Genomic DNA, 53,359 nt, shown 5'->3' on the forward strand with positions numbered 1-53,359 from the left:
TCCATTAGAATTATAACCGTTTTTGGAAGTTAGGGGCTATGTTCACAGACACAACAATTTCTGAAGTCTGATGTCTTACGAGGCTCCTTTGCTGGGATTTGCTTTTGCAAGGATGGGTTTTTTTGGTTTTGATTTTGATTTTTTTTTCCTTCTCCATGTTGCAAACTACTATCTACTCAACAGGCATCTAAGGGGGAAAGGGAGCTCTCCTCCTCCTCATCCTGCTGAGATTCCTTTCAGTGGCGGAAGAGCCTTTGTTGTGCAGGGTATAACCTGGGATTAACCTTGGTTAGAATTGATAAGGAGAAAAAGGAGAAACCTCCAGTGTGGAAGTGAAGGGGGCACAATGGGTTAAAGTGCCAGGGCAGGACGGGCACATGTTTGGCTTTGCACACAGATGGCCCTGACAGAGTGGACATCACCAGCGGGTTGGAGTCCGAGGTGGTCAGCACAGTAGAGGCAGAGCTCAACTCCAGCCTGACCCTGCAGTGTCAGGCTGAGTCCCAGCCAGGCGCCGAGTATCGCTGGACCCTTGAACACTCCACCACTGTGTCTATGGGGGAGAAGCTGATCATCGGGGCCCTGACCCGGGAACACCAGGGGACCTACAACTGCTTGGCCCTCAACCCTCTGACCCGTCAGGCCCGCTCCGCCTCGGTCCTGGTCAGAGTGATAGGTGAGTCCTTCAGGTGCACTACCTTCCCCTGGGTACAAGTGGCTTTTCCCGGGCTCGAGGTGTAGACATGAGTATACTGCATAGGCAGGCTGCCAATCCAGAGCTGTTTAATCCCAAGCCCTAACGCTCAGGCCCGAGAACCTCTACTTCCTAGCTGTGTGCCCTGGAAAAGTCTCTCTGAGCCTCAGTGTTCCTACCTGTAAATGGGGATGTGGTGCCTGCCTTTCCGAGCTGTTTAGAAGTAGCATGAGTCAGGGGGACAGCCACCGAGAGGAGTGAGATGGGAGGGGAGCCAGATATTCTATTAATAGCAACTGGGTATGACTGGCAATGAGGCCTTGCATGTCTGTCTTGAATTCTTTTTTAAAAATATGCTTATTTTATTAATTTTCTTAGAGAGAGAGGAAGGGAGAGGGAGATAGCTGGGAATTGAACTGGTGACCTTGTGGTGCATGGGACGATGCTCAATCCACTGAGCCACACCAGCCATGCCCTTTCTTGAGTTCTTGAGCAGGCAGCATAGTGTCACTATTAGCCAGAGCTCCAAAGCTTATGAGCTGTGTGACCTTGGGCATGCTACTTAACCTCTCTGGGCCTCTGACTGCTTACCTGTAAAACAAACATAATAATTATGCGTGTATATATCAGAGGTCTGTTGAAGATTATGAACATTTGTAAAGCTCTATGGCAGTGCCTGGCACACTGCGGTTGTTAAATAAAATAATTCTTTACTGAGCCTGTACCACTTGGTCACAGGGCCTCAGAGAGGGAAAGATTTCTCAGGGGAAAGCCAGCTTCTGGTTGTCCAAGCCTTTCCTATGAAAGCCATATTTGATCCATCCTCCTGAGCAGTATCATCATGACACCAACACAACCACGTGGAGTAGGCCCTGTTATCCCCGTTTTACAGAAGGGCATGGTCAGGATCACCCAGCTGATATGTGAACCGAGGCTGTTTGACTCCAGAAGTGATGCTGTTAATACCCCAAATCCTTGCCTCTCAGCGATTGGAAAACCAGTGCTCATCCATTGATGTGGAGATAAAGCCACAAGCTTGGGAATAGGGCTGGGAACAGGGATGAGAGTGTGTCAGGCCCGAGTCCTGATTCTCCCTCCAGGCCCAGGTCCCCAGTCGTCGCTGTCTGCAGGGTCCATTGCTGGCATTGCCATTGGCATCCTGGCAGTCATTGCCCTGTCGGTAGGGCTGGGCTATTTTCTCTACATCAGATATGCCAGAAGGTAAAGCTGGAAATGGGGTGGGGGTGTGGTCTTCAGGGGGCTTGCCGGGCAGGAGAGTTGCTGACCATGGTGCTGAACTGTATCCATGGCACCTGGGCAATTCAGAGGGTTTGGGGCATTGCCTGAAAATGGACGTGGGATATGGGCAGAGCCTATGGAGATGGGAAGGACTAGATGCACAGAGTATGAGTGCTTTGGGGTTTCTGGTCCTCCAGGAAAATAGCAGAGGACCCCACCCGTGAGGTTACCCCAGCCACCTCTGAGGAGGCGCACTCTGCCCAGCCCAGTTCTGGTAAGTGCCTTGCTAGCTAAATCCCAGGGCAGAGTGAGGGCTGGGAAGAGGCTGGTGCTGGGAGCCCCTCTGCTCCCAGCTTTGCCACCAGGTCACCATGTGAAGCATAAGCAAGCCCTGCTCTCTCCGAGCCTCAGTGTCCCCATCTGGAAAATGGGTGAGATTGGAATTGAGAACTCTGAGGAGTTCTGCCTTTTCTGACAGCCATAACAAAAACAAGGCATTGTGCGGCCGCTTTCTCCTCCCGCCCTCTCAGAAAACGTTGTTAACTGATTGCTGTAGACAGAAGCAATCACAACACGGCTCCCTGCTGGATCCAAAACCAGCCTCATAATCCATCTCAACACAGTGCCCCAACCCACCTCTGCTGATGGGTGGGAATTGCCCAAAAGCAAAGTCAAACATCTTTGCCCTCTCTGGCCTAGGGTTCTGGAAGGATGGAAGTCTTCCAGAGACTGTCCAATCCATTCAATTTTATAGAGCAGAAACCGAAGGCCAGCAAGGGTGATAGCGCTGTGTGCGCTCCTTCGCGCCCTCTGATGGACGGCAGAGCCCTCTGCCCCCACGCAGACCCCAGCGTCCTCTGTGGTGGTAGGTTACATCTTGGTCCTTCTTCTTTTCAGAATGGAACAAGGAGAAGAGAAAGCTTGGGTGTTAGAAAGGCTTTGGTTCCATTCTCAGTTTGTCCATGTACACCCTGACTCGGTTTCCTCATCTGTAAAATGGCGATAATAGAGTTCTTCCTTCACAAAGCTGTTGCAAGGATACAAGTAAATAAATGTACAGCACCTAGCACAGTGCATGGTGTATACAGCACAGGCTCAATAAATATTTATTATTAGTTATTATTACATGGGTCCCAGGTGGCCTGCCCCACTAGACTGCAAGTTTCCTGGGTGCAGGAGCTGGTCTGGTTTCTTCTCATGTCTCTGGTGCCCCATTGAGTTCAATCAGCAAAGCTTGGTGTACAGGCTTTCTCACTGGAGCTACTGTTATTATTATTATTATATTAATTTTTTTATCCTCACCCAAGGACATTTTTTCCATTCTTTTTTGTTCAGATAGAGTGGGAGGTAGAGAAAGAGAGAGAGAGAGAGAGAGAGAGAGAGAGAGAAGCATTGATGTGAAAGGGACACATCGAGTGGCTGCCACCCGCACGACCCAACCAGGGCCGGGGACAAACTGCAACTGAGGTACGTGCCCTTAGAGGGAACCAAACCCGGGTCTCTCAGGACCGCAGGCTGATGCTCTAACCGCTGAGCCAAACTGGCCAGGGCTATTATTATTATATTTAATTCTGGTTTTATAGAAAAAAACCCCTTTGGTCACCCCGTTTCCTGGGGCTGTGGTAGGAGGAGCCTGCGTTGGTCAGCCAGGGCTGCCATAGCAAGGGACCACAGGCTTGGTGTTTAAACCACAGGTATTTCTCTTCTCACAGTTCTGGAGGCTGGAAATGCTCCACCATGGGGTTGGCAGGGCTGGTTTCTCCTGAGGCGCTCCCCTGGGCTGGCAGACAGCGCCTCCTAGCTGAGCGAAACCAGTCTTACTGCATTAGGACCTCCTGTAACTTTTTTTTCACACTTGATATATATTTAAATTTTTTTTTTTTTTAGACAGAGTGGGAGCGCGCGCGAGAGAGAAATATCCATCTGAGAAAGACCTCCTGGTGCATGGGTCGATGCTCAACCACTGAGCCACACCGCCGGGCTCACCTCTGAATCGTGCTCTTTCTGTGTCTCTCTTATAAAGAGACTTGTGACCACATTCAGGACCCCCCTGGATGGCCCAGGATAATCTGCCCATCCCAGGATCCTCCCAGGAGCAAAATCCCATTTGCCATGTAAGGTAACATCCACAGGGATTTAGGACATAGACATTTTGAGGGGCCATTATTCAGCCTACCACTGTCTTTTTGTTCTTTTTTTCCCCAACCTCCAGAGCAAAAGCCACAGTCTTTGCAGCACCCTTCATGGCCCTGCTCGCTCTGCTGCTCCCCCCACCCCGGACTTCACCTCTTACCCTTTACCCGCCCCCTGTCTTCTGCTCCCACCACCCTGGCCTCCTTGCTGCTCCTGAACACACTGGCACACTCCTACCTCAGGGCCTTTGCACTTGCCATTTTCACTGCCTGAAACGCTCTCCCTCCAGATCCCCACCTGGCTCTCTCCTTCTCTTCCTTCAGGTTTTTGCTCATTGTCACCTTCTCAGGGAACCTCTCCTAACCCCCCTTCTTTGTTTCCCCCGGGGCACTTATCACCATCCAACACCCCACACCCTATGTTACTTAGTTTCCGTCTCCCCCCTGTCAGAGTGTCCGTCTGGGAGAGCAAGTGTTTTCCTCTGCCTTGTTCCCTGCCAAAGCTGCAGGATCTAGACTCTTCATGGCACAGCCTGTTTATTGCTGAATGAAAGAGTGAATTAAAGGCCACACACTGGGCTCGAATTTGGGAGTGGGGTTGGGGTGGGGTAGAGAAAGGAGTCCTGCCCTGAGGGATTTGGTGAGATTCAGGCTGGGGGGCAACAGGCAGAAGGTGGCCGCAGGTTCTGAGAGACTGGGTTTTGAGAGGGGTCAGCTCTGCCTGAGCAGGGAAGGGGTGTGGCAGCCGTAGTAACTGACCAGGGCTGTCCTCTGGGCCACAGACCTGGGAGGCCAGTGCTCCCTGCCCTGTGCCTTGTCCTCTGGGGCAGGTATGGTGGGGCTGTCCTGTCCCCAGGGAGCGGGGCTGGGGCTTTGTGGGCTGACAGCCAGTCCAGAGCCCAGCCAAGTGGGCACCTCCTCACCCCCAAACATCCCAGTGGAGGAGGAGGGGGAGGCACATGGCTTCGGTCAGGTTGCTGGAAGGAGCAGATTAGGGCGGGTGGTACACCCAGAGGGGGAGTGAGAAGCTGGGTCTGGCTGGTCTCCTGTCCCCAGCCTGGGACACCTGTCCGATGCCTTGCTCGATGTGTTCAGCAAGTCCCCCGATCAGCCCCACAGCCCTAATGGCCTGGTCCTGCTGGGTCTCGGGTGTGGCTGTGCAGCAGGTGTGAGGCTCCCAGGGGAGGTCTGAGGCTTTTCCTCTCTCCACTGGCCTGGCCAGGCCGGGGACCCCTTCAGGGGGTTGGCACCAGCTGGCAGTAAGGGGCAGGGTCGGGGTTCAGCAGGTCCTGGGGGAGGGGAAGGAGAGAGATTATTGTTGGGGAGTGAGAGTTGGGGGAGACAGAAGAGCCAGCTAGAGGCTGGGAGAGAAAACGCAGCCATACAGAGGATGAAAGGCCGAGGTGGGACGGTCTCTGTGTCCGCATCGGAAGAGCCAGAAAAGGGGCAGATGAAGAGACGGGAGACAGACACAGAGGAGGAGAAGAGACAGAGAAACAAAGATGTGAGGAGATACAGAAAGAGTGAGGGGAAGACAGATAAAAGGGGGGGGGGGGAGAGAGGAGGGGGAGAGAGACATACACAGAGATTTGTAGACAGACTGCCAGGGACATTGAGGGGCAGACGGAGACCCTGGGACAGACAGGAGGGGCTGGGCCTTGTCCCGCTGTGTGACCCTGGGCAAGGCCCTTCCCCTCTCTGGGCTTCATTTCCTCCAGTGCAAACTCACAGCCTCCATCCCTTTGAAGGAGGAGGAAACTGCAACCCAGGGGAAGGACTTGCCTCGGGGCTCTCAGCAGGCTGGAAGGCTTCCCGGGGGCTGCAGACCCTGAGTGGGGGCGGGGTGAGGAAAGGCCCCTCCCAGCGTCTTCCTGCCCCTTCCCACCCTGGCTCCATGGGGTCCCGCCCCACACCTGGTAGTGGTGGTTCTCTGGCACTGGCTCCAGGGGTGGGGGCAGGGGCAGGGGCTGCAAGGGAAGAAAAAGTGAGCCAGGCTGGCACCTCGCACCTTCCACCCTTTGCCCTTTGGTTAGTTCAGACCTGGTTCCCAGTCCCCACAGCCCCTCCCTGACTCCGAGGCCCTGGGGGAAGGGTACCACCTCCCTGCACCTCAGTGTTCTCCTCTGGGAAATGGGTGTGAGAGCCGCTGGCCTGACAGTCACCCCGCTAATGCTCAGCCTCCCCATCAACACCTGTGGTGCTAGGTTTTTAGTCGTAGCTTCTGAAGTTTCCCTTCTTATTTAATTTACTTCTTATTTTTATCAACCCTTCTCACCGGGGTATAAAGGGACTATAAGCTCAGTGTAGAAAATACAAAGAGAGAAACCAGAGCCCACCCCCAGCCTCCAGGCCCCGAGACAAATGCTCTTGACCCTGTGTCCTTCCAGTCTCTTCCTCTGGCTTTTAGTGAGGAAGGATCCTGGAGACCGTCACAGTCCCCAGACTGCAAGACACCCGGCCAACCCGAGGGGAGGCACCCGGTCAGGGCCGCTTTAGGGGAGGCGGTGGGGGCTTACCATGGCGTTCACGGACACCGTGCCTCCAAGGGGGGACACCAGCACCGGAGACGGCATCACCTCATAGATGTTGTCGTCGTCTGAAACAGGGGACAAGGGGAGGAACCAGCTGACAGATGGCCCACAGGCCCACTCTGGCTGCTGTTGACATTTTTTTCATTAACTAACATTTGTCAAACCCCTCTTCTTACCCAGCCCTCCGCTGGGGACACAGCAGTGACTGAGACAGGCTGGGCCCTGCCCTCAGGGGGCTCACAGTCCAGAGGGGGACAAACCTGTCCCCAGACAGGGACGATCCAGAGAGGGCAAAGCTGGAGTTGGGGAACCCGGATGGCTCCTGGAGTGGGGTTGGGAGGACTTCCTGGAGGAGGGGACATCTGAGACTGTAGGGAGAAGTGAGAGCTATGCAAAGACCAGAGAAAGTTTAGGCCTGGCAGTGAAGAGCCTGCCAGGTTATTTTTAAAAATCCTCCCCCAAGGACATGTTACACTGATTTTAAAGAGAGGAAGGGAGAAAGAGAGAAAGAGAAACATCAGTTGGTTGACTCCAGATCAGGGATTGAATCCGCAACCTTTTGGTAGACAGGCCGGGGCAAGCCTGCCATGTTTGAGGTATATATAAATCTATATATATTTTGTTGTTGTTGTTTGTTTTGTTTTGTTTGTTTGAGGATGGGAATGTTACATGTGCGAGATGAAGCCAGGAGAGACAGTGGAAGCAGGTTCATGGGAGTCCTTGAGAGACATATTAGGGAGCCTAAACTTGATCCTAAAGGCACTGGGGAGCCATGGAAGGTCTCTGAGTAGTGACATGGTCAGAGTTTTAGAAGGACCCTGCCAGGAATGAGATGAAGGCTCCCAGAGGCTGGAAGACCAGCGAGGAGCTGGGTGTGGGGCTCTGAGAGATGGCGCCTGAAGTGGGCTGTGGCCTGCTGGTGGCTGGGTGAGTGTGGGATGACTGGGACAGGGAGTGCCAGGCACCGAGGGGAGGAGAAAAACAGGTTTTGGGCGAGCCCTGCTGCCCTCAGAATCTGCGGGCTGAGTTTGGGGACCCCAGAGAGGTCTGGGTGGGGCAAATGTTTGGGAGGCCCCAAGTAGGGGAGGCAAGAGGGTTTGTTGCTGGGGGAGAAGAGGAAGGAGCCGTGAGGACGCCTGGGTAGCAAGACAGGGCCCCTGGCTTACCAGTGTTATGACTGGGGCCCAGCTCCGGTTTCCCTGTGGTCGCCATCCTGGGGGCACGTGGAGGGAACCAACGTTAGTACAAGCAAATGTTCAGGTAGGTGGAGAGACACCCAGAGGAGCCACAAAGCCCACCAGGCCCCAGAGGGGGGTGTGTGTGTGTGTGTCCCTGCTTCCGAGTGGGCCAGGATGAGACCTGTTGCTATCCATGACTCTTCTCCCATAACCCCCAGCTACGCAGTCCTTCCTCAGTTTCCCCAGCCTCCACCTTATGCCAGCGAGCAATGTTTCTCCAAAGTCACCATTTATACAAACAATCTAAGCAATTCTGCTCCATCCAGCTGCTCATGATTTTCTTAATATTTCTTTTGGCATTCTCTCTCTCTCTCTCTCTCTTCCTCTTTTCCTCCCTCTCTTACACCCATGCCTTTTCTCCTCTTCTTCCCTCAAGGTGAGTACCTTTGCTCCCACTCTCTCTCTCCTAAGCTCCAAGGGCCCTTCTCTTGCCTCTGTAATTTGTTTCCTGAGCCCATGCAGCCCAGTTGGCTCACTTTTTCTACCTCTGTGACTTTCTAAACAAACTTTCCCTTGTATTTGAAAAAAAAAATGTTTTCTCTTTAAATTTTCTCATTTGCATACTCTTATTTGAAAAGTACGCTTGGCATCACTACCAATTCATATATTCACTGAATAAATATTTATGGAACACTAACCATGAGCTGGGTACCGTTGAAGTTACTTGGGACACAGCTGGGAACAAGGCCGACAAAGACCCCTGGCCTCCTGGAGCAGACGCTCTAGTGGAGAGAGAGATAGAGATGGCTATAGATTAGATGACAGATAGATGATAGAGAATGCGAATGAACAATCAACAGTGGAGTGAAAAGTATTATGAAGGAAAACAATGATGGAAAGAACAGAGGGTGGAAGGGGCATGTGTGTAGTTTCAAGTAGGATGCCTGGGGAGCCTCACTGAGAAGATCACATTTGAGCAAAGGCCTGAAACAACCACGGGGACCAGCTGTGCAGAAATCATGGGCGGAGAGTTCCAGGCAGAGGGAACAGTCTGTGCAAAGGCTCTGAGGCAGGAGCAGGAACAGCAAAGGAATAGCAAGGAGCAGAGTGTGGCTGGGAAGAGAGACTGTGAGAGGGGAAAGAGGTGAGGTCAGGGAGGTGAGGTGGGGGCAGGAGATTGAGCTGGGTCTTATGACTGTGGTGAGGATTATGGCCTTGACTCTGAGGAACCTGAGCTCACTGATTTTAACAGGACCTCTCTGGCTGCTGAATGGGGAACAGACTGTGGGATGGGGAGTGGAAGGAAGCAGGGAGACACATTAGAAGCTGTTATATTATAAATAAAAACTCTTTCCAATTAGACACAAGCAGAAAATGACCACAAAAGTAAAGAAAAACCCGCCCTGGCCGGTTTTGCTCAGCGCTTAGAGCGTCAGCCTGCGGTCCGGAGAGGCCCGGGTTCAGTTCCCGCTAGGGACATGTGCCTCGGTTGTGGTTTGTCCCCTGTGCTGGTTGGGTCGTGTGGGTGGCAGCCACTCGATGTGTTCCTTTCACGTCGATGTTTCTCTCTCTCTCTTCCTCTCTCCCCCTCCCACTCTATCTGAACAAAAAATAAAAAAATGTCCTTGGGTGAGGATAAAAAAAGAAAAAGAAAAACCCAACAATGATTTAAACTTGTAGCTCGATATAGTCACCGATTTTCTCTTGGTCAAGCCAGCAGGTATTAGAAAGGCAGTAAAGGGTGGCTAGAACCCCAGTGACATGTTCATTGGCCACAGTCTGAACAATGCAAAGAGAAGAGAAAAAAGATTTTTTACCACATGTTTCAAAGCCTTTAAAAACACCAAACCGCCCTGGCCAGTTTTGCTCAGTGGTTAGAGTGTCAACCTGCGGTCCAGAGAGACCTGGGTTCGGTTCCCGCTAAGGGCACGTACCTCGGTTGCAGTTTGTCCCCGGCCCTGGTTGGGTCGTGCGGGTGGCAACCACTCGATGTATCCCTTTCACCTTGATGTTTCTCTCTCTTTCTCTTCCTCTCTCTCCTTCCCTCTCTATCTGAACAAAAAATGGAAAAATGTCCTCAGGTGAGGATAAAAAAATAAAAATAATAAAATAAATAAATAAATAAAAACACCACACCATTAAAAAAATTTTTTTACAGGGAAATATTTCAAACTTAGAGAAAAGTTGCAAAAATGGTACAAAGAACATCCGCATAATTTTAACTCAGATTGACCTGTTATTTTTACTCCATTTGCTTTAGCATCTAGCTTCTCTCTCTCCCTCTCTCTGAGGGTAAGTTGCCCGTATCATGGTCCTTTATCCCTAACTACTTTCATGTATTTAAATATTTCCATGATTTTGTGTTTTTCAGTGCTATGGCCCAGAGTGCCCTGTGAGGTTGCCCACAGTTTAGCCAGTGCTTTGAGAATCTTTGAGACTCTTTGAGAATCCCTGGATGTGGTGGGAAAAAGCTTCTGAGGGTCTGGAGCTTACCAGTCACCCAGACCTGGGTTCCAGTCCTAGTTCTGTGCCAGTTGGCGAATGACTTCATATCTCTAAGCCTGAGTTTTCTCTAGAGACTATGGCAAACTATGGCCTGAGGGACAAATCCTCCCCATCACCGCTTTTGGTTTCTCCTGTGAGCTAGGAAGGAGTCCGGCAGGAATGGCTTTGTGCCTCCACGGCCTCTGATAGGATGGCGGCAGACGTTACTAACCAATCACAGCATCCTCTCCCACTGGACTTGGATGCGACCTCCAACCCCCTTTCCGCCAAGCTCTCTAGTGCCTAGAACAGTGCCTGGCGCATACTAGGCCCTCAGCAAATACGTGTTGACTGATTTACTGATCAGAATTGGGCTGGGAGGTGAAAGTGAGACAGGCTGGTGAGCCAGGACAAGCAGGTTAAGGAAACTGAGACAGATAGTCAAACGGCAGTTTGTGCCTGGCTGGTGTGGCTCAGTGGTTGAGCATCAACCCATGCACCAAGAGGTCACCGGTTCGATTCCTGGTCAGGGCAAATGCTCAGGTTGTGGGCCTGATCCCCAATGCAATTAGGAGGTGGCCAATTGATGTTCTCTCTCATCGATGTTTCTATCTCTCTCCCTCTCCCTTCCTCTCAAAAATCAATAAAAAACAAAACAAAAACCCAAAAATGGCAGTTTGCAGCCACGTGGTAAACCTCACCTTCCCTAAAGCAGTGACACTAAGAGGACTCAATGGCTTGTACTTCTCCCCAACCAGAGGGTGAATACAAAGCTTAAAGCACCTACTCAGGGAGACACACAGCGGAACAAACTGACAGCCATTTACAGCAGATACAGAAGTCACCTCCCTAGAGGGGACATCTAGGCCTCAGTTGTATTTCAGCTCCAGACCCAGAAAAGCAGTAAAACCAGGTGGGCGACACCAGGACCAGCTGCAGTGACGGAGGAGCCCCTGCCCTGGTGCCGACCAATCAGTGAAGACCACGCCCCTAAAGAGCACACCTGGGAAACAGCTGAATACTCTCTTGAGAGCCTTCCCTGGGACCTCTCCTAAGATTCCCTCCTGCTAGAGAGAAATAAAAGCCTCAGACAAAGGACCCAACTCAAGCTCTCCTTCCCAGGAGCACCCCCCGGCGCCCCCACCCCTACTTTCCCCACAGGCGAGCATCTCCTAAACCCTAAGGGACCCCTGAGGCTTGCAACCGGGGCAGCAATGGGCGGCGGGAGTTCATCCCAGACAACCCCCCGAACCTACCCCCAAGGCCCCTTTCCTCTGACCTCTGAGTGAGCCAGCAGCCCAGCCTGGGCTCATTTCCCAGCCCTGTCTGGTTTCCTGTCCCCAGCTTTAATAACCGTCCTCCAAAATCCACCTGGACTCGTGACCCTTTTCCTGCACCAAGTCAGAAACCCGCACACTGTCCGCTGGCCCCAGGCAGCCCCGCTCAGGGCCGGGTCCCCTTCCCGGTTCTAAAAGCTGTGTTAACCTAAAAATAAAAGGCCAGATGGAGAGGCCACAAGGTGTTATCCGAGGTAAAAAGGAATAGCTATTCAGGAACAACTGGTTCGGGCAGAAATCCAAGCCGTGTTGGGATCCGGAGGCGAAGCAGGAGAAAGGGATCTGTCTGCAGCGAACACGGTGATGTGGATTCCAGACTGTTTCACGGGGTCAGTCTAGGCCGCCAGGGTCATGAGACTGCTCTCTTGTTCTCGTTGCAGACAGGGCTTTGGACATAATGCTGCTTTAATCCCAGACATCACTTCCTCCGGGATGGCAGCTCTGGCCCCATTTGATTAATTAATTAATTTAAATGGAATTGATTGGGATGACATGGGTTGATAAGATTATACAGGTTTCAGGGGTACAATTCTATAATAACATCATCTGCATGTTGTATCGTGTGTTCACCACCCAAGTCAAGTCTCCTTCCATCACCTTTTCTCCCCCTTTTACCTTCTTCCCCCTTCCTCACCCCCTCGTTTCGCTCTGGTGATCACCATACTGTTGTCTGTGTCCATGAGGTTTTATTCTTTTTTTTTTTTGCTTAATCCCTTCACTTTTTTTCCACCCTGTCCCCCTCCCCTCTGACAGCTGTCACTCTGTCCTCTATATCTGTGAATCTGTTTCTATTTTGTCTGTGGCTCTGGTTACGTTTTAAAGTGACGCTGTGTCTATTATTTTTTTACAGCCCTTTGCCACCCCTAAATTAGAACGTATCAGGAGAAAGACAGGTAAGATGATAAAGGTCAAGAAACCACCACACATAAGAAAGGATCGAGGGAAGAGAGAAAACTGCAGCCTTCATTTTCTGGGGATCACGGAGTGGCAGAAAGACTAGACGTCTCTTCTGCAACCAGCTCAGAGCCAGGCCCTGAAGAGGCTGACCTCACGAGGGAGGGAATTTCCATGAACAGACTCTCCTGGGGAAACAGGCCCCGACCTCTCCCTCTTCCCCCATGTGAGGTAGGTACCATCTGATGGTTTTGTCTGCCCACCATCCATTCCACTTCTCTGGCATCTGGTTTTCCTTTGGGGAACCCCTCCCCACTCTCGACCCATTTGATCATGTGAAGCCGGGTCTATTTCTAGCTCCGGGGCTGCACAAATAGCCCATGTTCTGCCAGTTAGAGCGTTCCAGCACCGAGCCTGGTGACAGGGCCTGTAAGGACTGACTGGAGGCAGCCCTCGGGCTTTTGTTGGAACTACCAGGGACAGTCTTTCCTCTGCAGTGGCTGAGCTGGTGGGGTACAAGCCTCAAGCCACTAGGAGCTTTCTTGTCACACTGTAAGGTGAGGACCTGCCTGAGAATAAAGCCACCACAGAGAAAAGCAGAGTTGAGAGATGCATGGAGAAGTTTCTTGACAAAATTGAGTACCTGGATCCAGCCATACCTGAAGCTCATGGAGGACCAAAACACTTTCTAATTCTTTGTAAGCCAGTTCAAGTGTTGGGTTTTTGTCCCTTGCAATGCAGAATTCTGTCTAATACAGGACAGAAAGATTCTTTCACCTCAGGAGTTCCAAGATTTTTTTTTTTTTATCCTCACCTGAGGACATTCTTGATATTTTGTTCAGATAGAGTGGGAAGGAGAGAGAGAGAGAAACATTGACGCGAAAGGGACACATCGAGTGGTCGCCACCCACATGACCCAACCAGGACCGGGGACAAACTGCAACTGAGGCACATGCCCCCAGCGGGAACCAAACCCGGGTCTCTCCAGACCACAGGCTGACGCTCCAACCGCTGAGCCAAACCGGCCAGGGCAGCCAAGATTTTTTTTTTCTTTATTGATTTTAGAGAGAGAGGAAGGGAGAGGGAGAGATAGAAACATCGATGAGAGAGAACATCAACTGGCTGTCTCCTGCATGCCCCCCACTAGGGATCGGGCCCACAACCTGAGCATGTGTCCTGACCAGGAATCGAACCGGCGACCTCTTGGTGCATGGACTGACGCTCAACCACTGAGCCACATCGGCCAGATAGGAGTTCCAAGATTTGATGAAATTGTGTATGAGTCAGATGATGTGATCAGTGAAAGAATCAATTCATGGGACTGATTGAGAGGGGAGAGGGAGGAGACAGAAAGGAAGCAGAGAGTGGCCTGGGGCCCCTGTACCTGTGGCTCTGGTTCCGCCAGCCTCTTGTCACCAGGAGATAGGCAATGCTGCCGATGAGGAGGGACCCGGCAGCAAGAGATCCGATGAGGATGGCAGCCACGATCGCAGTGCTCATGGGCAGGTGTGTGACGGGCAGCTCCGTAAGCTTTCCTGAGGGGTCTGGGAGAGGTTGTAGAGTGCTGATATGTGACTGCAACTTCCCACCCGAGCTCTCTCCTGCTTTTCAGGCCTGAGTGCCCAACCAGCAGGCTGATTCCCCTGCAAATAAAACCCAACAGCCGACGCTGGCTGGCTTGGCTCAGCGGTTAGAGTGTCGGTCCGCAGACCAGAGAGACCCAGGTTCGATTCCCGCTAAGGGCACGTACCTCGGTTGCTGTTTGTCCCCAGCCCCGGTTCGGGTCATGTGGGTGGCAACTAGTTGATGTGTCTCTCACATCATTGTCTCTCTCTCTCCTCTCTTCCTCCCTCTCTCCCTCCTGCTCTATCTGAAGATAAATGCAAAAATGTCCCCAGAGAGAGGATAAAAAAAGAAAACACAAAAAACAAAAACCCAATAGCTGGAGTGGCTCAACTGGTTGAGCATCGTCCTGTGCACCAGAAGGTTGCTGCTTCAATCCCTGGTCAGGTCACCTACCCAGGTTGTGGGTTTGATCTGCAGTCAGGGGCATGTATAGAAGGCAACTGAACAATGTTTCTCTCTCACATCAATGTTTCTCTCTCTCTCTCCCTTCTTCTTTCTAAGCATGTTTTTGGGGGAGGATAAAGAAGCCCCACAAATCCCAATGTGTCTCAGATGGAACTTCTCAGCTCTCTCAACTCAAAATCCCTCTTCTCTAAGATTCCCTACCTAGACCTACCAAAACCTACCTCCTGACACGATCACCACCTCCCACCTACCTACTTTTTGGAATGTCAGTTGATGACACCGCCATCCTTTTGGTGAAAGGATGATGTTCTGGGCTGTGTTTCTTGGGGGAACGAGGGGACTCGACTCACAGGGTTCTCAAACTCGGCAAGCCAGATTTGGGACGAAGCCTACCCGACTTCTGGCCCCCACCATGAGGACCTTCAGCCTTTAATCTCAAATTGGACACTTACGTCCCAGCCCTTCTTGGCAGCAAAGTTCATAGACTTTCAGGTCAGAATACTGGGGTTCTAGTCCCTGCTCTCTACTTGCTATGTTGACCTTGGGCAGATTACGCAACTTTTCTGTGCCTGTTTTCCCATCTGTGAAATGGGGATAATAATACCTACCTTGACTTCCGGTCAAGATGGCGGCCAGGTAAACGCGGTATCGTCCTCCCACAACCACATCAAAGTTACAACTAAACTACAGAACAACTGTCATTCAAACCCGCCTGAAATCGCGCTGGATGGAAGTCCCACAACTACGGAATTAAAGCAGCAGCCACATCCAGGCTGGTAGGAGGGCCGGGGGCGGACGGGCTGGTCCCACACCCACATGTGGCGGATAAAAATCAGGGGGACACCTCAGCTGGGAAGGTCCTTCCTGAGGACTGAGGGGTCCCCGTCCCACACCAGGCGCCCTGCTCAGGGATCCAGGGCCAGGAAGAGAATCCCCATAACTTCTGACTGGAAAAACCAGCGGGAACTGAGGCTCAGGGAGGCTGAGGCGGCTGGAGCCCCAGGCAGCTCCTTAAAGGGCCCGCGCACGGACTTATCGGACTCTCTCCCTCTAAGCTTGGAGGGGAGGCAGCTCGAGGGGCACCAGAGACATACAGGGAAGAACTGAACTGTTTGGCACTGGAGCGAGGACTGGAGAGGGGGCTTTCTCCAGGACAAACGTGCTGTCAGAGGCCTTTGTTCCTTTGGTGAGCTCTTCCCGGGGGCGGCAGACAGAAGCCATATCTGGGACTCCAGCAACCTGGCTCACACTGGTAGCCCCGCCCTGCTGACTCCCTGAGGCCCCGCCCCACCCCGCCCCACCCAACTTTCAGGCCCACCCAAGCTGTTGCCAGTTGCTTTACCATAGGATTGGCCTGTCTTGGATCCTGCTTCAGGTTTTCCTAAATTCTTTCAAACAAGCAGCATCTGGTCTCAGCTAGCTTGATATTTCTCGTTAAGTAATACACAGAAACAAACACAGGGAGGCAGCCGTAATGAGGAGACAAACAGGTCCCAAATGAAAGAACAGAACAAATCTCCAGGAAAAGAACTAAGCGAAATGGAGATAAGCAACCTAACAGATGCTGAGTTCTAAATACTGCTTATAAGGATGCTCAGTGCCCTGGCCAGTTTGGCTCAGCGGTTAGAGCGTCGGCCTGCGGTCTGGAGAGACCCGGGTTCGGTTCCCGCTAAGGGCACGTACTTTGGTTGCAGTTTGTCCCCGGCCCTGGTTGGTCGTGCGGGTGGCAGCCACTCGATGTGTCCCTTCACGTAGATGTTTCTCTCTCTCTCTCCCTTCCTTTCTCTCCCTCCCACTCTATCTGTACAAAAAATGGAAAAAATATCCTCGAGTGAGGATAAAAAAAAATAAATAAATAAGGATGCTCAGTGAACTTAGTGAGGGCCTCAAGAGCATGAAAAAAGACCAGTCAGAAAAGAAGGAAGCACAGTCAGAAATGAAGGAGGCACTAGCTGAAATAAAGAATAATTTACACAGATTCAATAGTAGAGAAGGTAAAACCAAGAAGCAAACCATCGATTTGGAATATAAGGAAGCAAAAAACACCCAATCAGAACAGCAAAAAGAGAAAAGAATCCAAAAAAATGAGGATAGTGTAAGGAGCCCCTGGTACAACTTCAAGCGTGCCAACATTCACATCTGGGGTGTCAGAAGGAGAAGAGAGAGAACAAGAAATCGAAAACCTCTTTGAAACAATAATGACAGAAAACTTCCCTAACTTGGTGAAGGAAACAGACATACAAGTCCAGGAAGCACAGAAAGTCCCAAACAAGATGAACCCCAAGAGGCCCACACCAAGACACATCATCATCAAAATGCAAAAGGTTCAAGACAAAGAGAGAATCTTAAAAACAGCAAGAGAAAAGCAGATAATTATCTACAAGGGAGTTCCCATAAGACTGTCAGCTGATTTCTCAAAAGAAACTTTGCAGGCCAGAAGGGAGTGGCAAGAAATATTCAGAATGATGAAAAGCAAGAACCTACAACCAAAATTACTCTATCCTGCAAAGTTGTCATTTAGAATCGATGGCCATATAAAGACTTTCCCAGACAAGAAAAAGCTAAAGGAGTTCATCACCACCAAACCGTTATTATATGAAATATTGAAGGGTCTTTTTGAAGAAAAAATAAAATATATGAACAAACAAAATGGCAATGAATACATATCTATTGACAATGGAATCTACAAACAAAATGAACATGCAGAACAGAAACATTCTCATAGATACAGAGAACATTTTGTTGGTTGCCAGATGGGAGAGGGTTGGGGCAATGGGTGAAAAATGTGAAGGGATTAAGAACAAATTGGTTACTAGACTGACAAACCTCAAAGAGAAGGGGGTTGGGGGGTGGGAAGAAATAAACCAAAGAACTTATATGCATAACCAATGGACACAGTGGGAAAAGGCAGGGGGGTGGGGGGAGTAGGGAGGAGGAGGTCAATGGAGGGAAAATGAGGAACATCTGTAATACATTCAACAATAAAGATAAAAAATAAAAAATAAAAATAAAAATGCATTTCAAAATAGTAGGCATCAATGCCCTAAAAACTTGGTATGCATTTCATTAGCTAGAGTTCAATAATTGTTTATGGTATTTAACATTTTAAATGTAAATTTTAAAATTTACTTAAAATGAAATGCACAAATCTTACGTGTACCATTTAATTAATTTTGACAAATGTGTTTAATCCAAACCCCTACGAAGATACAGAATATTATCATCACCCCAGAAAATTCTCTCATGTCCCTTCCCAGGCAACTCCCACATCCATCCCTACTGGAGAGGCAACCACCAGTCTGACTTTTTTTCACCAGAGAATAAATAGGTTTGTCTATTCTAGACTTTCTTATAAATGGAATCATTTGGTACGTACTATTTTGTGTCTGGCTTCTTTCATTCAATGTAACGTTTTTGAGATTCATCCATTTTATTACATGAATTCCTTTTTATAGGTGGCCAGTCTCCTATTGATGGACACCTGGACTATTTCCAGTATTTTGCTACCTTGAATAAAGCTGCTACAAATTTTCTTGTACGCAACTTTTTATGCACAAATACCACATGATCTCACTTATTTGTGGAATATAATGAACAAGGTGGGCTGATGAACGAAATAGATCCAGAGACATAGAAAGGAATATGGCTCAGACTGACAAAACTCAGAGAAGGGGGGTGGGGGAATGGATGAGATGAACCAAAGAACTTAGATGCATGTATGCATAACCAACGGACATAGACCACAATGCTGAGGGGGTGAGGGGCGGGATGGGGAGGAGGGTGTCTAGGGGAAAAAAAGGAGAAACATCTGTAACAAAAACAAATTAATAAAAATAGGAAAAAAAAAAAAAAGAATACCTACCTTGTAGGATTGTTGTGAAGACTGAATGAATTTACACACACACACTTCTCTCAATTTTCCAACAAAGTAGATTCTGTGTCATTGTACAGATGAGGAAACTGAGACACAGAGAGGTGAATTGACATTCCTGGGGGCTCACGGTAAGAGCAGTGCTGGGATCACACCTGGGCCACCTGAACTCCTAATGACCACTCTGTGTGACTTCCGAAAGAGGTGCCTGGGTCCTGAGAGCTCTTGAATGGTGGGAATGAGCTACTTCAGGCTCTGAGCAAGTAAGACTGCTATTCCAAACGGACTAGTCTCTCTCTCTCTCTCTCTCTCTCTCTCTCTCTCTCTCTCTCTCGCTCGCGTGCGCGCACAAATCAAATTAGTAAATGTTTGCCTATTTTATCCATCTCCCTAAAAGTTTATCTGTTCAAAGTGTCCAAAACCCATTTAAAATTAATCTTGTCACTGGGGGGAAGGCGATAGTCTGTGTCCAGCCTTGTCTGGTATTGGGCATATTCAGTAGTTGTCTCCATCCCCAGGGAGCTGGCTAAGTTAGACCCATTTTGCAGATGTACAAACTAAGGCCCAGGGGGTCACTTTGGGCAGAGGATAGAAAGCTGTCCCATTTCCAGCAACTTTTGCACCTTCTCTCTTATCAAGTCCCCACAACAGCAGGTGGAAATCCAGTGGCTCCCTGGGTGACTCAGGAGGTGAGGCAAGGCTGAGGCTGTGTTGGCTGGCTCAGGGAACCTCCCAGTTCCCACCCTTTCTCCTTCCTCTCACTAATTGCCCAATCTTCTTACAACACCCTCTGCCAGGACCTGCTTGCTTTGACACCTGCTGCCCAGTCTCATCACCCACGACTTCCTTACTCTCTTGGCTGTCCAGCCTTTGCCCATGCTGTTCCCTCTGCCTGCCATGCTCTTCCCCACATGCTATAACTTCTGCTCATATTTCCATTCCCAGCTCCCAGGTCCAAGGATTGGACTCCTGATACACTTTTTCATCGTAGCTTACTTAATTATGCAATTACTTGATTAACGTTGGTAGAGTGGTCACATGGGTGTCTGCCTTCCCAGCACCTTCGACCATACCACCGTCATGAAGCCTCCTTTCTGGAGCAATAGATACTGCCCCCATTTCTGGGTGGGGCTCTCATTAGCATATTTCATTCAGTAGAGTCCCACCCCTTGTCACAGTGATTGGATCAGGATGGGCAGCAATCCAGATATAAGCCAATCAGAACTCTTCATTCACTTGACCTTAGTGATTGGTTCAGGTTGGTCCAATCAGAATAAAGGGAAGGTTGTAAGAGTCTGGGAAAATGACATCCCTTGTTCTGGAAGTCTGGAGTTGTGAGGCTTGTGAACACTGGAGTCGTTTTGCTACCAGAAGGCATTATCTTTGCCTCTTTTCTTCCTGAGTTTTAACTGGGCAGAAGCCTACTCCAAATAAAGACATTTTCCAGCCTCATGCCTGAACAGCTCATTGAAACATGCCTTAAAGCACCGTGTTGACCAAACAAACGCAGCATTGCTTCTGACTTTGAAAACCTGGGTAGTTTCACATACAAATTTCTGTGTCCACATTTCCCCATTTTATAAGGACACCAGTCATATTGGATCAGAGGACCACCATAGGGACCTGATTATAACTTGATCACCTCTGTAAAGACTCGATTTCCAAATAAGGTCCCATTCTGAGGGACTGCGGGTAAGGACTCAATGTATCTTTTCGAGGGGACCTCATTCAACATACAACACCTGCCTGGCCTGGTTCCCTGTCACCCCGGAGAGTCTTTCAGCTGCTCAGGATTCTGTAATTGGTTCCTTTTCTGCTTAAATCAGCCAGAAGCAGTTTCCTCTGCCACAGCAAGAACCCTGCCTGGTTCACGTGATCAAGTGTCTTCTTTTTATAACTTGTTATATTTTCTGCCTTTTATTGTAGACAGTGAGCATGTAAATAGGAAGCCTGTGAACCACTGTGCTTTCTGAAGCTGACTGCAACAGTGTGCTCTTCTGGGACATGACCTTGCTATTCTCCATCCAGCAGCAGGTCTAGCACCTCTCCCTTGAATCTGGGCCAACCTTAGTGACCCTTGTAGTCAAAAGAATGTAGTGCAGCCCTGGCCAGGTGGCTCGGATGGCTGGAGCATCGTCCTGAGTGCCAAAAAGGGTTGCGGGTTTGATCACCGGTTGGGGTATATATGGGAGGCAACTGATTGATGTATCTCTGTTGTTGATGTTTCTCTCTCTCTCTCTCTCTCTCTCTCTCTCTCTCTCTCTCTCTCCCTCTCCCTCCCTATCCCTTCCTTTCTTTCTAAAAAAAAAAAATCAATATAAACATTTTATTTATTTTATTAAAATATGTTTCTATTGATTTTTTAGAGAGAGAGGAAGGGAGAGAGAGATAGAAACATTGATGTGAGAGAGAAACATTGACCGGCTGCCTCCTATATGCCCCACACTGGGACTCGAGCTCATAACCCAGGCATGTGCCCCAACTGGGAATCGAACCAGGACCTCTCAGTCCATGGGCCAACACTCAATCCACTGAGCCACACCAACACCAACTGGGCAATAAAAACATTTAAAAAATGAGTTAATATATAGGGGCAGTGGTTTTCAACTGGGGTGATTTTGTCTCTGGGGGACATTTGGCAATGTCTGGGGACAGTTTTGGTTGTCACAACTGGAAGGGTGCTACTGGCATCTAGTGGGGAGAGGCCAGGGATGCTGTTCAATGCCCCACAGTGCACAGGACAGACTCCTGCTATAAAGAATTAACCCATTCAGAATGTCAATAGTGCCCTGGTTGAGAAGCTAATCTCTAGTACCTAGCCATAAGAAGTGTCCAAGAAATGTTAGCCACTGCTGTTGTCCACTACCCTGTCTCTACTGCTTTGTCCAGAGTGGTTTCATCAAAAACACTTGACATGAACATGAGGATTGAGTGATATAGTGTAGCCCTCCGGACCCGGCATACACTAAGTGCTCAATACGTATTTCATTGATGAATGCATGTGAGGAGTCAGTGGGATAGTTCATTCTCCAGGTCTGGCTCTGTGTCTGTCACCCAATAGATGTTTTATTAGCTAATGCGTGTGAGGAGTGAATATCTTCAGGGACTGGCACACAGCAGGCGCTGAATTGATGTGCGCTGAACAGAGGAAGTGTTTGCACAGGGCCGAGCACATGGTAGCTGCTCAGGGTGCATTAACCTCCCCACTTCCTCCCCCAGCTCCCAACACTCACCGGCCACCTGGACCTCAGTCTTGGCCCGCATGGTCCAGGAAGGGTTGATGGTGACCTCCACGTGGTAGGTGCCGCTGTCGTCGGGCTGGGCGTGATGCAGCAGCATGGAGCCGTTGGGGAAGCCAACGATGTCACGTTGCTGCATGGCGTTGCCGTCTCTCTGGGGCCGCTGTATATCAGGAATGTAGGTGAACAGCCTTGTGCCACCGTCTGTCTCCTTCCCCAGGTACCAGATGAAGTCTTGGAAGGTGTCTGGGATGCCCTGGACAGAGAGGAGGAGATCCTGGTTCTTTTGAGGCTTCTCTGGAATCTTCTGGATGTGGAGGGCTGCCCAGGAGCCTTGGGGGATCCAGAGGGCCAGGACTGAGGCTGTGGAGAGTTACCGGGGAGACCTGAGATCAGAGGCAGGGACCATGGCATTCTCTGCCCTGCAAGTCCTCATCTGGGGGTAAGAGTTCTCTCTGGGTGCTGTTCATTGGAAACAGTGCTGGGGTTGATTAGTGATGTCTGCCCTGGGTTCAGGAGTGGAAACACAGGTATGGATGACACAGATTTGCCATTTCATTGGTCCAGGAGGTTTTTCTGCCCCGAGATGCTGTGTGGCCTGCTTCTAAGCATCCAGAGTCTCTGAATTCATTCATTCATTCATTCATTCATTCATTCATTCTAACCAATACTTATAGGCAGATATATATTACTTATACTATAATACCTATTATATATGATATGTTTAAAATTCCCTAGATTTCTAGGCACTGGGGATAGCAGGGAACAGAATACACAGATAAATGTCTGCTCTCATGGTCCTAACATTCTAGAAAATTCCATAGATAAAATGATGATGGCGTTGTGACTCTGCTGCTTCCCCTAATAATCATCATACCCTAATAATTTCATCTTCCCTGACAATTTTTCCTTCTTCCAAGGGGAAGCTCAACCCCTGGGCCGAGTCCCACCTTGTCGCCGGGGCCCTGGGGCACATTTCCTCCTTACCTGAGAGCAGGAGGCCCTTTGAGAAGTGGCCCTGGGTCCCCGTGGGACTGTCCATCTTGGCGTCCTGTGGAGATGCCAAGGGTCCACCCGCTGGACACCGAGGGGGTCAGTGGCCAGGCCCGCTGACAGCAGTGGGCCAGCTCAGCAAGGATCCCGGGGCTGCCGCCGCTGCCGAGACATGGCCGAGCCGGCCGAGCCGCAGCGCCCTCCCCACGGGCTCTGGGCGCCTCGCCTGGGCTCTGGGTGAATGTACAGACACTGGCGGAACCGGTCCTCCAGGTGACGGAGGAACAGCCTGGAGTTTCCCACTCCTCCCTTGACCCCCTTCATCTTCCTTTCCCACTCCGTGTGACTGTCAGCAGCAACGGCAGTGATTGTAACAACAGTTGCAGGGGCCTCCGGTGGAGCAATGCCCCCCCACCTCCCCAGGACCACTCCTCATTCAACATCCACCGTGAGAACTGCTCCCATTTTAGAAAGAGAAACATCGCTGTGAGAGAGAAACATGGATGGTTGCCTCCCACACGCCCCCCAGCGGGGGGCTGACCACAACCTGGGCTTGTGCCCCGACCAGTATTGGGACATTTCCGTGTACAGGATGACGCTCAGCCAATGTAGCCACACCAGCCAGGGTGGTCCTACATTAGATTTGAAATAATGAAAAAGGCTCAATAACACCCTGGCCGGTTTGGCTCAGCGGTTAGAGCATCGGCCCGTGGTCCAGAGAGACCTGGGTTCGGTTCCCACTAAGGGCACGTACCTCGGTTGCAGTTTGTCCCCGGCCCTGGTTGGTCGTGCAGGTGGCAGCCACTCGATGTGTCCCTTTCACATCGATGTTTCTCTCTTTCTGTTCCTCTCTCTCCCTCCCACTCTACCTGAACAGGAAATGGAAAAATGTCCTCAGGTGAGAATAAAAAAAAAAAAAAAAAGGCTCAATAACAATTCTGTAACACAATTTACCCCTTTGCCTTTTTCTTCCCCACTCTTTTTTTTTTTTTTTTTTTAATCCTCACCCGAGGATGTTTTTCCACTTTTTGTACAGATAGAGTGGGAGGGAGAGAGAGGAAGAGAGAGAGAGAGGGAAACATCGATGTGAAAGGGACACATCGAGTGGTTGCTACCCGCATGACCAACCAGGGCCGGGGACAAACTGCAACCGAGGTACGTGCCCTTAGCGGGAACCGAACCCGGGTCTCTCCGGACCGCAGGCCAACGCTCTAACCGCTGAGCCAAACCGGCCAGGGCTCTTCCCCCACTCTTAACCCTTGTGTCGGTATGCATCTGAGGACATTTTCTGATTTCCCTGCACCTCAAATTGCTCATCTAGAGAATGGAGACAGTATTGACTCCGTCAGAGATGACTGAGCAGGCTGATGCGGTGACTGGGGGGGTGGCAAAGCCCGGGGTAAGAGGACTGGGTTTGGAGTCAGGTGCCAACTGAAGGGCCAGCTCTGTGCCCTTGAGGCTGTGTGTGTGACCTGGGAAAATGATGGTTCCTGTTGGGGTGCAGCTGATCCGTTTTTGTTTGTTTTTTGATTTTATTTATTTATTTATTTTTGGTACGTGCCCCTAGCAGGAACCGAACCCGGGACTCTCTGGCCCGCAGGCCAACGCTACAACTGCTGAGCCAAACTGGCCAGGGCCTGTTTTTTGATTGATTTTAGAGAGAGAGAAAGGGAGAGGGAGAGAGAGAGAGAAACATTGATCAGCTGCCTCCTGCACACCCCCTACTGGGGATCGGGCCCACAACCTGGGCATGTGCCCTGACTGGGAATCGAACGGGTGACCTCCTGGTGCACGGGATGACGTTCAACTAACTGAGCCACACCGGCCAGGCCCCAGCTGATCTTTAACCCAGGCATGGGGATAGGGTTGACTGTACCTAGAGTTTGGGGATCACACGGGATGAGTTAAGTACTGGACACACAGCAGACATGCCATAAAGAGCAGGTATACGGGTGAACTTGGACTAACCCCCTACAAACTGTGTATGCAATACAGAAATATTCCTGGGGCCCCAAGTTGACTTCTTTCTCTTTTTATGTTCCTGTATCCTCTCCTCCCTCAGACCCAGGAGTCCAGGCCCCCAGCCCCTCCTCCCTCAGACCCAGGAGTCCAGGTGCCCAGCCCCTCCTCTCTCAGACCCAGTGACAACATCAAGGGGGTCCAGTGTAGATAGCACCTGAGGGAATCAGTGTAAAACTGCCCACCAGTGTAGACGACGCTGGGAGGACATGGTCCCTAGATGAGCCAGGGCAGACAATATTTGGGGTGTGTGTGAGGGAGTGCCCTGAGAACCAGTGGAGAAAATGTAGGGTGTCAATGTAGACAGCAGTCACGGGGGCAGTCTAGATGACATGGAGAACACAACTCCCCAGAGCTGGTGGCCTAAATGACTGGCATAGACAGCAAGGGCAGAGCTACTGTGGCCCAGAGGAGCCAGTGCAGACGATGGGGAGGCACATACCTTGGTTGCAGTTTATCCCTGGCCCCAGCTGGGGCTGGGGTCGTGTGTGTGTGGCAGCCAGTTGATGTGTCTCTCTCACACTGAAGTTTCTCTCTCTCTTCCTCCCTCCCTCCCTCCTGCTCCATCTGAAGATAAATGCAAAAATGTCCTCGGGTGAGGATAAAAATTTTAAAAAGGTAGTGTGGGTGTCAGTGTAGACAGTGGCCAGGGAATCCAGGGCAGACAACCTGGAGAGCAGCGTTGACTGTGGCCTAAGAAGCTGGTACAGTTAATGAAGAACTGTGGTGTTGTGGGCAGTCCGGCAGTGTGTCCACACTCGCTCACACTTGGGCACACTCACGGGCAGTTGGATGGACTTCTCAGGTCTGGAGCTCCACCGTGCAGGACAGTCTTGCGTCCAGCTGGCTCGAGGTATTAAGGTTAAGAGGCTGATAACGGTGAATGTGCCAGGTGGGGCTCCTGGCACCTGGGTCTTAGTGTCCTTCCCATCCAGGCACCAGGAGATGCAGGTGGGTGGGCGGCCTCCTGTGGAGATGCAGCTGGCCGCAATCTGGCTCCTGGCCTAGCGGGTCAGGACCTCCTGGGCCTCTGCCTTGTTCCGGGGCTTGGCTGGGGAGAGGAGTAAAAGCGACAGGTCACTCCTCACCAGCAGTCATTTAGCAAACATCTTGGCAGCAGAGAAAGGTGGCTAACTGAGGGTACAGGACAGCCATGTTAAATCTAAGCTCTGGCCCTGATGACCAGTGGGGTGGTCTTGGGCAAGTTTGTGCCTCAGTTTCCTTGTCTGTCAACTGAGGATAACAGGACCATAGGCAATGAGACTATGCAGGTAAACCTCTTCAAAGGATACTTAGCACATAATAAGTGCTCAATAAATGTTATTTTATTATTTTTTTTATCCTCACCTGAGGACATTTTTTTTTAATCCTCACCCGAGGACATCCTTCCATTTTTGTTGTTGTAGTTCAGATAAGAGTGGGAAGGAGAGAGAGGAAGACAGAGAGAGAGAGAGAGAGAGAAATATCGATGTGAAAGGAACACATCGAGTGGCTGCCACCTGCACAACCAACCAGGGCCGGGGACAAACTGCAACCGAGGTACACGCCCTTAGCAGGAACCGAACCTGGGTCTCTTTGGACCGCAGGCCGATGCTCTAACCGCTGAGCCAAACCAGCCAGGGCAATAATAAATGTTATTATTATTGGTGACTGAACACATTGTCTGGCTCTGTGATGGGCAATGCTGGGGACCCAGCAAGGACCCAGACAGCCCCGCCCTGCCTTCAAGGACTGTACAGTGCAGCGAAAAGACAGACTCTTCCCCAGACAGTGACAGCCCACAGTGGGCACGGCTGAGATGGGGGAGCCCCAGGGGGCCTGAGTGTGTGGGGCGGCTGGTTACAGGGGGGCTTAGCGGAGGAAAGGAGGGCTGAGCTGTGCCCTGGAGGTTAAGAGGAGAAGTGACTGGCTCAAAGTTGTGACAGAACTGGGTTGTCACTCAAGGTATGTGTCTTAACTACCATCCTGGTCATTCACTCCGTCCCTTCCCCATCATTACCTGGTTGTTATTTACTGAAGGTTTCTCTTTCATTCGGCTCGCTGTTTGGTTTTACCTCATCCTAAACCATAAGCCCGGAGGCCCCAGGTCTGCTGAAATGACCAGAGTGGCCCTTGCTTGGTACTGAGTGCCAGGCCCGCTCCAAGCATTTGACCTTTCCTGAGTCACTCTGGCGGAGCCTGGCACAGTTCCCGGCACAGAAATGAAGAATAAACATCAGCGTTTGTTCATCCTCATAGCCATATCCACTTCGCAGGTGAGGAAACTGAGGCGCAGAGGCTTCTCACCCCATTTCCAAGCAGAGGGCGCGTCCTGTTCTCCCTGGGCGCAAAGAAATGAACCCGACGCTAGGGGGCGCCGGCCGCTGGGGGAGCGCTCCGCTGGGCAGGAGGCCCCCTCCTTGCAGCGGCGGGTCCTTTCCACTCGCCCTTCTTCCACCAGGCAGTGACAGCAGCTGACAGCTCCCAGGAGCTCACGCCAACCGCTGTTCTAAGCGGGTCACCTGGATAACTCCGCCGGACCCTCAAGACAGCTTGCTGGGGGCAGCACGCGGGTCACCCGCCCTGCTTTACAGGCGACGAGGGGACGAGCTGAGATGAAACCACTTGCCCAAGCCAGCAGGGGCCAACGGGGATGCAAGCCAGGCCCGGCTCCTAGGCTGCACGTCCCTCGGTCCCCGGGATCTCTGCTCCGGAGGGCCTGCTCCTCCCCGGCCCTGCGCACTCTGCTTACCTCCCCGGCCTGGCAGCTCGGGCTCCAGAAGCCAGGGTTTGAGGGGTAGCTTGCGCCGAGGGCCGAGGGCCGAGGGTCGGGGGGAAGACAGCCCCGTAGCTGGAGTTCCCTGCGGGGTCCTGCCTGATCCACATCACTAGAACCTCCTGTCACGCTGTCGCCCAGGAGCCTCGCACCTGGCACCGTGGTCTCTTCGGGGAAACGGGATGGGGGTTCAGGTCAGACTTGGACATCGGGGTCTGGATGCGGAGGGGCGCCAAGAAGGTCCTTCCCGGGGCCTGGAGTTCCTTGGGGGCGGGGGTTAAAGTTCCCATCCGGGCGCGCGGGTGGGAGCGAGCGGCGGAGAGCGGCTGGATTGGGTCTGCAACGGGGTCGGTGCGCTTCATTAGGCTCTTACCCCCACATTTTTGCTTTTACTGTTGTTTCTCAGAATCATTGATTTTTAAAATTGTGGTTAAAACATTAAATTTGCAGTTTAAACCATCTTAAAGTGTACAATTTGGTGGCATTAGTTGCATTCACGATGTTGTGCAACCATCACCACGCCCTAGTTCTGTGGTAGGCGTGACACAGTGAGCAGAGCCAGGACCATGGGCCAGAGGTCACCAGGCGGGAAGCCCTGGGTGCCTAGCAAAGGACAGTTGTAGGGTGGGACCTCTCTCCCGGGGTGACCTTTCCTCCCCCAGCATATCGCTGGTCATGCGGTTTGGACCCCCTGACCTTGCCTCCCTAGAGATGACATTCAGGTCTCAGCTGTATTTCAGCTCCAGGCCCAGAGAAGCAGCGATATCAGGCAAGGGATCCCACAGCTGACCTCAGGACCAGCTGCATTGACTAATGACCCCTTCCCTGGCACCAGCCAATCAATCAATGGAGACCCGACCCTGAGAGGACACACCTGGAAAGCTGAAGATTCTATTGAGATCTTATCTTTGGGCCTCCCCTAAAAGAGCCACCTTTAAAACCCTTAGGACAGAGGACCCCGCTCGCTTTCCCCCCAGCTGGCTCTCCAGGGAGTATGCCCGCACCTTTCTACACTCTCCCTCCCCCTCCCACTCCCTCCCTCCCTCTCTCCCTTTCCTTTTCCAGGCACATTACCATCACCTTCCTCACTCCCAAGCTCCAAGGGCCCTACTTTGACCGCTGTAATTTGTTTCCTAAGCCCATTTCTTCTAAAAATTACTTCTTCTACCTCTGTGATTTTGCAAATAAATGTTCTCTTATAGTTTGAGTCTTGGCTCTGAATTCTCCCCTACCCAGAACTCAAGTACGGAGGTTGCTGAACCCAGGTCTGGGCTGACCCTACCGGTCTCACACCTGGTGCTGTTCCCACCTCCTCCAACGTAAGTTCCGACTCACAGCTCGGCAATGACAATTCAACTTCTTCAACTATAAAACGGAGCTAATAATAGCACCCGCTTTCCAGGTTTTGGGGAAATAAACGGAAATGGTGCATTATAGCCCCTTTGTGTAATGTTGGATAAATATCACCTCCCGGAGACTGACTGCTCTGGTTACTAGTCATCTTAACCTGTTCACCAGTAAAGTTGACTCCTCCCCCAGGAAGCTCTCCCAGATCCCCAGGCTGGACCAAGAGCTCCATCTGGGCTCCCACATCCCTGACTTCTCTGGGTTGTCACTCTGTGGATGGATCTGTCTTTCCCACTGGACTGTGAGCCAGGCCTGTGGTTGTCATGGTCACCTCTAGGTCCCCAGTACTGCCCAGCACAGGGTTCCACATAGACCAGGCACTGTAGGAAGTCATGCTGAATGCATGAATGAACGAATGGCGTTAGCTATTAGTTGACTCTGATGGTTACATGTCCATTAGTCTTTCCCACTCTAACACATAGAATTGTGTTTTCTGTAAATATTGGAATTTAGAGAAAACTTACCCATGAAGTAATGTGTGTGTCTTTGTGAGAGAAAGAGAAGGAGAGAGAGAGAGCCATCTTTTAAAATTTTTAAATTAAATTTATTGGGGTGACATTGGTTAATAAAATTATATAGGTTTCAGGTATACAATTCTAGAATACTTCATCTATATATAGTATTGTGTGTTCACCACCCCAAGTTAAGTCTCCTTCCATCACCATTTAGCCCCCCTTTACCCTCTCCTACTTCCCCGACCCCCCATTTCCACCTGGTAATCACCATACTGTTGTCCATGAGGTTTTCTTAATCCCTTCACCTTTTACACCCAGCCCTGCAACCCTGCCCCGACAGCTGTCAGAGAGAGAGCAATCTTGAGAGAGTTTGAGGAAGAGAGTTTAGATGTGTTTTAAAAAGGGAAGAGGTTGGGTCCTGGCCGGTTTGGCTCAGCGGTTAGAGCGTCGGCCTGCGGTCCAGAGAGACCCAGGTTCGGTTCCTGCTAAGGGCACGTACATCGGTTGCAGTTGGTCCCCGGCCCTGGTTGGGTCATGCGGGTGGCAGCCACTCGATGTGTCCCTTTCATGTCGATGTGTGTCTCTCTCTCTCCTGCTCTCTCTCCCTCCCACTGTATCTGAACAAAAATAACGAAAAAATGTCCTTGGATGAGGATTAAAAAAAAAAGGGAAGAGGTTGGGAGGAGGGTGGGAAGGGGGGACTTGGGCAAGGACTTGGGCCTTTGGAGATGGAGACTTGACCTCTGTGAGGGCAGAGACCATGTGTACCTTGTTCCCGGCTGTGTCTCCAGCATCCAGCACAGCGGCAGCCACACAGAAGGTGCTCAGCAAACATTTATTGGGTGAATGAATGAATCAGACGTTGCTGAAGTAGCCTCTGTAATTGTGAACCACAGTGTGCTCTGAGTAGGCCTTGAACCAGGAGGAGAGTTCTTTTGGTCCCCTCAGGGAGCAGAGAGGGGAGGCAAGTGGGACTCACTACCACTCCCCGTCCCAGGCTCGCAGCAGACACCAGTAATCCACGCAGGCACCCCTTCCACGGCCGCGGGACCTGCATCTGCCGCGCAGTGTGCGCTCAGGAAGTGTTTACTAATGAGAGGGGCCTGGGTGGAGTCATTCCAGTTAAAGTCCAGCTGGAGAAGGGGCGATGCTTCCATTTCTGAGCCTTCCAGCCTTCCTAGTGGTGTGACTTGAGTCTCTCATTCATTCGTTCAACAAACATTTATCATTTTAAGTTAAGTTTCTATGACAGAGTAGAGTAAAGCTTTGAGTATATATAAGAAAAAATAAATGCGAAGAAAATGCAATTGTAGGAAGGGGAAGGAAGTTGGTGCTGGGGCTGCACCAGCGGCAGCTCACATCCTGGCACTGAAGGCGTGGCAGGGGCTGGCACACGTTGCGGACCTGGTGCTGGGTGTCCTGGGGGACCAGGCCCTAGAACCAGGGCTGCTGTGAGTCTGGGTCTGGTGTCTCTTGATCTGGAGCCAGAGCGGGATCCCAGCTGGTACCAAGGCTCAGTGCAGCTCGAGAGCTGGAGGTGGGGCTCTGGGGTTGGCTTCAGCTCTGTGCCCGAGGCTGTTGAAGGAATTGGCTGGAACTAGGCAGGGCCAGGGCAGGTTTCCGTGACGATCCAGCACTGGAGACTGGGTGCCAGCCATTGCTTGAACCCTGTCTGGATCTGGAATTGAAGCCTGCACGGCTCTGGTCTGCCTCCGGCTCTGGTCTGCCTCCGGCTCTGGTCTGCCTCCGGCTCTGGTCTGCCTCTGCCTCTGCCTCTGGTCTGCCTCTGCCTCTGGTCTGCCTCCGCCTCTGCCTCTGGCTCTGGTCTGGCTCCGGCTCTGGTCTGGCTCTGCCTCTGGCTCTGGTCTGCCTCTGCCTCTAGCTCTGGCTCTGGTCTGCCTCTGCCTCTGCCTCTGGCTCTTGTCTGGCTCCGGCTCTGGTCTGGCTCTGCCTCTGCCTCTGGCTCTTGTCTGCCTCCGGCTTTGGTCTGCCTCTGCCTCTGGTCTGCCTCCGGCTCTGGTCTGGCTCTGCCGCTGGTCTGCCTCCGGCTCTGGTCTGCCTCTGCCTCTGGCTCTGCCTCTGCCTCTGGCTCTGCCTCTGCCTCTGGTCTGCCTCCGGCTGAGAGAGAGCTGTGGCTTTGGCTTGCCCTGGCTCTGAGCTTTCTCGGGATATAAATTGCAGCCGGCCCCACCTCTTGAGGTGGTTTAAAGCCTGCTCTGGAGCCCTGGCCAGATGGCTTAGTCAATTGGAGCATCATCCTGTACACCAACTTTTATTTGCAGGTTCGATCCCCAGTCAGGGAATGTATGGGAAGCAACCCATCGATGTTTCTCTCTCTTTCTCTCAAAATCAAGAAACATTATCCTTGGGTGAGGATTAAAAGACACACACACCAAAACCTTGCTCTGGAGCTGGTGGCTGGGTCTCTCCCCAGGCGGCTCCAGGTGTCCCCGCTGTGAAAGGGGGAGGGGGGCCCAGTGTGCGTTCAGCCCACAGAGTACGACAGGTGTGGGTTCTGCCAGCGTGGAGCTGACAGCCTAATGGATGTGCTGACTGCTCAATAATCACAGCAACAAAAGTTGAATGACACAGTGTGATCAGTGCTACACGGAGGTCCACCAAGGGACTGAATGTGTAAAAGGGTGGCCAGGAGTCTCTCCGAGGAAATGCGCACAGTTTCTCTCCAGTCGGGGAGGAGCCTCACCGTGATTCTCAGCTGTTCCAAAGGGCACGGCTATTGCTGCGGCCTGGGCAGGGGACAGCTGGCTGCAGGCTTGTGTCACCTCTGATACCCAGCATGCCTCAGCACAGCAGCACCAGCTCCCTGTGTCCCCACCCAGGCAGGAAATGACTCTCTTCCATGACAGTGAGGTACCTGGGAGGAGGGAAGGGGTTCAGCGGGACACCTCAGGTGGGAGAGGAGCTGGTTAGATATCAGGGGCTTCCGAGCAGATCTGGACCTTTGGACAGAGCAGGGCCCGGACCCCGGAACAGCCACACAGTCAGTGATCAGCACATAGGGGTGCTGGGGATTTATTTATTTTTTACAATTACGAGTCTGAGTTGCACTGTCTGATACAATAGCCGCTGCCCCCAGGTTGTGATATAAATTCAAATTCAAATTAATTAAAGGTAAATCAGATCTCAAATTCAGTTCCTCAATTGCCCTATCCACATTTCCGGAGCTCACTAGCCACGTGTACTGGAAGTGCAGATAAAGACATTTCCACCACCACAGAGCGTTCCAGTGAACGGCGCTGGTCTGCGGTACAGGCTTTGGAATTGGGCATCATGGCTGTGTGACCTTGGGCAAGTCACTTACCCTCTCTGAGCCTATTTTATCCTCTGTGCATGTGTACGGCATTGACCTGACATAAGAGGTGGGGGCCCAAGGGAAAAGGGGAAACGTGTTCTGGCCTCTGGGAGGGAGTGACAGGGGTGTGGGGTGACTGGAAACAGAATTTTCAGGCAGCCTGCCTTAGAGACCAGCACCACCATGCGGGACCCGTGGGACCCTGGATAAGTCACTTACCCTCTCTCAGAGCTTCACCTGCTTTGTCTGTAAAATGCGGGAGGAGTCTCCTTACCTCCATGGGCACAGTGAGGATGATATAAGACATGAATCACATGCGGTACAGAGTGTGGTGGCTGGCACACAGACGGCCCTCCACAGACAAGCTATGAACTCAGGTCCACTGCTGTCATTGCTAATCATAATGACATGGTAGGTGGCTTCCTATTGGTCGCAGATGCCTGAATGGTCCTCGGAGGTTAGATATTTCCACGTGGGAGTTGCGTCCATACTGATTTCCCCTCTGCCTGCCAGCAGCCAGGGTGCCCCAGCAGCTCGGAAGTGAGTGGGCGATCTGATCTGCCACGTGATTTCTGGGGGTGGCGACCACCTGCCACTTCTCTGCATTGGGAAGTTTTTTCCTTCTTTTTGAAAAGGTGCAAAAATAAGCTGCGTGTGTAGCAGATGTTTTGGGGATATCTGCCCAACTTACAAGGCTGAGCTCCCCCATTTTCTGAGCACTGAGCCCCCACGGGTAGGGCTGAGCTCCGAAGGCTCCGATTTAAAAAAATAAAAATAAAATAAAAAATTTTTTTTTTCTTTATTGATTTTAGAGAGAGAGGAAGGGAGAGGGAGAAAGATACAAACATCGATGAGAGAGAACATTGATCGGCCGCCCCCTGCAGGCCCCCCACTGGGGATCAGGCCCACAACCTGGGCATGTGCCATGACCAGGAATCGAACCGGTGACCTCTTGGTGCATGGGTCAACGCTCAACCACTGACCCACACCGGCTGGGCATCTTTTGTTTTTTTATTGAGCCACTTCAGTGAGTTTCTTCTGCTTGTATCCCACGAGTTTTAGGAAATATACACTGCTTGTGAGGTGGTTTCCCGGAGTTTGGGGAGATGGGCAGATGGGGGGTCTTGTTCCATCACTCCCCAGGGTGCTCGACAAGGGGGAACAGTCTGCAAACAAACGATCAGGAAACCAGGAGGAAGGCAGTCTCATAGGCAGCCCCTCAAAACGTCATCTCGCCCCTGAACCCAGGATTCTCTGCCCACCCTCCCTGGCATCACCTCTCAGACCCACAGGCTGCTACTCACACTTCAGCAGCATTTTCGTATTCTTCGCCTGTCGGTCCTGCAGGGAGAGAGAGAGAAATGATCATCACCGTCCTCGTAATAGACACGTGGCTGACGTTTATCGAAGGCTCACCACGGACCGGACACTATTTACAGAACCGCCCGAGAGTCCTCGTGACTTGGAGGATCTTGGTTCTCCCTGAGGACCCAGGAAATGCCACAGTGAAGATCACGTGGGTGATCCAGGGGGCAGCCTGGCCCCCCCTGCCCCTGGACGGTTCCACAGGGAACTCAGACTGGAGACCTGGCCCTGGTCCCTCCCATCCGGTCCCCAAAGCCTTTCCAAACCATTTCTTTTTTTTTTTATCCTCACCCGAGGACATTTTTTTCCCATTTTTGGTTCAGATAGAGTGGGAGGGGGAGAGAGAGAGAGAGAAACATCGACGTGAAAGGGACACGTCGAGTGGTTGCCACCCACATGACCTAACCAGGGCCGGGGACAAACTGCAACCGAGGTACGTGCCCTTAGCGGTAACCGAACCCGGGTCTCTCAGGACTGCAGGTTGACGCTCTAACCGCTGAGCCAAACCGGCCAGGGCTCTCCAAACCATTTCAATGGGTACATTTCTTTTCCTTAGTTCCTGAGCGACAAAGGCATGTATTGTGAGTGGTGAAAAAAGTGGCAGCGTAGGTTAGGGGCCGGGACTACAAGTAAGGCAGGGTTTGGGGTTCGAATCGCTTCTGCCCAGCTGTGGCGTCTGGGGCCAGTCACTTCTCCCTGAGCCTTAGTTCCCTCTTTCACAAAAAACGAGATCTTCACCTCTACCCCACTTCCACCCTCGCTGAGCAGTTGTGGAGATTAAATAGAAGAAGGTTTAGCCCAGCCGGTGTGGCTCAGTGGATTGAGCGTCGTCCCATGGACTGAGAGGTCCCAGTTCAATTCCCAGTCAGGGCACATGCCCAGGGTGCGGGCTGGATCCCCAGTAAAGGGCATGCAGGAGGTGGCCGATCAATGTTTCCCTCTCACATCAATGTTTCTATCTCTCTCTCCCTTCCTCTCTTTCTAAAAAAATCAATAAAAAATATAATGTTTAGCAAGCACGTAATAGGCGCTCAATACGGGGTAAGATATAATGTGATAACGGCTAACACACCTAGCATGAAAATGTAAGTCAGATGCCAGTCGGATCCCATCCCTCCTCTGCTCTAAACCCACGTGGCCCCCATCTCAGAACAAAAGCCAAGTCCTTATATGACCCACAAGTCTTCAGTGTTTCGTCCCTGACCCCCCTTCCCTCTCTGACCTCTGATCTCATGTCCTGCTTCTCTTCCCATTCCTCATGCCACTCCAGCCACACCGGCCTCCTTGCTATTTGAACATGCCAGTCAAGTCCCACCTCAGGGCCTTTGCACTTGCTGTTTCCTTTGCCAGGCGTGCCCTTCCCCCACATACCCACTGGCTCCCTCCTCCTCTTCTTTGCACAATGTCTTTGCTGAAATGTGACTCTCTCAGGGAGGTCTTCGCTGACTTAGATAAATTGTACCTCACCCCCACACTCCCTGTCCCCCTTCCGGCCTTACTCCACTCCTGGGCACTCATCACTCAACATACTGTCTACAGGTCACTGGGTCATCACGAGAGGGTTGGTGTCTCTGTCTAGGGTGAAAGTTCCTGAGGGCTATTCATTCCCACAGTGTCCCCAGCACCTGGCACACAGTGGGCACTCAGCAGGTGGGTGTAGAAAGAATGGATGTGACACTTACGGTACTGCTGTCAATGCTTTAGAAATGTCAGCTCGTTTAATCCTCCCAACAGCCCTGGGAGGCAGGTGTTATCATCGCCCCTGTCTTGCAGAGAGGCGAACAGAGGCGCAGAAGGGGGTAGTGACTTGCCCATGGCTTTACTGCGGGTAAGTATTGGAGCTGAGGTTTGCACCCGGGCAGACCGGCTCCGGAACCCGCTTCTGTCTCTTTTGGGGTCACTGTGGGAAGTGACGAGGCAGATGGCCACAGCAGCGCTGACAGCCACCCTCTCTGAACGAGCCTAAAGCTCCCGGGGATGAGGCTGTCGGTTTGGTGTTTGTCTTGCTGCAGAGCGAGCTCTGTGCCTCGTAGAGGCTGAGTGGAGGTCGGCTGGCGCACAGGGCGAGGGGCAGAAGGTACCTTTTGGCCTGGGCGATGGTGCAGCCAATGCCTCCCAACACTGTCACCAACCCCACACTCCCAGCAATGATGAGGGCGATGGCAGCCGCTCCTGACACAGTGATGATGGGGTCTGGCTCGATGGGCTCATCTGCGGGATCCACGTTGGCTTTTGGGGACAAAAAATAGGTGAGATGGGAGGAACCACCCTCCCTCTACACCCCCATTCCCGCCATCCCACCTCCTGAATGTCTCTTTTTTTTTTATCCTCACCTAAGGACATTTTTGCATTTATCTTCAGATAGAGCAGGAGGAAGGGAGAGAGAGAGAAACATCGAAGTGAGAGAGACACATCGACTGGCTGCCACCCACACGACCCAACCGGGGCGGAGACGAACCGCAACCAAGTTCCGTGCCCTTAGCAGGAACCGAACCCGGGTCTCTCTGGTCTGCAGGCCGGCGCGCTAACCGCTGAGCCAAACCAGCCAGGGCATCCTGAGCGTCTTTTTACTCCAGCCCTTCATCCCCATTCTCGGGGTCTCTGCCCTGGCCTCCTCCCTGCTCTCCTGCCCATCTCTCCCCCACCATCTCCCCACCATACGGAAGTCAGAGTGGTCTCTCGAAAGCTCACACTTGATCCTGTACCTCCTCTGCTCAGAATCTTGCTGCGATTCCCCAGGACCCGGGGAGGAGGTGTTCCTCACCTTGGCCTTCAAGGCCTTGCCACCTGGCCAGCCTCCTCTGTCTTCACCCACATCTTTATAACCAAGCCTCAGTGGACTCAACTCAATTATCTAAGCTCACCTCTCTCTCCCCCACGTCTAGGCCTTTGTGTGTGCACCTGGAATGCCTTCTATGCCATTTCTCCCCTTTGGCCTGGATAATTCCTATGTAGTCTAGTACTAACTCAGGTGTCCTCTCCTCCAGGAAGCCCTCCCTGACCTCCTTGCTGGGTCATGCACCCCCTTGGGTCCCACAGTCTTCTAGGTTTCCCATCCCAGCCCTCCCACGCTGGTCATTACTGTTTATGGACAGGCCTGTCCCCAACTAGACTGGGCGTCCTATGGGGACAGGGACAGGGCTGTCTTCATCACCAGAGTACCCCTCCCGCACTGCCCAGCATGGCTGGTAACATAGTAGGTGCTCAATAAACATTTCCTGACTCGTTGATGAACGAGTAAAGGAGGCCCTGGAAGCATTGTCATCCTCAACAAACATCAGGGTCACCAGGTGCTACAGATTTAAAATTTTTTCTCCCAGTGAATCATCCTAAACCAATCACTGAAGCTCCCTCTAAACCCCAGCGCTCTGGGACCCAGCCAAGCCGGGCTGTCCCCTCCCCTCCCCCCGCTGAGTCCACACTCCGGATCTTTGCATGTGGTTCTCTGCCGCCCAGATGCCTCCCCTTGTTCCCTGTGGGCCAGCTGCTCTGAACCCTTCCAGACCACTCCAAGCCACTTGTCCTCCATGAATAAAGTCAGGAAAGAAGGCCGTGGCTGCTTTGGCTCAGCGGTCAGAGCATCAGCCCACGGACCAAAGAGTTGTGGGTTTGATTCCGGTCAAGGGCAGGTACCTCAGCTGGGGTTCAATCCCTGGCTTTGGCTCTGGCCCTGATCAGGGTCGTGCAGGAGGCGGCCAGTCCATGTGTCTCTCACATTGATGTCTCTCTCTCCCTCCCTTCCTTCCTCTCACTCTACCTGACAATCAATGAAAAAATATCCTCGAATGAGGATTTAAATTTTTTTTTAAAATCAGGAAAAATAAAATTTATGATAATTGCTGCTATTTAAATCACCTGCTGGCCCTGGCTGGTTCAGGTCAGCAGTTAGAGCGTCGGTCCGAGGACCAGAGAGATCCGGGTTCGGTTCCCGCTAGGGGCATGTACCTTGGTCACAGTTTGTCCCCGGCCCTGGTTGGGGTTGTGTGGGTGGTGGCCACTCGATGTGTCTCTCTCACATCGATGTTTCTCTCTGTCTCTTCCTCCCTCTCTCCCTCCCGCTCTATCTGAAGATAAATGCAAAAATGTCCTCCGATGAGGATTAAAAATAAATAAATAAATAAATAAATAAATCACCTGCTATAAATCAGGTGCTATTCTGACTTCATGCATGCATTATTTCAGTTCCTTATAACAATCCGTTATGCACAGGAGGAAACTGAGACTCAGAGAAAGGAAGTCACTTGTCCTGAGTCACCTTGAAACTTGCTTCCACAAGCTCCCAAACCACTTTTTTTTATCCCTGGCTGTTCTTGCGATTGCTGCCTGGACTTCATGCACTCTACTGCCTATGGACATCGTCACAAAATTCATATCAATAATGCGAATTGTAGCAATATACTAGCTGGTGTTTACTGAACACTCACTAGTGTTCAGGAGTGCGAGACCCTCTTATTTTAAACTGTCTACCTGCTTATCACATTGAATGCTCATGACTAAACTTTGGGTGGGCACTATTATTTTTCCAGTTTTACAGATGGGAAAACTGAGGCACGGGGCTGGTTCAAAGTCACACAGCCAGGAAATGGAAGAAGAATTCAAATCCCAAAGCCCATGCTCAGGACCACTGGTTATATCAGCACTTTTTCACTGACACGCGCTGAGACTCGGGGAGGGAAAGGGTTCTCCCAAATTCACACCGCCAGGGACCCATGCCATGGGCTCCAGATCCTGGGCTGAGCTTCCATTAGAGTTCATCTCTTTGAGCCTCAGCCTGTCATCTATAAAATGGGCTAATAATGCCCAATCTGCAAATGGGTGGGACAATGGGATGACATCTTGTGTATAAAGGGTCTCAGAGGGGACTACTCAAAGAAGGGGCTCAATGGAGTCAGGAAAGCTGGTCACCAACCAGCTAGGATGCAAGGGTCTGGGGTGGGGGTGGGGGACTCACTTGGCAGTGAGACGGTCATAGTGTCGGAGAAATCCTGTCCCTGGTTGTCCTTGGCCATGCACGTATAGTTGCCCAAGTCCTCCCTGGACAAGCGCCGGATGATCAGCAACTCCCCAGTCCCCCGTGGCTTCCCCTCGAAGGTCCAGTGCAGCACAGGTCCGGGTCTGATCGTGGTCACACAATGCATCGTCACCGAGTAGTTGAGATCACACCGGATGACGCCCAGCCTGGCCATCGGATATGTCCATAGCACCGTCACCTTGAGGTCTGTGTGAACAGGAAGGGAGGCCACCTGGGTGGAGAACACTCAGAGAGGCTGAGCACTTCTGCCTACCACAGAGGCCTCCATCCATCCATCCATTATTGCATTCATGCATTCAGCAGCAAAGGGGCTTGCAGGGCCCGATCTGTGCCCTGCACAGTTCCAGAGCCCGTTCTGTCCATGGAGGCAGCAGGCCAGCTCACGGGAATGGGTGCCCCGGGACCGGCCCTCTACAGTGGCTGACATAGGCGTCATAACTCTCCCAGCTCCGCCGCCTCAGCTGGACCCGGGTGAGGCCGAGGAGCTGGGAGGAGTGTTTGGATTCTGGGTTATCGTGAAGGCAGAGCCCAGAGAACGGACGTACACCGTTCTCACCATAGTCTTGTTTCCATGCTTGTTTGTTTGTTTTGCAGCTGAAAGGCTCTGAGGTGTGGGTTTCTTAGGGCCAGGTCTCATGGTCAGAGAGAGTGCAGCTGGGATTTGAACCTGGGGAGGCTGACACCATGGTGAATGCCGGCAGCTCCGCACGCAGCTGATTTCCGAGTGCAGTGCAGTGCAGGGCAAAGGACTTTGGCCCAACCAGAGGCCTCCTGGAGCAGGCGGTGCCGAGCTAAGCCTGGACGGAGGAGAAAGAGCCCACCAGGTGCAGCAAGAATCAATGTAACAGCCACCGAGCCTGGGTTCCCCTATGAGCCAACCGCCATTCCGAACATATGTTAACCCCGAGTTCGTGGTACTGCAAGGGAGACCCACGCTTGGGGAAATCAGTTAGTAGGTTGTAATCAGTATTTAAAACAAAAAGTGATGTCCTGGCCGGTTTGGCTCAGCGGTTAGAGAGTCGGCCTGCGGTCTGGAGAGACCCGGGTTCGGTTCCCGCTAAGGGCACGTACCTCGGTTGCAGTTTGTCCCCGGCCCTGGTTGGGTCGTGTGGGTGGCGACCACTCAATGTGTCCCTTTCACGTTGATGTTTCTCTCTTTCTCTTTCTCCCTCCCACTCTATCTGAAGGAAATGTCGAAAAATGTCCTCGGGTGAGGATAAAAAAACAAAAAACAAAAAGTGAAACATAACAGAAAATGGCAGAATGCATGTCTCATAGCAATCATTGTTATTGTATGACATTTGTCTTTTAGTTACTTGCGGTGTGTATAAACATACATACTGGGTTATATGTGAAATCTTACTGTGCGTCATGATTGAAAAAGCTCGAAAGGCACTGGATTTACTCTTTTTAAAAAAAAAAAAACCTCACCAAAGGATCTGTTGAGAGAGAGGAAGGAAGAGGGAGAGAGAGAGAGACAGAGAGAAACTGATAGGTTGCTTCTCATACATGCCCCAACTGGGGATCAAACCCACCTCCTAGGTATGTGCACTGCCTGGGAATCGAACCGAAACCTTTTGGTGGACAAGTTGATGCTTCAACTAACTGAGCCACCTGGCCAGGGCTACCAGAGTTTTTTTATTTTTGTTTTTATCCACTCTTCTATTGATGGACACTTGCCTGCTTCCAAATCTTAGCGATTGTAAATACTGCAATGAACATAGGGGTGTATATAGTCTTTCAAATCAGTGTTTTGGGTTTCTTTGGATATATTCCCAGAAGGGGGACCACTGGGTCATACGGTAGTTCCATTTTTAATATTCTGAGGTAGCTCCATATTGCCCTCCACAGTGGCTGCACCAGTCTGTGTTCCCAGCAGCGGTGCCCGAGGGCTCCCTTCTCTCCAGCCCTCCCCCGCACTTGTTGTTTGCTGATTTATTGAGGCCAGCCATTCTGACAGCTGGGAGGTGAGATCTGTTTGTGATTTTAATTTGCATTTTTTGGTGATTAGTGACATTAAGCATCTTTTTCTATGTCTATTGGCCATCTGTATGTCGTCCTCTTTGGAGAAGTGTCTATTTAGGTCCTTTGCTCATTTTTTTCATTGAATAGTCTGTTTTTGTTTTTTTTTTAAATATTTTATTTTATTCATTTATTTAATCCTCACCCGAGGACAGTTTTTCATTTTTTGTTCAGATAGAGTGGGAGGGAGAGAGAGACAGAGAGAAACATCCACGCGAAAGGGACACATCGAGTGGCTACCACCCGCACGACCCAACCAGGGCCGGGGACAAACTGCAACTGAGGTACATGCCCTTAGCGGGAACCAAACCCGGGTCTCTCTGGACCACAGGCCGACGCTCTAACCGCTGAGCCAAACTGGCCAGGTCTTTTAAAAATATTTTAAATTGATTTTTAGAGAGAGAGAGGAAAGAAGAGGGAGAGAGAGAAAGAAACACTGATGTGAGAGAGAAACATTGATCGCTGCCTCTTGCACATCCCCAACTGGGGATAGAGCCCATGACCCGGTATGTGCCCTGACTGGGAATTGAACCAGCAATCTTTCAGTGCATGGGATGGCACCCAAGCAACTGAGCCACACAGGCCAAGGCTAGTGTTGGGTTTTCTAAGTTCTTTTCTTCCTCCTTTATTGATTTGAGAGAGAGAGGAAATGAGAGGGAGAGAGAGATGGAAACATCGATGAGAGAGACCATCTACTGGCCGCCTCCTGCATGCCCCCCACTAGGGATCAGGCCCACAACCTGGACATGTGTCCTGACTGGGAATCAAACCAGTGACCTCTTGGTGTGTTGGTCAATGCTCAACTGCTAAGCCACACTGACTGGACGGTTTTCTAAGTTCTTTATAAATTTTGAACATTAACCACTTATCAGATGTATCATTAGAGAATATGTTCTCCCACTCAGTGGGTTGTCTTTCATTTTGTTGATGGTTTCCTTTGCTGTACAAAACCTTTTTACTTCATTTTATTATTTTTATCCTCACCCGAGGACATTTTTGCATTTATCTTCAGATAGAGCAGGAGGGAGAGAGGGAGGAAGAGAGAGAAACATCGATGTGAGAGCGACACGTGGACTGGTTGCCACCCACATAACCCCAACTGAGCCGGGGACAAACTGCAATTGAGGTACATGCCCTTGGTAGAAACCGAACCCAGGACTCTCCTGTCCGCGGGCTGACTCTCTAACTGCTGAGCCAACCAGCCAGGGCTGTAATTGAGTCTTGATTGCTACTGGCCCATTTGTGCATGGGGTCGGCCCTCAAGCTGGCTGACCCTGGGGGTCAGCCATGACCGCAATGTACGAGCTGCTAGGCAGGTGCTGACCACACGGAGCAGCATTTGCCTCAGCAGGGTCTGGTGCCTGCCTAGATCTCCCTGTGGACATGCCACTCGGGAGGCTGACTGGATCCTGCTGTGCTGCTGCCTGAAGCTGGCCCCTGGGTGTGTGGATTCTGGGGCTTCTTGGGAGGGACTCTGGTGCAGGCCAATTCAGATGCTGCCTTTGCTGGGCGCGGGTGTACATGGGAAAGACCAACCTGAGTACCAAGGCCAGCTCTGACCAGCACCAGGCCTGGGGGCAGGGCAGCAAAAGCCCCAAGGCACCCTGAGATCCGCCTCCGCCTGCCTCTGTCTGCTCGGCTCAGTCACTGAAAGACCCTCTGGCGGGACTCAGGTTGCATGAGGCAGGTTCTCGGTGAGCCACCATGTAGGGACCAGCAGTGTTCACCAGACTGATACAGGTTCCAACTTGGTGCCGGTGCTGGGTCTGAGGCCACTCCGCCAATGTCCCAGGGCAAACCAAGTCTAGCTGCCACCTGCTGGGTGCTCTCACACCTTGGTGGGGGGCAGGGTCCCAGGGAGCAGTCAGGGACGGCCAGCAGAGTTTATCAGGCCGGACACACCAGGATGCGGCCGTGTGAAAGGAGGGCCCCGCACTGCTCGGGCATGCAAGGGGAAGATGGCGCCTGTCCTAGGGCCACACGGCTCAGTCTGTCCAGGAGGGGAGGGGAGGGGCGTCTCAGTCACTGCTGTGTCCCCAACACTGTCCAGAACACGCCAGGTACAGGGCAGGTGCTGATGGTTTGTTGAATTAATGAACAGCAGTGTGCTCATGCCCAGAGTCCTCCCGCTCCGTATCCTCCAAGGGGAGGACCACCCCTTTATTTATTTATTTATTTATTTATTTTTTATCCTCACCCGAGGACATTTTTCCATTTTTTGTTCAGGTAGAGTGGGAGGGAGAGAGAGGAACAGAGAGAGAGAGAAACATCGATGTGAAAGGGACACATCGAGCGGCTGCCACCCGCACAACCGACCAGGGCCGGGGACAAACTGCAACCGAGGTACGTGTCCTTAGCGGGAACCGAACCCGGGTCTCTCCGGACCGCAGGCCGACGCTCTAACCGCTGAGCCAAACCGGCCAGGGCGGGGAGGACCACCCCTTTAAAGGAATAATTACATTAAAAGGATGTCATTAGGGTGGGCTCTAATACAATCTGACTGGTGTCCTTATAGGACACACAGACACCAGGGGTGTGCACACAGAGCAAAGACCATGTGAGGACATAGCAAGAAGGGGTCCATCTGCAAGCCACAGAGAGAGGCCTTAAAGGAAACCAAACCTGCTGACCCCTTGATCCTGGACTTCCATCTTCCAACGCTGTGCGAAATGAGTTTCTGTTGTTTAAGCACCGGGTCTGTGCATTTCGTTATGGCAGCCCTGGCAGACTAACGGTCGCTGCACTCCCGGCTCAAAAGAATGGGTCTGGTTAGCCTCAGGGCTTTCTTTTTCTGGCGCAGATGAAAAGGTTCAGGCAGCACGGAATAGCGCTCATAAAGGCAGAGGTGAGTTTGAAGGCTACCACCAGAGTCCAGCCGGTGTGGCTCAGTGGTTGAGCATCAACCCACACACCAAGAGGTCACTGGTTCGATTCCCAATCAGGGCACATGCCCAGGTTGTGGGCCTGATCCCCAGTGGGGGGCATGCAGGAGGCGGCCAATCGATGTTCTCTCTCATCGATGTTTCTATCTCTCTCTCCCTCTCCCTTCCTCTCTCTATAATCAATAAAGAACAAAAAAAAAAGAGATGGGGGCTTTGTTAGGGAGCAATGGGCTGCTGGTACAGAATGGGCTCTGATGGGCGCAGCTGACTAAGAACTCCGTCTCCCCTGCTGTGGGGCCCCACGCACCCTTGACATGTATCTGCTCTGTCACACTGTGTCCCCTGCAGGTTCCCAGCACCGTAGTGTAGCTGCCTGAGTCATGAGCTGTTAGGTTTCTCATGACCAGGCTGCCTTGGTCGCCCAGCATCTCCTGGCCAGTGTGGCCGGGCCCTGGGAGACCCTCAGCGGAGAAGACCATGGCTTCTGGCCAGGCTTCATGCCCTCAGAACCAAGAAATGGAGAGCATACCATCAAGTTTGCTGGGGACTGGAAGGTGAACGCTGGCTCCTTCGGTCAGGAAGGCCCGAGATGCAGAGGCGAGCAGCTCCGAGGAGGCTGAGCAGATGCAGGATGCGAGCAGGGTGCCTGGAGGAGTGGGGAGGAGGGAAGAGAAAAGGGGGAGCAAGTGGAACCCAAGGTGAGACGCTGCCCCAAGCAGCCCCTCCTGAGCCAGCAAAAATGCTTTTGGCACATCAAGAGTTGACGATGACCACAGTGACCGTGATAGAAATATTGTAGAAATGAAAGGGAACATTCACTGAGTACCTCCTCTAAGCCAGACACCGTTCATAAACACGGAGCATATATTATCTCACTTTTTCCTTATACATCGACCCCACAAGGCACACCTTACACTGGACGGTCAGCTCTATTCTCTAACCTTCGCTCTGCTGCACTCCTGCAGGGCTGACCCCTTGCCTTTTGCCTCTGCCAATAGGAGTGACCTTCAGGTTACTGGTCCCCAGCTTCCTCCCTGCTCCATCACCACAGGTTGGCTGTGTCCCTCCGCTAAGGCTCCTACCGGGCAACCAGCTCCAAATACCACTCTTTCTTTCTTTATTGATATTTAGAGAGAGAGTAAGGGAGAGGGAGAGAGAGATAGAAACATCAATGAGAGAGAACATTGACTGGCTGCCTCCCCCATGCCCCTCACTGGGGATCGGGCCCACAACCTGGGCATGTGCCCTGACCCGGAATTGAACCTGCGACCTCTTGGTGCATGGGCGACGCTCAACCACACCGGCCCGGCAATACCACTCTCTTTTGGTCGTGAGGGTCTACTCTCCTTCTTGCAGCATCCAGCCCAGGAGAGGTAACAGCTTCCCACTGTGGCTAGCCCCTGGGTGTGGCACAACCCCACGTCACTTAACCCAGACCCTGCCTACACCTCTGCAAATTGTCTCTATCAAACTGTCCTCGTGACTCCTTCTGAGCTGACATCTCCTTCTTGCCTCAGCTCTTACCGCTACAACGATTCTACCCCTGTTAGAGAAAAAGAAACAAAGATACAGAGAATTCGAGACATTTTTTCCAGGATGTCGTAGGTGGTAAGCAGCACCTACGGGATTGAAATTCTCAACCACTCACCTACATTGTCCAGTGTGGCCCCTGCCCTCACTTCCTCCCCTTCAATCCCCGCTTTGCTTAGAGCCTGGAGTGGAGCCCCTGGAGTCTGGCTCCGGCCCCGGTGCGGTTACCCACCCCACTCTGCTGCCCTCACTGAAATACTGACTGTTGCCGTAAGAACACAAGCTCCAGCCATAAGACTGAACAGTTTCACCTAAAAATAAAAAGAAACTTCTGCAAAGGTTAAAAACAAAAACAAAACCCACTACTCACAAAGTCAGAAGAACAATGTCCTACCAGGAAAAAATCATCTGCAGCTGATATCACAAAGAGCTCATTTCACTAATATATAAAGAGCTCCTAGATCTCAATAGGAAAAATATCAACAACCTAACAGAAAAATATACAAAGGTATGGATAGGAGGTTCCTAGAAAATAAAATTCAAATGTCTCTCTTTTTTACATTTATTTTTAATCTTTATTGTTGACAGTATTACAGACGTCCCCCCTCTTTTCCCCATTGACCCCCTCCTCCCCGCCAAATGTCTCTTGACGTAGGGAAAATGTTCAGCTGTACTTACAGCCAGAGAAATGAAAATCAAAACAAATGAGACAACACTTTGCCCCTAGTAGGTTGGCAAAGGTCCCAAAATGTGATGTTGCTGGGGGTGGCTGGGGTGGCCAGAAAGAAAGAAAAAAAAGTGGCCCTGGCTGGTTTGGCTTAGCAGTTGGAGCATCGGCCTGTGGACCAGAGAGTCCTGGGTTCAGTTCCCGCTAGGGGCACGTACCAAAAAAAAAAGAAAAAAAAAGTGATTTTGTGTTGGTGAGGCTGAGGGAAAAGGAAACACACATCAGGTACACCCCCACACAGAGGGCAGCCTGGCACAGTCTTTCAAGATGAAACATTCCCACATCTAATGCTTATGAAGTGCTTGGAACCGTACTAACCAGGGGACTGGCGGATAAACGCTTGACATTATAACTATAATTTTCATCATTATTATTCTTCGACTTGCATCCACAATGGCAAGTGCTGGGTGTATTGTAAATATGCCTTTTAGAGATTAAAAAGAAAGCCATAAAACAAGTGGTATATTTGCAGGATCAGAAATACCCACTTATAGAAGAAATGTTAACACATCAGCTCTCTTCTTGGTATATGAATGAGAAGTAGAGGCCGGGGTTAATGACTCCCAGGGCAGACAGCGGCGTCAGGTACAAGTGTGCTGAGCTCTGGAAGGGGGTGTGAGCGGTCTCAGGGGTGATCGGCTGACACGGGGTGCTGGGCGAGTGCCAGGGGCTATGCCACATTCTCCCAACCGCGACCTCACTGAGCCCCTCCACAACTGAGGCTGGTCCTAGTCTGTTTTATAGGCAGAGAAGCTAAGTCTAGCTTGAGTCTCAGACCAAGGCCATAAGTGGAGAGCTAAGTGTTGTCCCCATATTGGGTCTTTTGGGGGACACTTCCTACCTTCATTGATTTTATCTCTGAGTTGGTAGCTGATGTGACTTATTTACTCCCCTGCTCATAAACCTTCCATGGCTCCCCAGTGCCTTCAGGACACTGCACAGACTCCTTCACCCGATGCCCCTGCTACATGTCTGGGCTCTTCTCACCCTTCTTCCTTCATTCTCTGCATCCATCAGACTGAACTCCGCACAGTGCTCTGGCCTCCAGGCCATTGCCCATGCTGTTCCCCCTTAGAATGCTGTTCCCTCCTCTCTCTTTTTCTAGCTGTGATTCAAGTGTTAGCTCAGGCATCCCCTCTCCTGAAGTCTTCCCTGGCCCTCAGTGTGCTTGGTGAGCGATGATGCAATGTTTGGGCACCGACCTCAACTGACCCAATAGGATACGGGAAGCTCCTGCCACAAAGCGACAGGAGTCAAGTTCTATACCTAAGGATCTGCTCAGGGTTTTGCCTTCCTATCTTGATGAACACATTTTGCATTCTTATGCTTTTATGAAACAAAGAGCAGAGGGGGGCCATTTGCATAACCGAGGTCATACCTTTCTGAGGCCATATTTTGATTTGACACCTTTGAAAGGTGCTCCCTGCGTCATCGGCCTGCGGTCCAGAGAGACCCAGGTTTGGTTCCCGCTAAGGGCACGTACCTCGGTTGCAGTTTGTCCCCGGCCCTGGTTGGGTCGTGCAGGAGAAAGCCACTTGGTGTGTCCCTTTCACATCGATATTTCTCTCTCTCTCTCTCTCTCCCTCCCACTCTATCTGAACAAAAAAATGGAAAAATGTCCTTGGGTGAGGATAAAAAAAAAAAAATCGAATGGTGCTCCTTGGTCACCCTCCCCCACCTCATCCCCGTCCCACCCACTGGGGGTCATCACTGTTTGGGATGGGCGTGTTTTCCCTCTGGATGGTGAACCCCAGGAGGTTACTGCTGTGTCCCCAGCACAGGCTGGGCACAGAACAGTGTTTTTTTTTTTTTTATCCTCACCCGAGGACATTTTTTTATTTTTTGTTCACAGATAGAGTGGGAGGGAGAGAGAGGAAGAGACGGAGAGAGAAACATCGATGTGAAAGAGACACACCAAGTGGCTGCCACCCACACGACCCCACCAGGGCCGGGGACAAACTGCAACTGAGGTACGTGCCCTTCGCAGGAACCGAACCCGGGTCTCTCCGGACCTCAGGCCGACGCTCCAACCGCTGAGCCAAACCGGCCAGGGCCAGAACAGTGTTTGCTGAATGAGGGCCAAAGGGCAGATGGCAGAGCGTGCAGCCTGCATTCTGGAACCCGGTTCTGAGTCTGACGGAGTGGACGCACCTGGTGACCCAGGGAGTGTCCCCAAGTCATCTTCAGGAGAAGACCTGACATCAGGCAGTGCCTAGTCCGGCACACGCGGAATCACGCTTTCATTTGTCGACTCCGAGGCCTCGGTCCCGGGTTCCTCACCCCGACTCTGCCGCCTGTTCCTTCTGGGCACGGAGCCTGTTCCCCCACTTACCTAGGAGGGCGGCTGGTGGAAACCACTTGAAACCTGGCAAAAGGTTTACAGCGGGGAGTACGTGACACCCAGCTTCATTTCATATTAGTTATTAATTATTTTACTATTTTCTGTACAAACAACTGTGAACCTACTTTTGCCCCACCCCGTGTACGATATATTTAAATAAATAAATGCATAAATACATTAAAGCCTGCCCACGGTGGGTGGCGGTTCGGAGCTGGGACCACAGACATGACCCCGGAGCTCCCACCTCACAGGAGCCTGGCTCTCTCATCTCGTCTCTAACCTTAATCAGATGAGAAAGCGTCTCTGTCCTGTTTTCCGGTGACTCAGGGGCACTCCGACCCCAGACAGCACAGGGGAGCCGCTCAGGAAGACTGCATGACACGCACGGGCCAGGCGGGCGCTGGGCATAGCAGGGGGACACTTTGGAAAGTGCACGGTTGTCTGACCGCCCTCTGTACCCAAGACATTGGGGACAAAAGAGCTCACAGAGCGGGGGAGGGCGCAGGCTTCCTGGGGGAGGGCTGAGCATGAACCTGAGTCCTTCCCAGGGTGAGGGCCAGGCCTTTCCTCCTCCCCAGGCCAAATGAGCGCGGCTCCAACTCTTAGAAAAAGAGGGAAACGCCCCCAGGAGTCTGTGGGAACCGAGACCGGAGACCTGCGGTGAGAACGGTGTGGAGGAGGCCAGTGGGGCGGACATGGCCCACACCCCCAGCGTTTGAGGGAACAAAGACGTCTACATGTTTCCCATGAGCCAGGGCCAGCTGGAGGCTGTCCTGGCAAAGACCCTCATGGGACAGGGCTTGCTGACCTGTGACCTCGGCAGAAAGAGGCTGGAGGGGGCCAGGAGGTGGCAGCCAGCCTCCAGCAGGCCACCTCACAGGAGCCCCAAAGAACCCCCCACCCAGAAAGACCCAGCAACAGTGCCCCAGCCACGCAGAATGCCTGTCCCTACCTTACACCTGTAGCAGCCAAGCAGAGACTTTCCTGTCCCCTTCCTTGTCCCTCCCTTCTGCCTGTGGCCCTGGGGGGCCACACACTGCAGTTCGGGGAGAAAGGACTCAGAGAGAGCGAGACAAGGCCCCCGCGCCCCGGCTTGTCCTCGCTGCGTCTGACTCAGGCCGGCCTGCGGACCAGAGACGCTCCCAGCGCGGCGAAGCTTGAGGTTTTGAAATTACACAGAACCTGACTTTCTAAGACCTGGAAAAGGAGGCAATTTGTTTATTATCTGAGAGGCGGGTGTGTGTGATCATAGCCAGACCATCTGGGTTCAAACCCTCCTTCTGCCATTTCCAGGCTATGTGGCCTGGGGAGGGCACATAACCTCTCTGTGCCTCAGTTTCCCCCTCTATGAAATGGGGACCAAACAGCCCTTGCCTCATGGGGCTAAGAATGAAATGTTACTACGTAAAAGCACGTAGAACAGGCTGGCATGTAGAAATACTCAGTCACAGTGACCTCTTTATATTAGGATTGTTGTTATTTTATTAGTGTCACTGTTACTATTTCAAAATTATGATTTTGTGAAAGGGGCTAGATGGGGCCCTGAATTCTGATTCTGTCCTTGCCAGCCTGTGATCCTGGGCAGGTGGCCCCGCTGTCTGAGCCTCAGTTTCCCCCTATAAGAGGGGTCCACAGCCAGAGCCTGTGCTGCATGGGCTTTGAACTGCCCGAGTCCAGAGAACATATTCGCCAGCGATACATCAGATATAAGGGGTTAATATCCAAAATATAGAGAGCACGCATACAACTCAACAAAAGGAAGACAAACAATCCAATTAAAAAATGGGCAGAGGACCTCAATAGACACTTCTCCAAACATGTGTGTGTTTCTCTCACATAGATGTTTCTCTTCCTCCCTCTCTCCTGCTCTATCTGAAGATAAACGCAAAAATGTCCTCGGGTGAGGATAAAAAGAAAACCGAAACAACAACAACAAAAACAAATGGCCAAGAGACAGGAAAAGATGCTCAACATCTCTAATCATCAGAGAGGTGCAAATTAAAACAACCATGAGGTATCACCTCACACCTGTCAGAATGGCCGCCATCAACAAAGCACCAAACAACAAGTGCTGGAGAGGATGTGGAGAAAAGGGGACTCTAGCACACTGCTGGTGGGAATGCAGACTGGTGCAGCCACTGTGGAAAACAATACGGTGTTTCCTCAAAATATTAAAAATGGAACTGCCATTTGACCCAGTGATCCCTCTTCTTGAAATATACCCTAAGAAGCCTGAAACACCAATCAGGAAGAATATATGCACCCCCATGTTCCTAGCAGCACTATTTACAATCGCTAAGATCTGGAAACAACCCAAGTGCCCATCAGTAGACAAGTGGATACAAAGGCTGTGGTACATTTACATGATGGAATACTGTGCAGCTGTAAGAAAGAGAGACCTCTTATCCTTTGAGACGACATGGAGGGACCTGGAGAGTATCATGCTAAGTGAAATAAGCCACTCAGAGGAAGACAATATCCCATGATCTCACTTATTTGTGGGACATAATGAACAACATAAGCTGTCGACCAAAAGAGATCCAGAGACATGGAAGTAGGGACAGACTGACGAACCTCAGAGGGATGGGGGTGGGAGGGGAGGGAAGAGATCAACCAAAGAACTTATATACATATATGTGCACAACTAATCGACACAGACACTAGGCTGGGGAAGGCAGGAGGGGGGTGGGAGCAGGAAGGAGGGGTCAATGGGGGAAAAAATGTCTGTAATACTTTCAACAATAAAAATAAAACAAACAAAAACTGAGGCGACTCTAACTTGGATAGAGACCCTCCGAGGGGAATCTTTCTTGTGCCCCGCCCCTGGGTGGAACCGCTGTCCCTCACACACCTGTTAGAAGCAGTCTGTTCCAGGCAGGGCTGTGGACAGGGCTAGCCTTCAGGGGACCCCTCATGCTGCCTTCTGTCCGGGGGCCACAGAGGGGAAGTCGTCCTGTCAGGAGTGGGGTTTCCTGGACATCCCAGTCAAGGACTCCGCTTTGGCCCCGCCCCTGTCCTGGCCACACCCCTACGCTGCACCTGTCCCAGGCTCGCTGCCGGCTGGGAAACCACCTGCAGGCCTGCGTTCTTCTCCAGCAGGGACCTGGTAGTGGTGGGTGGGGAGCAGCCCAGGACGGGGGCAGGCAGAGTTCCTGGGGAAGAGGCTTGGGGTTTCCCTTACCTCCCTTTCTGCAAAAACACACCCCAGCCCTCCGCCCTCCGGGCTGGGAGAATGATAAAGGTGGCGGGCGGGGCAGGACTGTCTTCTCACATGGGAGGTGAGGAATGGCCAAAGGTCATCAGTGGGAGTGGTGAGGCAAAGCCTCCTGATGGCCTCCTGGCTTTGCTCCAGACTCTGAGTCCCGGCTTTCCTCCTTTGTGAAATGGGGATCTTAAAACTAGTGCCCACCCCGGAGTCAGAGGGTCCCCCCGCCCCCATCGGGTACTCAGCAGAGTGCCTGGCAGATAGTAGAGGCTCAGTGAATGGTGGTAGTTATTCAATTAACGCTAGTCATTGCCCTGGCCGGTCTGGCTCAGCTGTTAGAGCCTGGGCCCACAGGCCAAAGCGTCATGGGATCGATTCCTGGTCAAAGGCACTACCTACTTGGGTTGCAGGTTTGATCCCTGGCCCCTGGGGCTATGTGGGAGGCAACCAGTTGATGTGTTTCTCTCTCTCTCTACCCCACTCCCTCCCTTCCGCTCTGTCTAAAAATCAATGGGAAAATATCCTTGGGTGAGGATTAACCAAAAAATAAAAAATAACACTAGTTATTATTATTGGTCTCCAGGATGTCCTGAGACATCCTCAGAAGACCGATTTTAGGACTTTGCTCATATCGTACCCTGTATTTAAAAAAAGACTTAACCACATTTTATTATCTTTTTTTTTCCATCTTCACCCTGTTGTAGGCCTTCCCCTAGACCCGTATCCGCTCTTGGGATGGACCTGTCTCCTGGAATCTGAGGAGGTCAACCCGCCGGAGGGGGGGACCTCGCTTGTCTATCTCGCTGTGGCCTCCAAATGTTGTAGACCAACGAGAGAGACCAGACTCAGATTCTGAACCGGGTTCAAATTAAGAGAGCTTTATTAGCCGCGCGGAGGCTGTCCCATCCTACGCAGAGGAGAGAGCAGCCCCGAGCTCAGGGGGACGGCTGCTTATACAGTTGTTTTAGCCCCTGTTAAGAAATTGGGCTAAAGGTTTGCGAGCAAGCAAGCACGTACAGAAGCAGATATCTGTGGTTAGCCGTTATGCTGAGGGATGAATTAACTATACAATGGGTTAACTCTGGCTGATGTATATCTCCTTCCTTGCTTAATGGAAAAATTTTTACTGTATGTTCACATAGCATGTGTTTGTCCTTCACAACCCAAGGATATGTTTTTATTTATTTTTAGAGAGAGAAAGACAGACAGAGACAGAGACAGAGAGAGAGAGAGAGAGAAACATTGATTGGTTGTCTCCTGTATGTACTCCCACCAGGGATCGAACCTGCAACCTGGGTATGTGCCCTGATGGGGAAATCAAACCCACAACCTTTTGGTGCACAGGAAGATGCACCAACTGATTGAGCCACCCAGCCGAGGCAACCATGCATTTCGCATTCTGGAAGGATAAGCCACAGAAGCCTCTGTCTTTCATCCTTTGATCCTCCAAGCCCATTCTTTCCTCCTCAAGCTAAGTTTATTGCTCAAACTAACGGCTAGTGTTTGTTGAGCTCCTACCATACGCCAGGCACAGCACTAGGCCTTTCACAGTCATTGTCTAGTGGAATCCTCAGAGCAACCGTGAGGAGTCGGTATGGTCACCCCCACTTTCCAGCGGTGCACGGAGACTGAGGAACTCACCTACCATCACACAGCCATTCGCTGCGGCTTTTGTCAGTTCTT

The 53,359-nt window shown here is 51.6% G+C and overlaps 2 protein-coding genes across 2 annotated transcripts; both read right to left on the minus strand.

Moving 5' to 3' along the window:
* Positions 1 to 5,300: 5,300 nt before the first annotated feature.
* On the minus strand, positions 5,301 to 22,672 carry CEACAM19 (CEA cell adhesion molecule 19). Its single transcript, XM_036275021.1, has 8 exons — positions 22,618 to 22,672; positions 21,625 to 21,993; positions 13,874 to 14,024; positions 8,473 to 8,556; positions 7,763 to 7,809; positions 6,582 to 6,661; positions 5,979 to 6,032; positions 5,301 to 5,354 (listed from the first exon to the last, which is right to left on the minus strand). The coding sequence occupies exons 1-8, from the start codon at positions 22,670 to 22,672 to the stop codon at positions 5,301 to 5,303; spliced, it is 894 nt and encodes a 297-aa protein (XP_036130914.1).
* An 11,207-nt stretch (positions 22,673 to 33,879) lies between these two features.
* IGSF23 (immunoglobulin superfamily member 23) lies at positions 33,880 to 51,386 on the minus strand. Its single transcript, XM_036275022.1, is given in 5 exon segments — positions 33,880 to 33,913; positions 36,019 to 36,166; positions 38,889 to 39,180; positions 44,233 to 44,519; positions 51,323 to 51,386. Coding segments are annotated over 5 exon segments (825 nt in total).
* Between the last annotated feature and the right edge of the window lie 1,973 nt (positions 51,387 to 53,359).

Source organism: Molossus molossus, unplaced genomic scaffold (genome assembly GCF_014108415.1).
Source record: "Molossus molossus isolate mMolMol1 unplaced genomic scaffold, mMolMol1.p scaffold_m16_p_21, whole genome shotgun sequence".
NCBI lineage: Eukaryota > Metazoa > Chordata > Mammalia > Chiroptera > Molossidae > Molossus > Molossus molossus.

Excerpts from the sequence above, each read along its gene's own strand:
- CEACAM19 (XM_036275021.1), bottom strand. The coding sequence starts at position 22,672 with ATGGACAGTCCCACGGGGACCCAGGGCCACTTCTCAAAGGGCCTCCTG. Across the intron at positions 7,810-8,472 it reads TCAACGGTACCCAGCTCATG|GATGGCGACCACAGGGAAAC; the intron begins GTTAGTGTTCCA and ends ACGTGCCCCCAG. Across the intron at positions 6,033-6,581 it reads CGGTGTCCGTGAACGCCATG|CCCCTGCCCCTGCCCCCACC; the intron begins GTAAGCCCCCAC and ends CTTCCCTTGCAG.